Source organism: Mytilus galloprovincialis, chromosome 4, assembly GCF_965363235.1.
Source record: "Mytilus galloprovincialis chromosome 4, xbMytGall1.hap1.1, whole genome shotgun sequence".
In the NCBI taxonomy this organism is placed as follows: Eukaryota; Metazoa; Mollusca; class Bivalvia; order Mytilida; family Mytilidae; genus Mytilus; species Mytilus galloprovincialis.
This window is the reverse complement of record NC_134841.1, coordinates 31,993,681-32,065,769: the sequence shown is the minus strand read 5'-3', so window position 1 is coordinate 32,065,769 and position 72,089 is coordinate 31,993,681. Positions and strand designations below refer to the sequence as shown.

Here is a 72,089-nt window from a genome sequence, read left to right as displayed (position 1 = left end):
TTTCTTCAAACAAGAAAAGGTCATAAGTACATGGATTTCCCATCCGTACAATCATTTTCTATGTTCAGTTGACTATGAAAATTAGGTAAAATCTTTAATTTGGCAGTAATTAAGAAGATCATATCAAGAGGAACACATGTGTACTAAGTTTCAAGTTGATTGGATTTCAACTTCATCAAAAACTACCTCGACCATAAACTTTATAACCAGAAGCAGGACGGACGGACAGACTAGAAAACATATTGCCCATAAATGGAGCATAAAAATAGTAAGACTTGTTACATACCTGCCAACTTTTGAAAGTTCCCATATGGGTTTTTACTGCACAACAATTTTAAAGGTTACAATTTTTAGCGACGTATTTTGCAAGATCTGGATTGTCTAGAAAAAGTGTCATATTTGTATGATGAACTTACATGCCTTTTCCTTAAGTCTGTTTGCATGATTCTAGTTATATATTAAATCGGTAGAAAAAATATACATGAAGCTAGCAGACCAGGGTTTATTTTCCAGATTAAGAATATTAGATGCTTGTTGAAATTTCCAATTTTGAATTATGCACAAAGATGGACCTTTAACAGGTTGGGAACAACACTCCAAATGAGGGTAACCTAACTGGAAGATCATCACAACCCACTGTAAAAAATGAACACAAAATAGAATTTTTCAATAAAATGCTGAAAATAGGCTTTAAAGTATTAAAATGCATTGCAAAAAACAAATATTTCATTAAATAAATTTAAGTAGAATATTCCTATGATATTCCTTTTCATATTGGATACAAATTTTATTGAGTCTACTGCAGACACTTTGTAGTCAAAGTGTTTCAACTGAGGTACTACACAGGCGTCAAAAGGCGTCATTATGGAGTAAAGGGGGTGGCGTCAAAAAGCGTCATTATGGAGGAAAGGGTTAAGTACTGAATGGTCAAAACATCATGTTTTTTTATCGACATAAATTTTGTCATAAATGTAACCAAATGATGTAGAAATTGTGTTTTTTCTTCAAATTTCCATCAAATTGTAATGTTTATAGTTCCATTATTGCCTCTCTATTTGAATAAAATAAAATAATAAGAAGAATCTGTTTCTTGTTTTGTTTTGTTTTGTTTTTGACAAATGATTGTTCACTGCTAGCAAATGAATCATTATATTTATATATCTTATCTGTATATATTTTTGTTCATGTCTTCATCTCCTTATCATTTGTAAATGTATAGACAAATAAGAAAGAAATAAGCTCCACATGTATATTTGCAACATCGTAAATTAATTAAGAAACCTTCTGTTGTAAACAAAATTATGATATAAACTTCAATTTTATCCTTGAAAGGAGGTCTAGATTGCTAAAATAATCTATAAATTTTAATTTTTTTATTTGTCCAAAATCATTTAAATTCATTTAATCAACATCCTTTTATGATTATTTGATTAAAATATTAATCATTTATAGTCTTTTTACAATTTACATTTTTAAAAGCAAAATAACTGAAAACAGGATAAAACAAAGGGAAGTAACAAAAAAGTATTTCAATATTCCCAATACACATCGTTTTGATAACACAACGGCAGTTAGCCGGAGGTAAACATCGTTGATTACCAGTATGTTTGACACTCAAGCTGTCAAGTGAAGCCATATAATTATACATCTTCTTTGATCTTCAGGTAAAATTTAACACAGGTGTCAATTACACCCGTACAGTAGTAAGAAATGATCAAATATGGCGTCTGAAAAATTTCATACACGGGAGTTTTTTCTCCTAAACGGGAGGTTCACATGTATGTTACGAAGGGCATCTAATTCACATGACAAAGGAAAACCATGAATAAAGACAACACTTTATATATCCTTTTTATTTATATAAAAACAAAATCTTCTTGTCTGCAGGATTGCAAATTCGTAACTTCAAGGGCGAACTTGTAAACAGTGCGAGTTGTACCGATACCAAATTCACGCATGCGTAATACAAATATCTACAGTTAAAACATCCTGTTACAAGTAAACAAATATCGTTCATGTTGATGAGATGGAATCTAATAATTTACATAAATAAAAGGGTCATATTTACGATAGTGATTGTTTTACAATCATAATTTACAAATTAAATGATTCAGATGCCTAATCATGTGTAAAAATCGGTGTCAGGAATCTAAGTTGTTTTGAAATTGTAATACACGAAATGAATGCGGCATACGGAGACTCAATGCCAATGGTCAGCCCCTTAAGTCTTCAGAAGACTTGACGTCTTCTTCCACTAAAAAAAAACAACTATATATTTTAATGATTTAAAAAATTCACGCTAATTGAATCTGTTAATCTCTTGTTTTTTAAAACATGTCGATCACTCAGTAAAATAATTGAATTATGATCACTAAAATTGAAAATATCAGAAGTAAATATAATGTGGGAGGACAATTGTTTTAGAATATTTAGAAACTTTACCAAAAAATATTTTTGCTAAGGAACATACAGAACTGCAAAAATGTAAATGTAAAAAATATTAGTACGTTTAATACTTGTGGTAGCAAGTGTAACATTGGTTGAGAGTACCAAAATTAGGATTAAGATATACAATTAAACAAATATTTTATTTCAATTGTTCATTTGTTCATTTTATCCGTGTAATTGTAATAATATTAAATTAGTAAATCTGAAAATAAAGATTGTGATTAATGTTAATTTTTTGAAATTTAACCCATATGATCTAATTACATGTATGGTCAGCTCGTACTGGACCATACGCGTATACTCATACGGTCCGACCGTACGCGTATGGTCGGACCGTACGAGTATACGTATACGGTCCGGACCGTACGCGTACGGTCCAAATACTCATATGGTCTGGAACATATATATATAGGTGGCAAGAATTGTACATGTGAGAGCCCTAACAATGCAACTATCTGTATGATTAGCATATTCAATGGGCCAAACTTTTTAAAATGTGATCAGCACTAATTTTTGAACTTAGGACCAGACATTGCTTATATAAACCATATATATTTTATGCTATAAGTTTCATAAAAATCTGGCAATAATTATACAATAGAGAGAGCTAACAAGACTGGATGGTTAAACAGACAGATGTTGCGTGGGTGGAAATAAAGATACATCTAAAACAAATATTTATTTTCATTTTTTTTTACAGTAATACAGCTCACTGAATTGCATTCGTCAAGTTCAATTTCTGGAAGCATATAGACATTCTCAGTTATACTCAACTTGTTTCTACATCGATTTAGGGGAATTCCCCATTACTTTTTCACTAAATGTTGATTGTTATGACAGTTTTAAAATAATTTATCTAACATTTCTTATGTTATTATTGTCTAAGTATCCAAAGTAATGTAGTTCTTTCAACAGAAAAACTAGTATCCATTTAGAATTGTGTGATCATTTCTATATTTCTATATTATTTAAAAAAAAAACTCTACTAGGCTGATGTTATCTTTTGTTCGAAATTCCTAATGTCAAGGAATCAATATGATGTACTCTGGTTTACTTTCATCTGAAATAAAAGATAAAAAACATCAAAAGGTGAAAGGTTGATAGGAATGTTCATTAGACAATACCCAATGAAAAACCATGAAAATATTTATCAAGTAGGTGTTTGTTGTTTGCTTGATTTCCAATGGAAAAAAAAACATCATGCCTATAGATTTATAGGGATATAACATGTATGGTTTAAATCAATGGTGTAACTGAGAATCCTTGAAAGTGGATTGACAAGGATAAAGAAAGGGTAATGCTAGTATTGTTAGACCAAAATAAAACTATACGGAAATCATCAAAAACAATGCTACCACCTTTCAGAAAAAATATCAACTTTTGTTTAAGGCAACTGCATGCAACTAATAAAATGTACCACTGCAAATTACATCCTCATGTTATTTGTTTGCTTAACAAGACTTACAAACAACATGCTAATAATGAATTAAGTTTATACCTTATGGCATTTAAATTCAATTATGATTAAAGAATATTTCTATTATTTTTAAATATATCAGTCAATGTATTTAAACTAAAATTTTCAATTTGACTTTTGACAACAAATTCAAAAGGAAGTTTAAGTGACGTTATGGTGTTTATGTTCAGGACCATATGAGTATTTGGACCATACGCGTATAGTCATGACCATATGAGTTTTCTCATATGGTCCGAACATATGGGTTTATACTCCTTTGGTTATTAACGGGTCGGACCCAATGAGTATTTGGACCATATAATTATTTTTCAAATATGCATTAGAAACATTTCAATAATGCAATAAACTTTATCTTAAAAAAAATATAATGATGGTTATATAGAAATGTAATAATTTTATAATTCAACTGCTACATAAATATCAGATATAAATGCAACAGTCAGATATTATTTTTCATCGCTAATTGTATTTTTGCATTTCTTGTGTATAACTCAGTGTTTAGTATGACGCCCATTATCACTGAACTAGTGTACATATTTGTGTAGGAGCCAGCTAAAGGACCCCTCCGGTTGGAGGATTTTCTCCCTACATTGAAGACCCATTGGTGGCCTTATTCGATTGTCTGCTCTATGGTCGGGTCTCTTTGACACATTTCCCATTTCCATTCTGAATTTTAGTATGGGACTGTGGAGTCAACATTCATTGTGACAATCTTTATCTAATATACCTTTGATAAATGTTCCAGGTAGATGATGTCTTGTCTCAGGAAACATTAATTCTGTTTTCATAATTGGTCACACTACTGGTCAATGGTTTCAAGGTTTACATTTCAATATGTTCAATTCAATCACCTGGGAAAAAAACCCATCATTATTTACAGTAAAATTCATACACTGTGAACAACTTATATGTAAGAATGAAAATGGAAAATGGATCACAGATATAACAACCCAAACAAAGATAAGAAAACCGCTCAAACCACCAATGAGTCTTCAACACACCGAGAATTCTTTAAGCTCAAATGTATGTGGGTTTTTCAATTGTTTTTTGACAAATATTGCTATACAGACAAATACATGTACATAGCATTTTGTAATTTTTATAGCTGAGTATTTATTATAAAAGAATTGCTTGAAATGGTCATGGAAAGGATCTTCAGAATAATCACCTCTCTGAAATTTGTTGTTTATCATAAATCAGTATTCTTAAAGTGGATCTTTGTATAAAAAAATAATTGTGTATCCATTATACCAATTGTCAATTTATTTTTAATTAGGTCATGTTTAAATGCATATTGGCTATTTAACCAGATTTCTAACAGAAAATCATAAGTGTATCTCATTTAGTAAAATTTTTCATTCAATTGACCTTCACCTAGTGTTCAGGGTGGTTTAAGCTAATTAGATTCTGTATTCTTAAAGGAGATTTCCTAAACATTTGATTTGAATGGTTTATATGTTAAATTGTTTTATTGACTGTAAATTCAGAAATTATTGTGTGCATATTATTGCGATTTTGCCATTTTAGACTTAGTCATATGAAACCTCAAATTTAAAAAAATTGATGCATATGTTTTTTATAACTAAATTGATAGTTTTCATTATCAAACCAATATTATTATTTACAGTGCTTATATAGCGCTTATCTAAATAAACATTTACTCTCACCCGCCATGTGAAACCACAATGAGTCAGTCATTTTCGATAATGTGCTATATTTATATGCCGTTTGGTGTTTCCTAAGCGCTTTTCAATGCATAAAAAAACAAAAAAATAGTGATAAAAAACCTATGTACATATACTTTTTTCTGAAGAAAATTCTTTGATTTGTCCATATTTAGATAAAGTTTACTTTTTTTAATTGCTTGCTTCCAGGAATCATTTCTCCGACATATTTCTGTATGCAAAGTGACCTTAGCTTGACCTGTCTCATAAAATTCTGGTGATCGCAATACACATGAGCTCTAATTGAAATAAACTATAATCTGATTGTACATGTACATATACATGTTATACATGTGCTCAATATCCATGCTTTTTTGTTGATTGTTTACTATAAGGTGACAATCGGTAAACTTCGGCTTCAAAACACGACAAATAATTAGCCGCCATATTTTCCTATCATAACAGACAGAGAGAAAAAAAAATTAACAATCATGTTTGCGTTAAAAATGATAAAATCCTGCATTGAAGACTAAGTTTTTGAAAAATACATGCATTGGTTCAAGAATTGAATAAACATTATTTTTCACCAGTGTCTAATTTCATATGACTTTAAATGCGATTTTTAATTTTTACAATTTTGAGAAAAATCCTGTTTAATTCATATAAAATATTTCAAAATGCGAATTCAAATCATTGCGTTTACAACTCTGTTGCATTTTTCACAATAATAAAAACTTCACAATAATTTCTGAATTTACAATATTTTAATATTACCAGTACGTACGGTCTTGCTCAGCTTCACATACTAATCAAACTAATAAAAATATATTATATACAGTAAATTGATAACAAAATATTTATTCCTATATTTACTGTCAGTGTGTAAGATTTGGTGTTAACAAACATATTGTGGAACAGATATACAGACAAAACAAACATATATTAAATTAATCAAAGGGACATAACTGAATTTTTTTTTTAATCTGAAATTATTTTTTGAGTCATTTCCCTTTGAACATTCTAGTTTAATTTGTATCTTGCTAAGCAATCACTAATTTTTGAAGTAATATTTTTATCTATACCTACCATGTTAATGTATTCAGTGTGATGGTCCATTCTTATGATGAAATGCATTTATATAGAATATAAACTGAACATGTGTCTTTATTGTAATCCAGTAAACATCTAAAAAAAAATCACCAAAATATATAAAAACAAAAATTTAATCCTCAGATACAATTTATCAGCAAATTATTCATATTTATTGCATCCTAAATTGGTCTAATCAGCAACAACAAAAAAAAAGACTTTTCTAATGAATCCCAACACTGATTATATTTCATGTCAATGTATTTACTTCATTGATCATAAAACGTTTAGATAAAATGATATCTGAAAATAAGCTCATGATTGATGTTAAGGATTATGATGTAAAAGGGAAATTTGTCATCTATCGGTTGGTAAAGTTTACCACTGTTTGGCAACAGGTGTTTAAAAACATGAATGTATCCCTAAATGTGTATTATTTGTATAAGCACCTGAACCACAGATCTGGTTATAAAAAAAAATGATTATAAATTTGTTTTATATGATGTTTATGTGGCTAGGACATCTCCTTCTGAACATTACAACATGTAAACTGAAGCCACAATAAAAGAAACAAAGGGGAACACCTCCACTACAAATAGTGTTTGGCTAAAATTGCTTATAATCATCACTGTTGTAACATAGCAATATCAAACAATGTATAGTATAAATAAGTGAATGGAAAGGGGGAACAACTCCAGCACAACTTTTTTTAAACATTCGATTTTATAATAATTTCCATTGCCAGAAATAAGCTGGTTTACTTGTCACTGATTTTTTTATTAAATCATTTTAATGTTTTATGGGTATTCTTGATCCTATAGAAATGTGGATTTCAGTTCATACCTGCTTGACATTTTTTTTAACTTCCTGTTTGTATTTTTAGGTATGTTATTCAACCATTATAACCAACATAATGTATTAATTTGGTGATTTATCAAATCTGATAAACATGATATATTGAAATGGTGTCTTTGTCACATTCCCCATTTCCATTCTCAATTTTATCAATTAAGATATAACATTATGTCAAACATAAATGACCTTAAATAACTTCATCTTTTAATAAGCAAATACATTGAAGATGAACATATTAGTCAAGCATATCATTGCCATAAATAGCACACTTTAGACCATTACTTTTGGATCACCCTTATTTTTATTTAGCACAGGACTTATTGTGTTTTTATTGTTTTACCAGGGTAAAAAATGATGTTTTCGTATTTTTTGTTTGTTTTAATTTGGAAATGAAAAATAAAAGATTTTAATAACCCCATGTATTTTACTTCGGTACATCGGTATGGGGCAATATCCCATGCAATGCCAAACAAAACACAAGTGGTCTATTTCTGCTCTATCCCATATTAACATGTGAAGGTCTTTTGATGGATGTTTCGAAAAGACACGTTCATTCCGGCGTAATAGAAATATTCATAATGATGCATGTATGAGTGAAGCTTTAAGTTACAGCCTTGAAAAACAATTGTTGATGCCATGGAGCCGGTGAATAACTATGACAACCTAAATTATGAACCCATTTAGTGCATGTTAGATGCATGATGTTTGTAATAGTTGTCAATTAACTGCGAGTACTTGCAGATCTGTTCGTTGTCTTTTTGTTGTTTGGATGTACAAGTACCCAGCCACGTCCACTTGTATTTTTGTCCATCTGATGAGTTAAGCCTTTTTCAATGATTTTTGTAGTTCGTTCTTATGGTGTACTATTATACCACTGCCCCAACTAACATGTTTAACCCCGCCACATTATGTATGTATGTATGTGCCTGTCCCAAGTCAGGAGCCTGTAATTCAGTTGTTGACATTTGCTGATGTGTCACACATTTGTTTTTCGTTCATTTTTTTTTATATAGATAAGGCCGTTTGTTTTCTCGTGAATTGTTTAACCGATTGTCATTTTGGGGCCTTTTATAGCTGACTATGCGGTATAGACTTTGCTCATGGTTGAAGGCCATACGGTGACCTATAATTGATAATTACTGTGTCATTTTGGACTCTTGTGGAGAGTTGTCTTATTGGCAATCATACCATATCTTCTTTTTTATACCTACTAGTTCAAATAACTATCACGTCTTGAAAGGCTTTACATCGTCGCAGAAGGGCGTCAAAGCAAGCATCTAGAATAGCTTCCCAGACGTCATAATTATTTGGACTAGAAACCTCCCTGCTATGAGGCCGAGATACTGATAGAATCCCATACATTTGTTTGTGGATAAATAAAATATATCAGTGTGTGATGTGTGATTAATGTATAAAGTAAGAAGTATTGAACAACCATGCAGGCGGAGTAAACACATAGACTGACAGAAACGATATGAGTCTCCATATTCATTTGCGCACAAAAAGTCCGGTTCCACAAATTTTCAAAATTAACCATCATTTAAACCTTAATAGTGCATGAAACAGTTCCGAAAGGGAAAATGTCTACATTTAATGAATAATAACCAAATATTTACTTGCAGAAGAAATCAACAAGCTTAAAACACGCTTTAATTGGACATCTTTCCATGAAAAATGTTTGTTTTCAAGTTGGGGTACCACATTGGTGGAAACAATTTAAAATAATACGTAGCTTCCCATGAATATATGACTAGATATCCAGCAAAATAAATAATTTCCTCATTCCGTGACATCAAGCTTATTTGGAAATATCAATTCTGCTTTAATACAAATTGAAAGAAATAACCACTTACGCCAAATGTTGTCACCTGAAAACATGATACGTCCGTAGCTGAACCCGATTAGTGCGGAAACGCCGAAAAAAACCTGATAAGTCTGTTACCATTCTACACTGTGTAGATAAGTCTGTAAGGTTTTAAGGTTGTGGATCTGGAACTCAATATTGTTGACATGCAACTTTCTTGCCTGTCATTCATTTATGTATAGTGCTCTTGATAGATTATCACATCTATAATATCCAATAGGTTTGACAAAGTAATGTGAGGGTAAGCATTAAAATAACAAAAATACTGAACTCTGAGGAAAATTAATAATGAAAGTCCTGTAATTATTGAAATGGCAAAATCAAAAGCTCAAACACATCAATTAAACCAATGGATGAAAACTCATATACCTGACTTTGTACAGGTATTTTCATATATGTAGAAATTGGTGGATAGAACCTGATTTTATAGCTATCTAGAGCTTAAAATACCTGTCACTTGTATGACAGTTGCAGTTCGGTGCCAAAAAACATGTCGTTTTAGGGAAACCCGATTAGTCCGCTGCCAAGCAATTTTGATAAAGCTTTAATATACGATATTTTAAGTTTTTGAATGCACACAAGTGGTTCTAATATGTATTTTGTATGTAATACAGGAGTACAAAAAGTCCACATTCTAATATACTGTGTATTTGAACGGAAATCACACCATTAGTAGCTGTGTTCGGCCTGATGTCCTGTTTAGTGTGGAGCTTTTTGAAAAAGCCACAAGTGGTACCGAAGCAAAATGAAAAATTTTGCAAAGTTAGATCATCGGTGCCTTCCGTGATCATATAAACATAAACACTAACGACTTATTTTCGTCTATTTGGCTCATTTTGTGTCATACTGTCTGAAAACAAAACGAGATAAATTCAGTCCGTTGCCGAACCCGACTAGTGCGGAAACGCCGACAAAAACCCGATAAGTCCTTTACCATTCTACACCGTGATCTATGCAATTTTGAAGATAGATCAAGCTTTATGTTAATTCCTACTGGCCTTTGTTAGTCTTGTATTATTTTAATTTTAGTTTCTTGTGTACAATTTGGAAATTAGTATGGCGTTCATTATCACTGGACTAGTATATATTTGTTTAGGGGCCAGCTGAAGGACGCCTCCAGGTGTGGGAATTTCTCGCTACATTGAAGACCTGTTGGTGACCCTCTGCTGTTGTTTTTTGTTTGGTCGGGTTGTTGTCTCTTTGACACATTCCCCATTTCCATTCTCAATTTTAACCTTAAGAGGAAAAATTATCGGTAACTGTTTTTACTGTTATGAACTTGCTTTTGCCGAAAAATGAAGTGAAAAGGGACACAAGCTGATATTCACTTAAGAAGAAGCCATGTATATATAACTGTTATCCATAACTTAGGTACAAAATGGTCCACATGCATATAAATTATTCATGAGGTGCAGTATGGCATACATGTATGAAATTTTAAATATAATTGATAAAGTAACGAAATAGCATACATAGAAATTTAATACATCATAATTCATGTAATTGGAAGAAAATGGCGAACATAAAATATTCCATCAGGTATGAAAAAGAGGGACGAAAGATACCAGAGGGACAGTCAAACACCTAAATCGAAATTAAACTGATAACACCATGTCTAAAAATGAAAAGGACAAACAGACAAACAATAGAACACATAACATGTACAACATAGAAAACTAAAGAATAAACAACACGAACCCCACCAAAAACTAGGGGTGATTCTCAGTTGCTCAGGAAGGGTAAGCAGATCTTAGTTAGTACAAAATGGTCAGGGATGAGTCAGGGATGAAATGTTTTTTGTCGGGTAAGGAATGGATAGGGAACGAAATTACTATATTTTGCAGTATAATAAGTTAATTAGGTTCTTTCTAAATGTCATTCATGAATATATCACTAACATTATTGTGCATCTCATGATCAGACAGTCACAATGCTTCAATGAATACAGAATGTAAAAACTCTTTTATGCAAATCTGACATAAATTGTTTAATCTATGGGCAATTGTATACAGTATGTCAGTAAATTGTTGTGTAATCACTAAGCAAATACTATAAGGGTAGAAAAAGGGGGAGGTAGGTTTATATGGAAATGTTAGTTCTAATATTTTGCCCATGTATAGATTTTCAACATTTGTAATATTTATAAATTTGTATACTTATCGATATAATTTGTACAAGCCAAATAAGTTATTTTTGTACTTTCATTTCACATGTTTACCTTGCTTGTTAAGCGGTTTTCGAGAATTGTGGGATAGATCACGTGACATGCTGATCGAAAAAAAAAGAGGATGATTTTTCTCCAACTAGTCAACATACTTTCAAAACATCGATAACGTAACCCATGGTAAGATACTATCGACAACAACATTCTAAAACTGATGCACTATTGCAATAATACATAATTAATTGCCATCCGAAATTACACATTGAATCGTCGACATTTAAGTGACACAGTTTTTGTTATTGATCCGGAAGATAACTCGACGGCCATTTTGATAATATATTGATTAAACAAAACCTGTTTACTGCGAAAACAAGTACAAGTTGAATTATATCCTATATCTGCATAACAAAATAAATTCGTGCATATAATGCATATTAAAATAAAGATTATACTCTGACATTGCAAAAGCCTAGCTGGCATCAGCAATTATACTGTTTTTCCCCCCAGGCAGTCCTTATGACATGTCTTGTATGAATAAATATAACTAATTCATTCAGCATGCTCCCTCAACATTTTTATATTAGATAAATATAAATGTTTTTTTTCCAGAAACTAATATGTGGTGCGCATTTAAATTGTATTTTTATTTATGCATTGTAAACTTGTGGAGCATGCGACATAAAAAAATAATATTCAAAAATACCCATGGACTATTGCGCATGCAGTTTAAAAAAAACAACATTAATGCAAATAAATAAACATTATGTTTTCAACACTTCTAATCATTTTCTGTGCATTATTTTTATTTATATTTGCTTGAGGGGTGAATTGGAATTAAAAATGCAATTGAAAAAACTGTTTCGCTCAATTACATAAAATATAATGGGTAAACAGTTGGACAGCAAACAAATTGATGGCTTCTAAGGTCAAGACATTGGTCACGTGATAAAAGGTCAAAGTTTACCCTTTTTTGGTAAAAGTGCATGCCTTGTGGTTTTTGGACTTGCATGGTCTTATTTGTATTCGTACATTAATAAAAACCAAAGTGTTCAATTATGGATTGAATTAGCTTCCTTATTTTATATAGTTATAATTAAAATTTTTTAGTGTTGTTAAAATGTTATAAATTCACAAGTTAAGTGAAACTTTTTTTATGAAAATTTGGTAGGTCCATGGAAAATCCTTAATAATTCCTTAGGGGTCATCCATAATTGTGAACCATTTTCCAAAGTGTACAAAACGTACACTTTTTCAGACCCCCCACCCTCCCTCAAAAAGTGTACATCAACCATTTTCGAGGGCCCTCATGGGATTTTTGATTATGTGATTACTTGGCCGTTTTTTTAATGATTATTTGATTATTAAGCCAAATATTTCATGATTATTTGATTACCTAGGACTGTATTTTTAGTTTATGATTATTTGATTACTAAAGATAAGCAAATATTTAATGATTATGTGATTATATTGGCAAAAAAATGGTGATTATGTGATTACTAGGACCCCCCCATGAGGGGCCTCATTTTCAGATTTTAAGAGAGGAATCAATCATTCTTAAGGCCAGAATTTTTTAATTTGTTGGTTTACGGATCCGCCGATCCGATTTTGCCGATTTCCAGAATAAAAATAAAATTCACTTTTCATGCTTTTTTATTCCCGCCGACCGTAACAAATGCATTATCCCTAAAAAATAATTAAAATACTCGTTTTTTTATGAAATGAAATGCATTAATCACTATTAAAATTGATAACACTTTCTGTAGTGAAAAAAATAAAACTTCCATTTTACGTTTCTAAAAATAGACAAATCAATTATAACTGACCTTGAAATGTGGTTTGCCAAAATAATTTTGCGAAACGAAACCTGTGTTTAAAACCAATTACAAAATCAATTCGTTTACCGTATTTGTCATCAGTCCGTAAGATGCATCATCTGATAGAAATAGACTTGTCCAAATGTGGACAGGTAGAAGACGTCAAGTTAAAGTACTAAATATTAACAAATCATTTGAAATTTTCTTGCTTCATAGATCATAAAAAAATATCGTCCATTTGTCCAAAAAAAAACGGGAATGCATGACAACAGATTTATCCGATATTCTCGTTTTTTTCCAGTGGACGAGTCCATTACGTTTGTTGACATGTGTGTTGAAACTTATTTTCGTACGACGTTTTTACATTTTTTCTTCTTTATCAGTTTTCGTGCTTGAAGATCGTAATTCACCAAGCCCACCAAGTTATCGGGAATTGATTAAGAGCTACGCGAATCTGTTTTTCATGTTTGTGAAATGACGATATCCAAGCAGTCCCCGTCCACTTTTTGTTTACGGGAAATTATTAGAATGTCATGCGATGTTTATGACAGCTGATTTCATCGAACTAAAATCTAAGAAATGATGACAAAATAGCATATTTTTTTTCTTTTTTTTGCAGACCGACCGACCCGACTTTTTCATTGGTAAAATCCGTAAACCAACAAATTAAAAAACCCTGGCCTAATAAAAAGAAGATCCTGTTTATTATATTTTAGTTTAATATAGAAATTTGCATTGAAAATAAACTAAAACATATCTGCCTGTTTTATTTGATGACATCTGTCTGTGATGCTTGTGTTTTGTCAGAATAAAGAGTACAAAGATTAGTGTTTCCCCTATCACACAAAGGGCACCTAGAGCATGCAAAAGATAAACAAAAGGGCACATAAATTATGCTATAAAGAATCAAAGAAAGGGAAATGCATGGTTATATTGCATTGGTAAAGGATGGACTGACAGTTCTTGTGGAATCAGAGCTCAAGACAGCAATCAATAAAAGAGTAATGTTTTAAAACATTTAAAGTTTTTAAATTTCTTGCCTGTATTTCTATTTAAAAGGTCCCTGTAAATTTGCCATTCATGGCACAGTCACTATTATCGTTTGTCGGCCTAGCCAAGATCAGATGTGCATTTTGTGTTTCACCTGAAGTCAAAAATGAGTATCACCTCAGGGAAAAACTCTTTTGATATTTTGGTTAAAAAATGGTTTAAATTATGAAAAATTGCCATCGTTAGGCTAACACTGGAAGCATTTATATAATTACATGCAGTTTTTGGAAGAAATATTTAATATTTTTATTAAATAAATGGTGTTTAAAAACTGTATAATTTTCTTTAATGGTTGCCTTCAAGACATGGTCACCAGTGTCAGATTTTTGGTCAATGACAAAGACAACAAAATATGTTTAGAATTATTGAATATCAAACATTTTAATTGAAAAAAAAATGACAAGAACATGTTTAACTCACAGTTATTTCAAACAACAGTAGCTTTCTTTGATCATTAATCTTATCTGATAAAACTGTATCTAAACTTATCTATAAATAACAAAACTTCCAAAAAAAACCTTTCTTTTGGTGTATCGAACATTAAAATAACTTGATGCATATTCTTACAATAAACAATCAAACTTAGCAATACTATTTATATGTTTTGTCTACGGACAAGACATTGTATTCATATTTAATGAAATGCATTATTAAAACCTAATTTTGATATAGCTGAAAGTGTTCTCTTGAAAAAAAAACCATACATTTTATCAAGTTTATCTATCAAATGATGCTTAACTTCGAGGAAAATGGAAACAAATACATTTTGATAATTATTATGTCTACGGACAAGACATTTTATTGATATTCAATTAAATGCTTTCAAAGATGATTGTTAAAGTTAAGATTAAAAGTTACTAATTAAATTTTAAGCTGTGTTTTTTAAATTTTGGAAAATATAAAAATGTAGCCATAATTCTTTACATATCTCAATAATTTATTGATTAAGCCAAAATGAAGACACATTCTTTTAACTGAAATCCATATATCTGACTGTTTAAAACAATCAAACTATTATTAAAACTCAATTTTGACATAGTTGAATGTGTTCTCTTGAAAAAATAACATACATTTTACCTATCAAATTAGGCTGAACTCAAGGAAATTGGATACAAATATATTGTGGTAATGTCTACGGACAAGACAATTTCAGTTAAAAAAAAAATCTGTAAGAATTAATTGTGACTATATTTATGTTAAAAATACTGAGTTTTAATTTGAATAGATAACTTTCATCACCTATAAATAAGATTTAAGTTCCATAGCAGACAAATAATTGAATTTAATACTTGTTATGTATAAGTGTCTTGTCCGTAGACACGTCCTCGTCTGCTGTTAATACTGAAATGCAAAAGATAAAGTTAGAGAGAGAGAAGTACTTTTTCTTCATTTGATTTAGTTAATCTTTTAAGGTATGCAGCAACTGGAATAAACAATATTGAAGTAAAATAAGGTATGCTTTTTATAACTGATAATCTGACACTTTTTAAAATCCACTCCTGTAAAGTAATTTTACAAAAATTGAGAACACTTAAATTACCATTTATTTATTAAATATAAGATATTTCTAAGTTTAAACAACACATAGGACTAATTAAGACCCATAAAGCCAAGCAATATTGTTAAAAAGACATGTCTACGGACAAGACATGTGTCTACGGACAAGACATTCTGACATATTTTTGAATTTTTTCCTCTATTAATAGATGGAAGAAAAAAATGTTAGTAGTGTTTTCATATCTACAAAAGAACAGGAACTTAGCAATGCAACATTAATGTAATTATGCTTCCAGTTTACTAGGGAATGCATGTCTACGGACAAGACATTTTTTCACTTTATTTGTATATCCAACTTTGATGGCATATATCTCCAGCTAGGGTACTGCAATTTTGATAAATGAGGTAGTTTTTGATAATGTATATACTGGAAGAGAAAACAAAACACATAATAGCATAAATTTGATTTATTTTTCTCTTTTATCACTACACTGAGCAAGCCAAAACCAAAAGTACAAAATTGCATAACAAGCGCATAGTATTCAACTTTTTACCATAACTTTGTAACCACTGAAGATTTTTTGTTGCAACAACCAGTAAAAGAAAGATGAATAAATTGTCTATAACAGTAAACCAATAATGTAGTTCAAATTAAGTTCACTTATTAACTATCAATTGATAAAAACAGTGAAATTTTAAATGAAACAACATAACGTGAAATTTTGACCATTTTCAGCATGTATTTTAGTGGTTTTTTTCAAAACGGTAACACCTATACAAGATATTTGATATTCATTGTGAAACCCATCATTCTCTTCTTCAGTTCAAAGATGTATTACTTATGTAAAGTTTATTTTCTTGTCTTTACAAGCCCATAACATAGACCCAATATGAAATGCACATCTGATCTTGGCTAGGCCGTATGCATATATACTGGATATTTTTTAAGTTAAGGTTAAACTTCATATGGAGGTGCTCCTAATTAGAAGAGGCTTATACTAAGAAAAATAAGTTTACTTCCGGTTTACTGGTTTACTATTTTGGAATGCATTACAAGAAAATTAATCAAAGGACCAGTTTAAAATCTTTTCACAAAATGGTGTCTTGTCAAAATCAAAACATTCAAAGAATTTAGTGTTTCCATCGATTTTGTTTATTAAACAGAGTGAAACGATAACGATCTATAATAAAGCAGCTGAAATTGACAATCGGGGGTAATGAGAAATGCTTGCAAACTTTTTGTTTAAATAATTTTACTAGTTCACATTTTTGAAAGATTTAGTTTTCATATGATTTGATCTTTTAATCGTTCAATCCGGATTGAGGAGAATTATGATAACGAAATAAATATCATCAAGTGAAAATAATAAAGAAGAAATAAGAAGAGAAACACACCCAAGCCAATTCTCAATTTTATACATCGACCTTCCCTACCATGCCTACGGACACGAAATAACTGCTAATTTCGGAAATAAAAAAAAACGTACTGTAAAAATGTTGATTTTTTAACCCCTTTCTCCCGAGTGTACATTTTGTACACTTTGGAAAATGGTTGACAATTATGGATGACCCCTTAAGGATGTACTTAGGTGAGGTTAGGTAAAAATTAAGAAATTAAAATTGATACTATGAGCTGGTAGATCATCAATTAAAGATAAGGTTAAGCTAAAAATATTGATACATTGTAGGTCATGGACCTCCTTTTCGAGATATTTGAGATTTAATATATGGCGGGAAAAGGCTGACTCAGACTTTTACCTTATATTTGCATAGTGGTATCATTTGGGTCACAAAACAAAAGAAAGAAAATCAAGAATCTTCTAAAATTTTGGTAAATGACCTTTCATGAGCTATTAACATGATTAAGTCTTATCTGAAAAAATAAATGGGTGTTATGGGGCAAAATATTTTACATTGTATTGTATGGAAACACACCAAGGAGTCTGAACATTTGACACAAATTCCAAAACCTCACCTTAGTACATCCTTAAATAGGTTTGGTAACATGTTGAGGGGTATAAAGTATGAAGTAAAATCATTTTTTGGTTTATATTTTAGTCTATCAGATCACAAAAACCCCAGGTACGCAATTGTGTCAGCTTATTCGGTGCGAGAAAGAGATCTAAGGGAGATAACTCGGTATTCGCATCGTAGGATATTGCAAGTTCACACAACAGTAAATTCAAGTAAAATTAATGATTGTAGATATATTTCGATGATTTCTTGAATAACTTTTCAATGTTCCATGTTCCCAGAGCTCCAGATAAGAATTCACATATTGGGTTTTTTACCCACCATTTTCTTATATAATTGGGTGATAAAGTTTTTTGATTGCATTATCAATTCCAATTCACCCCTCATGTTAATATCAAATTGGGTTTTTCACCACCAAGCTCCTTAATGTATTGGGTGACATTCACTTTTGTTTTAATTCAATGTATGTAATGATAAATCCCAAGCAATGCGAAAAAAATATGACTTCATGACACACGCTAATTGGATAAACGCCGAGAAGATCGAAATGTTTTCAAAAACACGTGTACCTATTGAGCAACGGAAAACTCTAACAGGGACCCATTTCAGCTACTTGATGCAGGGATCTATTTTTAGAACAAAAAGAAATTTCCAATTATAAATATTATAAAAATAGTTTACGCGACCATTGTAAACAGATAAGGGTAAATAACGCAAATGGTAGCCAATAAAAGGTTGAGAACTCATGGTTTTGGAATATAATTGGGTTTTCCTTTGAATTAATTGGGTTATTGAACCCTGCAATGAGCAATTGCATTAGGTTTTTTATTATTTGTATTGCGTGATCACGCAAATACGCACCTTATCTGGAGCTCTGATGTTCCTCTACTGTTATAACATTAAAATAGTCATGGAAAGGTTGAATATGACATTTTGTTCAAGTATTTACAGGTTATCAGAGATGGGTCTGATTACTTTCAATGTAAATAATTAAATTACAATTACTTTGTCATTTGTATGATTAAATTAAATTAATGATTTCCTTCATTTCTTCATTTCTGATTAAATTAATGATTACATTGGCATAGGTAATCATGATTACATCTGATTACAATGAATTAAAAAACCAAAAAACATTTTGAATGATAAGAATGAATTAACATTTAATATAACGTTAGTTCTTTTTAGAAAGAATTTTGTTTTATCATGTTTATATATTTTAAAATGATAACTTCAAACTTCATCTATTTATTATAAACCACAAAATTTCACTCACAGACATACATGAACATTGTGTCATCCATTACATTTTATCATCATTGATCTCTGAATCATTTTGACTTCAATTGAATATGGCTTTATAAAGAGTTTGCTGTTTGTCTTCTGACCTCTTCCAGACTTTATATGTATTTCAAGGTGCAGTTTTTGGAAGTTAAAATATGGATCAAATAAAGTGAACAGATATTAAAAAATGATGAAAAAAAAATGTAAACAAAATACAAGTACTATATAGTCAATGCAATTTACATGTCCAGTCCAAGTACATACAAAAAAATTTGCTTATATTAAACAAGATATTTGTCCAACTTTTAATTTAGTTTGTGCTAATTAGATAAATTTTCAAATGTCTGATAAATCTTTTATCATATACATTGTCCTACAGCTATACTTGATTTGAAATTGCATAAAAACAAACCTTAATTGGTTTCCTACCTTTCAATTCAAAAATTACAATAATCACAATATTAACAAAAGATTATAATTCAGGATTTAAGAAAAATATAATATTGCTTAAATATAACAGGTTTTTTTTATCAAATATATATATGTACATCTTTGCTTTTAAAAGTTAAGCTGTTAGTACTAAAATAAAGAGATGTGGTATAAGATAAGATAAGATATCTTGGTTGAGAATACCACCACCCATGTTTAAAATTGTCTGGATTCATCCTGAGATAAGAAACTATATAAGATGTACAAGTTCTGTTGCTTGCCTTAATCAAGAGAAAAAAATCTGATCATCCAAAGAACCAGAAAGGGATTTAAAACATAATACTGTAAATTCAGAAATTATTGCGTGCATTTATTATTGCGATTTTGTCATTTTACACTTGAATGCGATTTTAATTTTTACGATTTTGAGAAAAGTCATGCTTAAGTCAGTTCAAATATTACAAAATGCGAGTTTTAATTATTGCGTTTACAACTCAGTCGCATTATTCGCAATAATAAAAACCTCGCAATAATTTCTGAATTTACAGTAATCAACACAAAGATAACTGAACAAAAGCTGTATTGCAATCTGATATCATGCAGTTCTCATAATTCCTATTATATGTATTATTTCAAGTTTTGCTTTATTTTTTTCCCTTATATATTTGAGTTCAAAAGTCCTGCAACCAACTGTTGAGTCCTTTCAATTAAATTATTGATTGAATAATAAACTAAGCTGCTTTGTTGAAATAAAATTGGGGTATTATGTCATAAAATATACTAAATCAACTTCAAATTAAATCCAAATTCATATTTACCTGCTCTTAAATGCATAGTCAATTGGACTACAAAAACAAAAACCTGAGACTACTACAATGTATAACATAGAGATTGGTCACTTCCCATGTTATAGTAGTCTCAGACAAAAACAAAACTGACTTAAAAACAGTATGTTCAGAATTTTTTTGAAAAAAAGGACATTCACAACAATGAGATATTTATTATATATTCTGATATCAGAAATAATCTCATAGTATCAAATCAGAATGTCAGTTCTTTTAATTGAGATAATCAATTTATAATCACATTATTTACTTTTATAAAAAAACTTATGATATACATTGTAATCTGGATTTACAATCAAGCTTGTCGACATCTCACTTACTTTAGAAGATACTTTTAAAAGTTAACCTGTTAGTACTAAAATAAAGAGAAAGATAGATAAGATATCTTATTCCAATTTAAGGGCCCTTGAAGAGCAAAATAATGTATTACAATGATTTTTATAATTGACACATAATAATGTTGATATAAATCAGATAAATATGAATATCATAACTACAATGTAACTTCATTCTTAGATTTTAAACCACAGCCATATCAGAGCCACACATATATTAGAAAAAAAGGCAACCTAATTATATCTTCTATTAACTGGCAAATATTCTCAAAGTCTTAATTAAAACAATATCTGTACTTTATTGATAGTTTTCTGAGTTCAAAACATTTATTTTAAATTGCAACACTTTTCAATACCTCTAGGTTTTCTTGAATAAAAAGCCAATTAAATTTGGCACTTGTGCTTAACTTTTCAAATTGTTTACAACTTATTATTATATCATCATTAAATTCTTTTCTTAAAAAGTTATAAAGGGGAAACTGACATTTAAATATGGTATAATTGCCAAACAGTCTAGAAACGTACCAGAGTCCAAGTGTCTGTTAGCAGTGACAGTTAAATTACAAGTCACTATACATACATCAACAATGAATACATTCCATTGTTTTCAGGCAAATGAGGAAAATAAGAGTTTCAATAGCTTTTGTCTTACTACATGTACAAGAGAATAATAGAAATGATAATATAAATAAGGAAATATCAGAGACAAAAAAGACAGGATTTAGCCATTGGACTAGATATGTAAAGTATTCTCTTACTAATCCTTAGACTGGAGCTGCTGTATACTTAGAAAAAAAATGATGTTGAGGACTTGGCCCCATCAATCAGCATTTTAGACATTACATTATTGTCAATTGCAATCATTATCTGCTCTATTTGTTCCAACCTATAATGAGTATCAAAATTTATACCTAGGGTGGGAATTAAACCCATGTATGTTCATTTGCTCTATTGTTCTTTGTGTACATAAAATGTACATGTATATGAAACATATCAAATGCAAAAAAATGCTGTAATGTACAGTAAATATGGTAATTTGTAAACATCATTACACCCTCACCTTTTAAAGACCTAGTAAAGGAAGTCCCTGCACCTCGCTAGACGTGTTTCTTAGGCAAGATTTATTATATAACTCTTGAAAGTATAACACGATAAAGGTTATTGCTAAGTATATACATGTAGTAACATCAACGTGCAATTAAGATAAACAAACTGTCAAACATAAACAATCTACAAATGTACCACGTGTTTCTCTGCTGTGTTTGAATTCAAAACGACCCATCAGGCTTATTTACACGAATTTTTGCTAAAGCAGACAGTTAAATGTGTCTTTTTATCTTGTGAGGTCTGTTAAGAATGGACTAGCTGTTATGACTTGTGTATGCATGGAAATATAATGAAGAAAACATTGATTTTTACCGTAACTTTTGAATACACAACATTCCCAAGGTATCCCCACAAAACACATGGCTACTATGTAACGATGGCTGGTAACGTGTAGCCACTTTCTAACGGTAAATGTAATTGGATGATCTTCAAAGATCAATAATAAAATTGCTAATAAATGATACGAAATTGTGTCAGCTTATAAATAGATGAAAAAATGTAAACATTGAAATCCGCCATTTTGACGTACAGGAAACAAACTAATTTTCAATCTTGAATTAAAGGACATTGCGCACATTGCCAGCGTATCATGCATTATATATTAAACCAGTCATCTGCAAATATATCTTTCAATTTGTTTTTTACACTTACTTTTCTATGTTTTAGTTAATTTAATGTTTTAATTTACTACAGAACGGGACAGCGTTCGCAAAGATGCTGTAGAAAAAGTTATAGGTGGTGCTGTTTGTGGGCATAAACATTTTACATAAGGGTCCTTTTTGTGTCGACAAGTTGACCTTTGTCTGTCAGATTCAGGCGTTTGCCGTCCAACTGTAAAAACCATAATTTGGGAATTCTTATCTGGAGCTCGGATATATCTTCGTATAAACACATTTATGATAAATAGTTATGTTAAAAACATTAAACATGTTAAAGGAGTGCTAGCTTCAAGATCCATTCTAAAATTAAATTACTGTCAATTCATTATTGTTTATTAGATTCCAATTTTTGTGGATTTTGTAGGTACTTAAATTGTCCAACAAATAATTAATTACTTTTAATTCAGGAATTATTGCATGCTTTATTGCAATATTGTCATTTTACACTAATATGCAATTTTAATGTTTTCAATATTGACCAAAATTCAGTTAAATTCATATAAAAAATGTCAAAATGTGAGTTTAAATTATTGCGATTACAACCCTGTCCCATTTTTCGCAATAATGAAGATTTCGCAAGAATTTCTGAATTTCCAGTATGCAGAGGCATGTATGTAGACCTCGGCATGACCAATACATTAAATATCTGCAAACATTCAAGTTTACCTAGACCTCAATCCATGTAAATTGGTACCCACGAAAATAAGTGAATCCACAGTATTTTGTTAAAATAAACTTTGATGATGAACTACATTTTTTTCATGTATTCACTTGTCATGGTTGTTGTCTGTCACATGTACATTGTATCAATAATATATATAAACAAATTATGATGTGAAGAAATGCTAAAAAATAAAGTAATATATAAATATAATTGTTATTTGTAGGATTCTTTCTGTAGCACTATTAAAGTAAATTTGAAGATCTATGTTTTTATTTTTACAGGACCTACATGTATCTAAAATGAAACTAATTAATGAATGGTAAACAGAACAGTTAAAGAGAAATATTAATTGAAGGATGAGTTTGTAGAAATGGAAATAAACAGCCCAACAATTGAACAGGAGACTTCAGTAAATCGTTCCCCAAACTGTGAAATGGAAAGAGCTGAAGAAAACATATCTGACCAGCGTACAACAGACTTTGTAGAAAACAGCCATTCCATTACTGATTCTAGGAACTCTGAAAGTACAGAGAAACCAGATGATACAACACAATCAGATGAAACAAACATAGAGGCTTTGCCATTAACTTCTGCAGGTAAAATGGATTTGGAGGTTGGTAATGATATGGAGTGTCTTGATGAATTAGATGGATCCCCTAGACCTGCCAATGATGAAAGCCCCAATGATGGAGGTGATCCTGAGAAGGAGGTAGTTACTGATATGGAGTTTCAGGATGGATCTGCTGTACCTGTTACAGATGACACAACCATTGAAGGAAGTAATCCTGTGAATACCGAGGACAATGAGGTATAACTTCTCAAATTATCAGCTCAGTATACTGAGGGCAATCAAGGGTGTAACTTGTCAAATTATCAGCTCAGTATACTGAGGACAATCAGAGGTATAACTTATCAAATTATCAGCTCAGTATACTGATGACAACCAGAGGTATAACTTATCAAATTATCAGCTCAGTATACTGAGGACAATCAGAGGTATAACTTGTCAAATTATCAGCTCAGTATACTAAGGAGAATCAAGGGTATAACTTGTCAAATTATCAGCTCAGTATACTGAGGACAATCAGAGGTATAACTTATCAAATTATCAGCTCAGTAATTATCCCTAGACTGGCTATCAATGAATATAATTAGATGTTATTTGACATTTTTTACACATTTAGTTCTGAGAAATTTCATTTTGAATTTTCTACTAATTTTTTATGGCAATTGTTCAAAGCACTATTAACCATGAACTAAAATGAGGGAATAGTAGAATGTGCCTGAATGGTTAGAACATCAGACATCATCTTCAGAGCAGAAAATGAATTGAACCTTGAAACTTATTTCTGATAAGCTGATAAGTGCATGAAATAATTTACATGTTTATGAAGTTTATATAAACTGAAGATGATCAATGTTATATTCAACATGTACATTTTTTGTACATATCCCAGTAATCTATTGTATCACATGTATTTGTAGAGTGACACAACAGTAGCACAAGAAAGTCCCCTATTACAGAGAGACATTCAAGACAAGAATGAGGTAATATAAAACAGACACTTTATCAGTCAGAGCTCTGACATAAACAAGTCAGAGTAAATTGACTTCTTCAAGTCAGAAAATGTTTTGAAATTCTGACCTGTACGGGTCAATTTTGTTTTGCGTAGTTTTCCATTGAGTCCGTCAAACCAGAAGTTATTTTGAATTTGCCGCCGATCTAAGACCCATACGATCACGTGGTTTTTTGCGAGAGATCACGTGTTTGAGAGTCGTTGTTTTGGGAGTTTCTTGAACAAGAAGTTATTGAAAATATAGTAATTAATTACGTTTTTTTAGTGAAAATCTAGGTCAATGTGGTCATTTTCAGAAGGTAATACATATTACCTCCGTATTTTAATGGCCATTTTAATATTTTTTACGTGTAAAGAAGGTCTTTGCAAGTGATTTTGTTGCTGTTTCATGAAGGCGCGTGACCTGTAAATACGGACGCGTGGCCTTTGAGATGACCTGGTGTCTGACAATTCTGACTTGTTCAGGTTAGAAAATGTTGTTATGATAATGAACTGTTATTTTCGGGAGACAACTCGTGTTGTCTTAAACAGTATTAACATTATTAACCAGTCAGTGCGATTTTAAAAGTAAAATTATTACTTGAGTTGAACATCGTCACGTGATTTTTCTATTTTTAAACTCAATCATGAATTGACTTTTTAACCTTTCCGAGTTTGCGGCTTATTAAATATATTTGTTTTTTCGTTTCTCCCAAGGAGAAAAACGATCTTTTGAATATTGATATTAATGAAAATGAAATGAAAATCGGAATAATTTTAATAAAGGAAAAAGAAAGGGAGGGTTTAACTAAAGAACCAAATATTTTTTTTATTTTTATTTAAAAAAAAAATGATTTTAACTTGAGAACATTAAGAGATTAACAAAACGGGTTTTCAGTTATGATTATGGAATATGATATTAAAAACAAATCAAATGAAATGTAGGGTGAGTCTCCAGGGAGCACCCCTACCCCTGTCATGTAACTTGTGAACAGTCGAGATCCCTGCCCCCTAAACTCAATTTGTTCTCTCTGTAAAAGTATTATGAAATATACCAGGCTAGTCTCTATGGGTCGCCCCACCCCTTGTCATTTGAGAATGATCTTTTTTCTTGAAAATGGTCGAGATCCCCTTTAAACCATATATACTGTATTCCTTTTAATAATGTCATATTGATTTGAATGAAATATACCGGGCTTGTCTCTGGGTTTACCCCCTCCCCTGCCATTTGCGAATGTTCTCATATTTTGTAAACGGCCTAGATCCCCACCCCTAAGCCATATATATTCTTGTATGGGAAAATAAAACAAACCCAATTAAATATAGGGGAAGTCCATTGGGGGGGGGGGTCACACCACCCCTCCTGTGTGAAAACATGTAAATGGTCAAGATCCCCACCCCTGAACCATATATATTAGTGTAAGTGACAACAAGACAAATCAAATGAAATAAAGATAAAGTCCCTTGGGGTCACCCCACCCCCTTATGTTTGTAAATTTGTAAGCGGTTGAGATCCCCACCCCTTAAGCCTATATATTATTAAATGGGACAATACAACGAATCAAATGAAATAAAGTGAAAGTCCATGAGGGTCATCCCCATCCTCCTTTTTGAAATGGTCTGGATCACCACCCCTTAACCATATAATATTCCTGTTCGTCATTTCAAGAAGATTTGAATGACATACAGGGTCAATCCCTAGAAGTTACCTACATGTATGCATTTCACTTTACTAGACCAAACCAATTTGTACTTGAACTTGCTCAATGTCAGGCGACCATGGGAATGACAAATTATTGGAGCTTTGTTTGAGAGACCTCCTAACAGCATCCTGTTACAATTATTTTTATCTGTTGAGAGACCACCTTTACATATTGTATTGATCAGTGTTTCAGCAAACAACAGAATTGTCTATTCAGTATTATTTTCCTCTCACATGAATCATTTCTTATTAATTACATGGCATTTATGTTTTCCTATGAAGTTACACATCTATAATTCTTACCCCAGATGCTTAGCCACATAAAGCATTAACCTTTTATTTGAAAAATAGATAGTCTTTGTTTCTACAGCAGTGAGAAGAACATTGGAAGTCCGTATGTTCTGACTTATAAAAGTCTGAATGAAACGCGCGTCTGGCATACTAAATTACAATCCTGGTACTTTTGATAACTATTCTGACTTTAATTTAATAAGACTCAGAATGATATGAAGATACTGACTTGTTTTTAATGTTTAGAGTATTTTAGAATATGAATGCAAGTACAATAAGAATCCCTGACAAGATTTTGTTCCCAAAAAATATATATTAAAAATAACAAGTGTACAATTGAACATAAATTACAAAGTTATAAAAGTTGCTAAAAAATCTATTTAAAAACGCACAATAGATAGTTGTCTTTCAACTTTTACATGTATTTAAAAAACAGTGAAAATATTATGTATTATATGTACCACTTCTTGAAGGACAACAAAGTCACCAAACTTAGTCTGATTTTCTAAGTATTTTCTCCTCAACATTTTTTAAAAACAGAACATAATTTGACCTGTTTAAGTCAGTTTACAGAAGAAAAAAATTCGATCAAACTAGGTTTCTTCATCTTACTCCCCCCTTTTTTTCTCCTTATCTGAATCTGCTACTGTTGAGTTAATTAATTGATATTTTTTTTTAAGAAACAATTCAGTCAAATGGTTTTTGGAATAATGTTTTTTACAACCAAATTTTATATGTTAACATAACAGGAAAAAAGTCGTGAAAATACAGAAATAAAATACAGTAAATATAGTCCTCATTATTGCGTCGTATGTGGACCTTATTTCCTCTGTCTTTTATCTGGCTTTTCCGTACATTTTAAATCAATATGAAAAACTAGACTTAAAAGTTGAAATAAGTTTAGTTTGGACTGACTCTTTGAAGTCAGACCAAGGATTTGACCTGTTACAGTCAGTTGACAGGAAAAAAATGTCCAATCAAAACTAAGGTCTTCTTCCTTTAAGCCCCTTCCATATCTGAATCTGCTACTGTTGAGTTAATTAATTCATAATTTTTTTTAAGAAACAATTCAGTCAAATGGTTTTTAAAATAATGTTTTTTGAAAACCAAAAGTTTCAAATCTTAATTAAACAGAAAAAAAGTCATGAAAATACAGAAATAATACACTATTTTTTTTTTAGATAATTTGATGAAAATCTTTAGAAATCAAAATGCATTTGAATATTGAATATATCAAATAAAAAGGTTCCATACATTTTTAAATCAATATGAAAATCCTGGACTTAAAAGTTGAAATTAGTTTAGTTTTGACAGACTCTTTGAAGTCAGAACATGATTTGACCTGATAAAGTCAGTTTACACGGGGAAAAAATCCAATCAAACTAGGTTTCTTCATCTTAGCATCCCCCTTTTCCTTTATCTAAATCTTCTACTGTTGATTTAAATTAATTGATAGTCTTTTTTTTGAGAAACAATTCAGTCAAATGGTTTTTAGAATATATTTGTTTACAACTTTGAGATCTATATGTAAAAAAGTCATGAAAGGGCAGAAATAGAATAAATTTTTAAGATATTAATTTGATGAAATTTGTTAACAAAATACATTTAAATATAAAATATACCAAATACCAAATACATTTTTATAGTCCTCATTATTGTGACTTAAGGGGAGCTTATTTCATAAGTCTTTTAGTCTTTTATCTGGTTTCCCATACATTTTAAAATCAATATGAAAATCCTAGACTTCAGTTAAAATAAGTTTAGTTTTGACTGACTCTTTGAAGTGAGAACATGATTTGACCTGATAAAGTCAGTTTAAAGAAATAAATTAAATCCAATGAAAACTAGTTCTTCTTCTTCTAAGAGCCCCCCCCCCTTTCCCCTTTCCCCTTATCTGAATCTGCTACTGTTGACTTAATTAATTGATCATGTTGATAGGTTAATTAGAAACAATTCAGTCAAATGGTTTAAAATAATATATTTTACAACCAAAAGTTCCATGTGTTAACTTAACAGAAAAGAAAGGTCATGAAAATACAGAAATATAATAAAATTTCAAGATGATTTGATGAAATTTGTAAACAAAATATATTTGAATATAAAATATACCAAAGACATTTTTTTATAGTCCTCGTTATTATGACTTTATTATTGGGTGTCTTTTATCTGATTTCCCCATACATTCTTAAATGCATATGACAATGCCAGACTAAAAAGTTGTAATAATTAGCTAAAGTGAAGTTTTTGGCTGACTCTTTGAAGTAAGAACATAATTTGACCAGTTTAAAACAAAATTATACATTTAAATATTGAATATGCAAAATAAACTTTTTTATAGTCCTCGTTATTGCGCCGTATGGGGACCTTATTTCCAATGTCTTTTAAATCCGTACATTTTTAAATCAATATGAAAAAACTAGATGATAAAGTTGAAATAAGTTTAGTTGGGACTGACTCTTTGAAGTCAGAACACGATTTGACCTGTTAAAGTCAGTTGACAGGGAAAAAATGTCCAATCAAAACTAGGTCTTCTTCCTTTAAGCCCCCTCCATATCTGAATATTTTTTTAAAGAAACAATTCAGTCAAATGGTTTTTGAAATAATGTTTTTTTTTAAACCAAAAGTTCCAAACGTTAATTTAACAGAAAAAAAGTCATGAAACAACCAAAAGTTCAATGTGTTAACTTAACAGAAAAGAAAGGTCATGAAAAAACAGAAATATAATAAAATTTCAAGATGATTTGATGAAATTTGTAAACAAAATATATTTGAATATAAAATATTTTTTATAGTCCTCGTTATTGTGACTTTATTATTGGGTGACTTTTATCTGATTTTCCAATACATTCTTAAATGCATATGACAATGCCAGACTAAAAAGCTAAAGTGAAGTTTTTGACCGACTCTATGAAGTCAGAACATTATTTGACCAGTTTAAAACAAAATTATACATTTAAATATTGAATATGCAAAATAAACTTTTTTATAGTCCTCATTATTGCGCCATATTTCCTTATTTCCTCTGTCTTATATCTGACTTTTCCGTACATTTTTAAATCAATATGAAAAAACTAGACTATAAAGTTGAAATATGTTTAGTTGGGACTGACTCTTTGAAGTCAGAACACAATTCAGTCAAATGGTTTTTAAAATAATGTTTTTTTTTAAACCAAAAGTTCCAAATGTTAATTGAAGAGAAAAAAGTCATGAAAATACAGAAATATAATAAATTTTTAAGATAATTTGAAGAAATTTGTTAACAAAATATATTTGAATATTAAATATTAGTATACCAATGCAAAAACACTTTTTTATAGTCCACATTTTTGTGACTTTATTATTGGGGGTCTTTTATCTGAGTTTCTTATACATTTTTAAATGCATATGACAATCCCAGACTTAATAGTATTTTACTGACTCCTTGAAGTCAGAACATAATGAGACTTGTTCAAGTCAGTTTGCACAACAGGATTTACCTCAATGAAATATTAAGATATCAAAACTATACCAAATTATCTTTTATATAGTTCTTAGAATTGTGACTTAATATTTGTGATTTTTTTTCCTACTTGTATCCATACATTCTAACTATTACATCACAATCATGATAATGCCCTACTTTTACAGAACTTTGCAAGCCATTTAGTTTTTGACGGACTCTTTTAAGTCAGAACATGATTTGACCTGTTCAAGTCAGTTTGAAGAACAAAATTTCCAATCAAAGCTAAGTGTTCTTCCTCTCTCAGTCTTAGTCCCCTTCTGAAACTGCCACTGTTGAGTTTATTTATTAATAAGTTTTTTTAAGAAACAATTAAATCAAATGGTCATTTATCTTAGACATGTTAGAGGATCTTGCATGTAGTTTATGTGTCTTTTATCTGACTTTTTCATACATAACATTAATATCATACATGTATGGTAATGCCTGACTTAAAAATTTCCATAAACTTAGTTTTTGACTGATTTTTTTAAGTATTAAAGAACATGATTTGACCTGTTTAAGTCAATTTGTCTGAACATGCCCATTTGACCTGTTTAAGTCAATTTGTCTGAACATGTTCAAGTCAGATTGCAGAACAAATTTTCCAATCAAAGCTAGGTGTACAATGAGTTCCTTTAAGCCCTGCTTCTACATCTGCCATCTGTGAATTTATTATTTGATAAATGTTAAGAAACAATTAAGTGAAATGGTTATTTATTTTAGGGGATCTTACATACATTTCCTATGTTCTGAAGTTCCCATATACTTTCATTTAATATCATATGTCAGTGCCTCACTCTAAAAATTGCAATAAAATTAGTTTTGGACTGACTGTTTTAAGTCAAAACATGATTTGACTTGTTTAAAAGAAAATGCATTTAAATATTGAATATACCAAATAATTTTTTTTATAGTCCTCATTGTGACTTGAGGGGACCTTATTTCCTCTGTGCTATATCTGGATTTGCCATACATTTTTAAATCAGTATGACAGAACTAGACTTGGTTGAAATAAGTTTAGTTTTGACTGACTTTTTTAAGTCAGAACATAGTGTGACTTGTTTGAGTCAGTTTGCACAGCAGTATTTACCTCAATGAAATATTAAAATAATAAATGTTTTGCTCTTGATAAATTTAGCTAAAAGTGGATGAGAATAAATCCTTTATTTTTTCCTTGGAAGATTCAAGGTATAGTCATGGTACTAGTAAATGTATCCAATATTGTATTTTGTTAATCTTTTGATATTGACAGAAAATTGTATGATCCATTTTTTCTCCTCTGGTTTTTGTTTGTATTTTGAAATGATTGAATTTGATGAGATAGATATTTTATGTTAAGATTCTGGAAAGAAGAAGGTTTGATGAGCCCCACTTTTTAAACTCTTTGATTGGAAACTAGTAATCACTATATTTTTATGGAGATTGATAACACAGTGGTAGTAATGACTGCTTCAAGTCAGAACAAAAGATGACCTCTCTAAGTCAAAATGCATCAAAAAGGGACATAAATCTTATTAGAATATGAAGATATTAAGTCACAATATTTTGTGCAAAAGCTGACCTGTGGAAGTCATTTTATGATAAATTAAAGTCTGATATAAACTGACCTGTACAAGTCATATTCTGTTGAGTGCAAGAAGGGAGACAACACTTACATCAAATTATATCTGACCTATGGAAGTCATTTTATTCTGACTTGTTTATGTCAGAGCTCTGACTGTTTATACATGTTACCCATGTAAGTGCATGTATAATGGAGTATAATAATATTTTAAAAAGTTATAGTGTATTTCCTGAGATTACTCTTTTATACCTCAGGCATAGATTGCCTTAGATGTATTTGGCAAAACTTTTGGGAATTTTGGTCCTTAATGCTCTTCAACTTCGTACTTTATTTGGCCTTATTAACTTTTTTGGATTCAAGCATCACTGATGAGTCTTTTGTGGACAAAACGCGCGTCTGGCGTATATATGCTAAATTTAGTCCTGTTTTTTTGTACTTAACTGATCATATGAAGTGATAGTAGTCACATTTCAATCTTTTTGAATTTTTAATGCAAACTCATAGACAAGTGAATTTTGACTCAAAATGGTCTAAATATATTTCCCTTTCACCAAAAGTTTCATTTCTGCAAATTTGTTAGTTAGTTTAAGTAAACAATGACATCAAAAGCACTATTTTGTGTCAAAGTAGGACTACTTTTACATACATTCTAAATTGGAGGAGTAATTGGTGGTCTGACACCTAAAGAGCCAAAAAAGTTGCTCAGAAATCTTTGCTTTACTTTATTCTTAATCCTTATTCAATTTGAAGTCAGAAACATCCTATCTGAGCATAATGTGACTTATATTACAAATTTCACAGCTCAATTTAAACTGACTGTAATGTATGACTTTGATAGAAAATACTTGAAAATTTCATTTTGGACTACAGGAACATAAACTTTCAATATCAAGATCAGAAATGAAGTCTCAGGGTTATTGGAATGATGAGTTTATTTATATACATTTTCATTTTCTCTATTTCTGACACTTTTTTTTTAAAGTAAATTGCAAACCATCCAAATTGCTCTTTAAATTTGTACATTATTTACTGCCAAATAAACCTATCATTTATCTCAAGATTATTTACTCCAAGAGATCAATTCCCTATATAGCCCCTTTTCCTGATAAACTTACCTGTAGCAGTACCTTACCCTTGCAATGAAAACAAATTCTTACCATAAATAGAACTCTTAGACTCCTATGAAGAACATAGGGCCCCAAGGAATAAATAATGGTCAAAAATCCACATGTCCTAAATACATCCTATAATTCATGAACATTAGAGAAATTTATCAATGAAATACATGTATATGCTCATACATGTATATTCAAGTTACAAAATGGTGTTATACTTGTCAAGAAAATTTCATAACTTTTGCAAGGTGCAGGAATCTAATATCTGTTCTTAGTTTTAAAAATATTAATGATGTCATTGTTCAAGTCATCTTTGAAAAATTAGAGTTATCTTCCTTTGACCAGATTGTTAACTGAATCAACTACTACCAATAATTTATACATTGCAATATTTAATTTTAATTCCACTGATGAATTAAAGCAATCTTAACCCTGAAGCACTTTGATTATTGAATCAGATAAATTACTTGACATGCCAACAATAACTCAGTTTACCCATTTTATGAGTGAACCTCAACTTTCACCTACGTGTTGTTGTTTCTGCAGACTTTCAAACAGCAATCCAATTGTATTCATGTTCTGCATACAAAGTTTAGTGTTTGGCATTGGCACTTTTGAATTTTCTAAACATATTCAACATGTTCTTGGAAATCTAACATTTTAGTAACTTGTTGGGCAAAAAAGAATTAATAAAAAAATAATTTTGTAATGAAATATCGGTTAGACTATTGCTAAGAAAGAGATATTGATTTTGTTCAGCCTTTTTAGTTTTTTTGTTAGTTAAACATGTACATGTATGCATGCATTGGTTCAATAATATCCATATCATTATAAATATCAGATACTCATTTTGTTTTACCTTTACTGATTACGTGAAATTTAAAACAAGAACTTTATTTATCAACCTAAAATTCTGATATGAATAAGACCTTTAATGATTACTTATTTCTTTCAGATAAACCTATTTAGTTCAAGTGAAGAATCCTCATCAATGGAAGTTGCAAAGGGAGATAATTGTCATGTACAGGAAGATAATCAGGTATTGTCCGACATCAAATAAATTATTGCAAGATTATTTGCAGGTTTTTTTCTACACTTCCCTCTAAAGAACAGTTACCTAATTAAAAAAAAAAACAATCACAGTGACTGTAATATTGACATGTTCATTTTTTTACATAAATAAGGCCGTTAGTTTTCTCGTTTGAATTGTTTTACAGTGTCTTATCGGGGCCTATTATAGCTGACTATGCGGTATGGGCTTTGCTCATTGTTGAAGGCCGTATGGTGACCTATAGTTGTTAATGTCTGTGTCATTTTGGTCTTTTGTGCATAGTTGTCTCATTGGCAATCATTCCACATCTTCTTTTTAGCTCACCTGGCCACTTGGCGTCCGTCGTCCGTCGTCGTCGTCGTTAACAATTTACATTTTGAACTTCTTCTAGAGAACCACTGAATGGAATGGAACCAAACATGGCATGAATGTTCCTTATGAGGTGCTGACCAAGTGTTGTTACTTTGTAGCCGATCCATCATCCAAGATGGCCGCCAGCGGGGGACTTAGTTTAACATAGGACGCTATGGGAAATGCATACAAATGACTTCTTTTAGAGAACCACTGAATGGAATGAAACCAAACATAGGTCATAGCATAAATGTTCCTTATGAGGTGCTGACCAAGTGTTGTTACTTTGTTGCCGATCCATCATCCAAGATGGCCGCCAGCAGGGGACTTAGTTTAACATAGGACCCTATGGGAAATGCATACAAATGACTTCTTTTAGAGAACCACTGAATGGAATAAAACCAAACATGGCATGAATGTTCCTTATGAGGTGCTGACCAAGTGTTGTTACTTTGTAGCCGATCCGTCATCCAAGATGGCCGCCAGTGGGGGACTTTTGAATGAAATTAAACATGTTCCTTTCCTTATGAATGAGGTTGTGTTGTCACTTTTAGCCAAATTTTATATTTTTTTATATGATTTCAAAAACCCAAGTAGAATCAGGTGAGCGATACAGGCTCTTGAGAGCCTCTAGTTTATATTAATTTTAATACTATTATTGATGGTTTTTCAAATGTCATCAAATGAAGCAGAGAAACATCCAAAGTTTGAATGATTATTAATATTCTGTATATCTCTGTCTTACTGATACTGTCAAGACAAAGGCTTATGACCTCATACATTCCCTTTTTTTTTTGACTGAAAAAAAACCATCACTTGTAAATGAGAAGCTTGATATGAAAAATCATCACACAATAATCAAAGCAAAATTTGAAAAAATATTGAAATTTCAAGCATTGTGATTTTTTAAATTTTTTATTTTGGTGTGCTACATGTAATTAACATAGTCTCTTTTTTTTTTTAACTTGGTACAAAAGGAAGAGTGTTGAGGAATTTACTCTTTTCTTTTAGAAGTTATGGTTTTAATTTTTTACTTTTTTTTTTGTCTTTCAGTATGTTCAATGATTTTTAATTTCATAACTGCTTGTAAGAAATAGTTTTTAAAAAGTCATCTTTTATAAACAATTAAGGGTTGATATTTTATTTGTAGAATGTATCACATAACAGCAATACAGAAATTAGATGTTTGAAATACATAATGAAAAGAAGATAAATACTTTAATCAAAGGGAGATAATCTAAAGAAAAACTGAGAAAAATATTAAAATATCAAAGGCAATTTTGTCTGTGATATAATTCTTGTTTTTTTCTGTCAACACTTGTATTTCCTTGGGTAAATTACACAAAAACCCTCATTTTAAATCTTACAATTATAATATTATAGTAAATAAAATAAAATTAAATTGTGTTTATATATGTAACTGTAAACACCCAATAACTAATGAGAAATTATACCAATATATAATGGATGTTCTTAATTTATTTTAGGTTGGAGATGATTGTGCCGATGAGTTTTCTATGAATGATCAAGCACATGTAACAACTGATAACAAGTTGGATGATTCCAGGCAAATAGCAGATTCCACTAATTTTGATAGAGCAAATGATATCAATGACTCTGAAGAGAGTTATCAAAGCAGTGAGGATGCACCAAATGCCTCCACGAGTTGCAGTCCAAATAATGTCAGTCTGCCAAATGTGGAGGAAAGGCAAATTTCAGATCAGACAGTTTCAAGCTCAGATAATCAAAATGAGGAAGAACCAAACATTAAATCAAAACAAAATGAGAATATTTGGGACAAACTCCAAGAAACAGGTCAGTTTAATAGTAGCTTTGAAACTCCTTCCATGGAAGATAACTCATGTACACAGAAAAATTTAGAGAATCAGCCAATAACAAATGAGTTACAACCATCAGTGAACCCGGCATCTTCTGAGTACAAGATGTCTGACTCAGAAAGGGGGACAACTACAGATGATGATGTTATGGACTTCTCTATAGAAATTCAAGGGGATAGCAATGAAGATTGCAGGGAACATGAAGTTACAGGAGATCAAAGTACTCAAAAACAAGATGATGATGATGATCAGCTAATGGAACCTGACTCACAGGACCCCCATTCTGAACCAGCCTCTCAGGGAACTCATTCTAAACAGGACATCACTGCTGAACCTTCCAGTAGCAACTTTTTACAAAAAATCTCAAATGTTATCAGGAAAATTGATTCTTCAAAATCTATTACAGCTCAAAAGAAAGACAGAGATAATATTTTTTCTGTGCTGAGAGCAGAAATTACACATGAGAATACATCAAATTCTGAAAAAGATGATACTTTTATCCAAGATTCTGATCATAGAATGGACATTGCATATTCTAAGGAGAAAATTTCAGACGTGGATGAACAAACTCAGATTGATAAAGAAATGCCTAAGACGTCAGAAGAAATTCAAGCAGTGGAAGTTCAGAATAGTGAGACTTCTTTAAATAAAACCACTGGTATTTCACTGGAAGAAAGTTTAGATGGTAAAGAAACCACCGAAATTAATGCTGAACTACCAGATCAACACATCAATGAAAATGAACCCGATCATAGCAAAAGTCCAACACCAGGTCTTCAGTCATCTTCTTCAGTTAGTAGCCAAGTAACAGTTGACACTGCAAACAAAACCAATGAGCCAGAAATTATTTCACCACTTAGGACTGAAGGGGATAGGTCATTTATGCAGGCTTTAATACCAGCAAGTCAGTCAGATGCAACTACAAGTTTACCAACAGTTGCAATTAAAACCGAAAACAGTTTTAGTTTGGGACCAATGGAAGAATCTGGGGATATTCTAGATATTTTAGCTTCAACAAACTCTGAAACATCGACTACAAATTCTAGTCCAACTGATAAAAGTAATACACCATTGTCAACAGTTTCAACATCTGGAACATTCCATCCACCTGCAGGTATCAGAATAAAACAGGAACCAGTTGATACTTATAACAATAAATCCAATATGATGGCCAGTCCAATGCCACCAGTAATTTCAACATCAAACAGTCTTGAGCATTTGTCAAGACAAGTCGATAATCTAGTAAGGCCAAGAATACACAATATAGCTAGAAAAAGCACAACAGGGAGACCACATTCAAACAGAAGACCAAAGCCTACACCACCTGTAGATATGAGCTGTAATTCCTATCCCAATGATAATGTGTCCATCACTCCTCTACAGATACAGCCCAGCATGCTGCCAAGAAGTAATGTTACTAATGTTATACAGGCAGGACCAAGGGTAATGCTGCAGCCACAGGCACCACCAACAATTGTTGTGTCATCTTCTAGTTTGTTATATCCTGTACCTCCTGTACCCAGTGTACAAGTTGTACATTCCAGACAAGGACAACCTGTTCAATCTAAACCAGGACCTGTAGCCACCCAGGTTCAAACTTTAACCGTAGTGTCTAACGGAAAGACATTAAATGTTCCAGCGTCTTCAGTGTTTACAGTAACCAAAGTAGGTCCATCAACAAGTACTTCTAAATCTGCCTCACAACAGTTGCCATTATCTAAAAGTACAATCAATATCGACACAGTTGGGTTAAGTGCCATAACAGAACTGATAGCCAGGAAAAACCCAATACCTAACTATAAACCACCACCAGTACCAGATAATTTAAAATCTATTATTGCAGAAGAAAAGTGCAAAAACATTTGCTATGAATGCGGAGATACATTCCTATTCGAGTCTAGCTTGAAAGTTCATAGGTCAAGAACAAGTATGTCTTTAAGCTACAGATGTGAAGAATGTAAATCAACAAAGATCTTCTTCAACAAATGTCAGTTTTTAGGGCATTTGAGAAATCATTTGAATATTGACAAGTCACAAGCTGTGCCTATTCATATAAAGTCTGACTCAATTTCCATAACAACATTGGACCATGGTTCAAACATGAACTACTTGTTCAAATGGCTTGATGATATAGATACAAAACCAGAGTCACTACCAACAAGACCAAAGGTGAATCAGTCAGTGGTCAAACCAAAAGAAGTCCTGAAAAAAACGGTACTTGTTCATTGTCCTGCAAAAGACCAGTCACCGTTAAAACCAGTAAAAAGTACTACGATCAAGAAGGAAGAAGGATTTCATAGATGCCATGAGTGTGGAGGTATTTATAAACAAGTGTATAAACATTTTGGCTATGATAATGAGGAAATGGGTACACAGTACTCGTGCACTACATGTAAGAAACTACATCCAACTATTTGTTCAGCAAGAGCACACAAGCGAATCCACGACGACAAGGAACCATACATTTGTCCAGAATGTGGCAAAAGTTTCTCAACATTGTACGTAGACGACAAGATGTCTAATCCCAAAGAGTCCTTTGCCTATCATGTGTATTACACCTGTTTCCACACCTGTCGTATGAGGAAAATCAAATGTACAAAATGTGAGAATGATGTAATATGTACTTCTCTCCAGGATTATCAGTTACATCTATCAGAAAAGTTAGAACAGTATTACAAATGTCAGCATTGTCCAATGGCTTTCAAACTACCACAATCATTTCAGAAACATTTGGCAACTCATGAAAATTTAGGCACCAAAAGAAGCTACAAGGTGATTTATCGATGTCATTTGTGTGATTCAGTGATGGATGATAAATCTGTGTTGGATATACACATAACAAAACATGTGAACGAGGCAAAAATCAAAAGTATTGTGGAGTACCGTTGTAGATTTTGCAAGGAATGGTTCAAAACACGCACAGAAATAAAAGTACACACAAGAAACAAACATGGTAGCATAGTTGACAAGCCAAATAGTAGCGCCAATAAGATGTACACTTGTAAATGTCAAGATTGTGGAAAATATTTCGAACATCTTTCTGAAATCCTGAAGCATGAGCTGTTGATGCATTCTGTCAAGGCATCAGAACAACATATGACAAACTACAAATGTCGCACATGTGGACTTATTATTTTCTATGGTAATGGTGGAAATAAGACACATTACTGTATCAACCCAGATCCAACCAAGGCAGCAACCATTAAACACTTCGAAGCAATGAAAGATAAAAGGCTGGTGAAGAAAGGTACCAATCAATCTGAGGTGGAGGAGGATAGTGGTCCATTTATATGTTCATTATGTTCTAAAGAAGAGTCAACTCGTAAATCTTTACAAGGTCATCTGTTATATCATCAGACCAAAGGAGATTTGATCTGTTATATGTGTCAGCTTCAGGAGTTCTCTACCTTAGCAGCTGTACATGAACATCAAAGAGTATGCCCACAGAAGGTTGAAAAACAAACAGATGTGAAGGATACAAAAAAGAAAAGGGTAAGAAAGAAGAAACAAGTACTTCCCTGTATAGAATACCCATGTGATGTCTGTGGCTTTTCTTGCTTCAACAAAACAGATCTAGCTAAACACCACAAAGAACATCACAGCGATACAGGAATCTATCCCTGTCATTTATGTAGCTCAACATACCAGTCACAGGAAATGTTGAGAAAACATATAATGGTGACCCATGAAGGGAGGAAAGTACAACTATCATGCCATGTCTGTAAAAAACGGGGAATCAAGAAGATGTTTTACTCTAAAGAAAGACTTGAAAAGCATTTATCCATGAAACATAAAAATTCCCGACACAAAACCCCAGACTCTGACACTGTGGTAAAAGATACTGATTTAATTGACACTGTTTCAGAATCAGATGCAGCAAATGAATCTGTCAAACGTAAGCATGGTGAACTGGACAATTCTGGTCCATTCAAAAAGTTACGGGTGGACGGTGAAGCGCTCTTCACGTGTGCAAAATGTTCATTCACCAGCAATGAAAGAACAAGCTTTGTAACTCATTTAACAGAACATAAATTGGAGAATTCCGTTCAGTGTTTAGAATGTGGGCTTAATTTTGCTGTAATGCCTTCTTTAAACAAACATTTGTTTATGGTACACAAAATCAGAGATTTTGAAAAGTATTGTAAAGAGAATGATATTTCTGAATTACCTGAAGCGTTAATGGATGACAGTGAAATCAGAAAAGGTCTTATAAGTGAAAGTGAAAGTGACGAAGTTGATGTGGAAGAGGATTTAGAACCACTCAATCCATTGGAGTGTAGAGTATGTTCTAAAGTATTTGAAAATGAGGCTGCAGTCAAATCACACTTACGAACTCATGGTATGGCTTTTATCAGGAATCGACGTGCAAAAGCTAACTCACAAAGTAAAGATACTGTCAATGGTGGAGAGGATACCAGCTTAAGTGACAGTAGCTCCAAAAATTAATGTCATCAGATTTAAACATTTATAATAGGCTTATAAATGTCTACATACTCACCCTTTGATATAAGGGGTATAGTTGATTCATTGACAACTATACAAGGCATCCCCTTATTTTATATTAAGATTTCATATTACGGCTTGTTTCCTTTTTACATATTATATTTAGATTTTTTCATATGAAATGAAGTATAGGTAAATATGTTTTTGTATATAATTATTATTGTTGAACAATTTATTTTTTTTTTGCAATAAGGTTAAAGAAGGACAAAATATCGGTATCTTTTAACTTATCTGTTATTTAATTATTATTTGATGATAAACTTTATATCCCTATAGCTAAAGTAAACCATTTTGCTTTATCATTTTTAAGTTCAAACCCTAAAAATTAATAAGTTTAAAAGATTGGGAAAAAGTTTTATCATGTTTAGTTGGAGATTTATTTATTATCCTTTAGTCCAATGAATTATTTATCCACAGAAATGTTTTAACTGTCTGCTTAACTTGATTAAATTCAATAATGTGTTATTTGTAAGTTGTTTTGAACAATATCAATAGTTTTGCTTGTTTTTTATCTGAACTATGAATTCTTAATTATAATACCTGCTATAAATAAATATACCAGCTGATATAAAATGGGGTTTTTGTCATCTTTTTGTCACCACTGCCTTAATGTTTAAGCAAAAATTAACTTATTGTTATGCTTTCAAATGGTAGTACATTTTGTAATGCTTTTTTGTCATTTTTGTATTGAAGCAAATTTTCCTTCATTATTTTTTTGTTAATGCTCTATGTATAATGTAAATTCAGAAATTGTTTAGATTGATTATTGTGATTTTTAAAGAATGGGCAAAAAAAATAGATTCAAAATTGCTATTTCAGTAAATGCTACATACAAAGAAATCTATAAAATTTAAAATTGCAATTTTTTTTTGGAAACTATTAAACTATTCTGTTGCAGTTTTTGCAGTTATATAAACTGTTAGACAAATGATATAGTATGCGGTAAAAGTTCTGAAAACATTTCATGTGATTATTTGAAGTCAAACTGCAGTCATCATAGATGTAAAATGAATTCTATATTGAGACATGGTACAGACCTAAGGTAGTATGTTCATATTATTAGTTGGACCAACAAATGATAAAATGTTTTTATTAAATTGTCAAGTGAAGTTATTATTCTATCTGCAGTGGCGGATCCAGAACTTTTCCTAAGGGGGGGCCCGCTGACTGACCTAAGAGGGGGCCTGCTCCAGTCATGCTTCAATGTTTCCCTATGTAATCAACTAAATTTTTCCCACAAAAGGGGGGGCCCCCTAGATCCGCCTATGATCTCTTAAATAACTTATTACTAGGGTACTGTGGATTCATTTGTTTTGGTGGGTTCCATTTTTATTGGATATTTAATTTTGTGGTTTTGCCAAACTCTGCTTATCAGCCTATAGAAAACTTCTTTCAACATTTGAATTTGGGGTTCCAAAAAAAAATTGGAATTTTTTTACATAATATTTTTAGTTAATAAAAAGACAAAAATGGGCCATTATACTTGTTCATTTACTCCTATGAAATTCAGTTTAAAGTAGTTAAGTATACTGTATATAACTGTTCTGTAGAATTATCTCTTCTATTAAGTCAATGTCTACTTATTTTATTATGAATTTATCTGCATATTGTAAATAAAATTTTGCTATAGATCAACAAAGTTACAAATGAGTTATATATCTAGATCTAAATATACAGATGTCAGCAAAAAAATCTGCCAATCAATTGTATTTCTAAGATTTGAATAATACTTACATGCTACTATGGGATGATATATTTTATTTGCTCAATTTATGTCAACATGATGTATGTACCTTATTGTAAGAAGTATTAGAAATAGATGTGTTATATTATGTTGAAAGTTATTTGTTTATTGTTTGTTTTATGAATTTGTATGTACATCATTTTTACATTGTCCCTAAACATTTTATTCCATATATTACACATATTACAAAATGTTTTTTCATAATTTATTTCACATTTGTTTCTTCCAAATTACAAATGTACTATCATATACATTACATTTGCAAAAGAGAGTTGGATTTTTGTTACCTGTGGTGAAGATTGTTGCAGAATGCAAAACATAGGAATGCTTATCCAATATTTGGTGTATAGGATTATAAGGCATACACGTATTGTCTGGCAGGTTCATCTGACGTTGACCTTAGTTTGATAATTCTTGTTCTATGTAACGTTTTTGTGGAAAAAGTCTGTTTCAAAAAAGAAAGTTCAAACATTCAACATTCAATTTCTATGTTGTGTTCTGTATTCTTTTATTTTTCTGTTGGTCTTTTTCTTGTTAAGCCATGGCGTTGTTAGTTTAATTTCAACTTACTGTAAATTCAGAAATTATTGCCATGTTTTTATTATTGCGTAAAATGCGACAGGGTTATATTTGCAATAATTTCAACTCGCATTTTGAAATTGTTTTAGAATTAAACAGGATTTTTCTCAATATAGCAAAAATTTAAATCGCTCTTTAGTCTAAAATGACAAAATTGAAATAATAAATGCGCGCCATTGTTAAATACTTTTAAATGGCATGAACATTATTGGTAATTTTTGTGCAGTTGCATTAAGGCATGAATAAAAAAATTAGTTCACACCAGATATATATTATATGTTTGTCAATTCCATCAGACTTGAAAGAAAACTGTAAATTCAGAAATTATTGCGAGGTTTTTATTAATGCGAAAAATGCGACAGAGTTGTAAACTCAATAATTTAAACTTGCATTTAGAAATATTTTATATGAATTAAACAGGATTTTTCTAAAAATCGTAAAAATTAAAATCGCATTGAAGTCTAAAATGACAAAATCGCAATAATAAATGCACGCAATAATTTCTGAATTAACAGTAATTCTATCAAAAAACAATGAAATTGGACTTTGATATTAGAACCTACATAAAGAAATAAAAAAAAATGTGGTATGATTGCCAATGAGACAATTCTCCACCAGCGACCAAATGCCGTACAGAGGTTAATTTACGTGATAGATATTTAGTCATTAGCAGTTGATATTAATTGATATAAGGTTGTGGCTATATTGATCAGTTTTTGTCTCGCATGATGAAGCCAAAAAGCGAGACATAGGTATGCTGTTTTCATCGGCTGTTAACAATGTATTAGTTTGCTTAGGTTTATGGTGAACCACTAGTGGTAAGTCAAAGATATTTGGTTTGCAGTTGTATAAGCATTGGCACATCTCATTACTATGGAGATTATTTTACCCCGCCCCCTCAGTTTTGGTCTATTGACTTTGAAACTTTTGCTTAGTTTTCATGTATTATTTTGTGATAAGGTGATTTTTAAAACTAGTAATGGTTCATTGACTTTGAATATTTGCAAAACTTACATGTAAAAAGTGTTGCTATTTTCAACTTTTGCATTTTCGTAATTTTAAAAAAGCAAGAATTTCTCTGTGATAACCTGTTTGCTAACAGGTCAGTTTTTAGTGGTAAAACTTGGTTTATGATATCCAAGTTTGACTTGTTTACTGCATAGTAATTCTTCTTCCCGTTACGAGTCGAACTCTGTAGTAAAGTGTAATTGACTTGAGCGCATCTCAAACAGACAGGCCACTCCTCTGGCCAAAAGTAAAAGTCCAGGAAAAGAACTGGATGGTATTTACAATAAAATATTGATCTTAATTACATCTATGTACACTGGTTATCCTGCTGTCTATTTCAGATGTGGCTGGGTCCAGGGGAAGGAATTCACTCTGGCCCTGAAGTCCTTTAGAGATCCGGACTCCACTACAGATTCAGGGGAGTTTATTCCATTCTCTAGTTGTTCTTGGGAAGAATGAGTGGCAGTAGACATCCCTCTTCACTCTAGTTTGTCTAAGTTTGTGGTTGCCCCTGGTCCTACTGTCCCCTGTTGTGTAGTATTTGGCTTGATCAATGGCAATGAACTGGTGTTGAGTCTTGTAACAAAGCACCAGGCTCTGTGCTGCAGCGATTCCCTTCGAAGTTGGTCCAGTAACTTAGTAGCACATACAGGAAGTCCTGGTAGTAACTATAAACAAAGCGAGCTGCTCGTCTTTGTACCTGCTCTATGTCGCGTATGGGGATCCCATACTGGGGAGGCATATTCCGGGATTGGTCTTTATACGAGCGTAGAGTAGGCTGTGGCTTTTGTTGCTGGAGTACACCTACCAAGATTTCTCGGTAAGAAGCCAAGTGTCTTTGAGGCTTTTCCTATGGTCTGGTTGATATGGTTTGTCCAGGTGAGGTCTTTGTTGATGGTGAGCCCAAGGTATTTCCCGCTGTCTATTGTCTCTAATGTCTGTCCATGGAGTGTGTAGGACGTCTGGTGTTGCTGACGTCGTCCTGAGACACAGATGACTGTACATTTCTCATGGTGGAAACACATTTGCCACTCCTTTTCCCATTTTTCCAGCGAAGTTGGGTCTTTTTGCAGCAAGTCTGCATCTTCTGATTTCCTAATGCGGCGGAAGAGCAGACAGTCATCAGCAAACAGTCGACCGCTTGATGTTGTTGCTTCAGGGAGGTCATTGATATAGGTCAAAAAGAGTAAGGGACCCATCACAGTGCCCTGGGCTACTCGAGATACCACGTGCACGTCAAGAGGGTCCGACTTGTGGTTTTCGAGAATCACAGACAATTCTGTTAGACATTACAGCTGGAAACCTCTTACCCTGTAATAATTCATTTTACGAAGTCTGGCATGTGGAACCTCGTCAAAGGCCTTTGCGAAGTCTAACAAGATGATGTCTGTCTGGTCGACGTCCTCCATGTTCTTAGCTATTTCATTTATAGTTATTTCCAGATGGGACTCGCATGACCGTTTGGTTCTAAACCCATGTTGTTCGTCGCAGAGTATGTTGTTTTGGTCAAAGTGGTCCATGATAGAACTGTGAACTATGTGCTATAGCAGCTTACATGAGATGGATGTATGGACACTGGACGTTAGTTTGCAGCTGTATGTTTTTTCCCTTTCTTAAGAACTGGGACTATGTTGGCTGTCCTCCAATCTTCTGGTACTGACCCCTGGTCCATTGACAGTTGGTACAGTCTAGTCAGGTAAGGTGATAGTTGATCAGCAGTATTCTTTATGATGAAGGCTGGTATGTCATCAGGGCCAGTTGCCTTAAACGGTCTTAGTCCTCTAAGTAGTAATGTGACACCTTTCTGACTGATTTTTATTGGTCTCGTTGTTGGATGTTGGCTTGGTCCTTTATCTGGCATGTTGTTTAGGTTTTCTTGGGTGTATACTGAGTGGAATTGGCTGTTTAGTATAGCAGTTTTTGTCGCTGTGTAGGTATCCATCTTTATTTTTTAGGGTTGTTATACCTGAGGAATCCTGTTTCCTACTCTTTATGTATGACCAAAATCTTTTTTGGGTTCTTGTATAAATAACCACTGACTATATCTTGCATGAATTTTGTATGTGCTCGTCTAGACTCGTTGAACTTCAGATTTGATGTTTTTTTACCGTTTCCAGTCCTTTGGTCAGTTGTTGAGTTTAGCTTTGGAGTTAGCTCTTTTTTCTGTTACCTTAAATGTCTTAGTTGGGTATTCATCTAAGGATGGCTCTGTCTAGCAAGTGATGTTTTTGTTGGTACGTATTTCCCCATGGATTCCTTTATAATTTGTTTTATTGATGTCCACATGTTGTTTATATCATCAAAATTTGTCTTTTTGAAAGTATCAAATTGGTTGTCAAGATGTTTCCCTATACTCTTTAAGTCTGCTTTCTTCCATAGGTATATTTTTCTCTGTTGGTTTCGGTTTGTTGATATTTGCTGATATGTCCCCTTATACTATGTCGTGGTCGCTATTTCCTATCAGTGGCAGTATTTTACATCTCTTTATGTGTCTGAATTGGTCCATGGAGTGATATGGGCCAGTAATGTTTTCACAGATGACTTTCTTGTGCGACTGTTTATGTTAAGATGTTATTTTTACCACTATTGTCATCCTCCCAAAAGAAAATATACAAGCAGTACCTAAATCAAATTTATAATGGAAACGAGGAATATGTCAAAGAGACAACAACCCGACAAAAGAGCCACGAATGGGTCTTCAAAGCAGTGAGAAAATACCACACCTGGAAGTGGGCCTCAGATGGCCCCTAAATAAAAATGTGAACTAGCTCAGTGAAAATGGACGTCATACTAAACTCCAAAACATGTAAATGAACTAAAATTAGAAATACAAGACTTACAAAGGCCAGAGGCTAACGACTTGGGACAGACGCAAAAATGTAGCGTGGTTTTACATGTTTTGTGAGATCTCAACCCTCCCCTCTACCTCTAGCTAATATAGAATAAAGAAAAACGCAGCAATTCACATATATAGGCGTTTTTCAATAAAAGCGTGACTTTCAGACCTAAAAAAAAAATGGAAAATCAACTTGTCTAAAATTTTATTTCAAGAATTATTTTGAATACCTCTATTATAGACCTGTTTGTAAACAAAAAGTGCAATCTTAAATACTCTCTAAAATTATATTATTTTCATAATTTGTGTACTGTTTCGTAGGGGACATTTGTCCACTACGAAACTGCTTCTAAACACACATCTTATTTCAGTTTTAAATGTCTCCTGTAGACATTCCAGTTTGTTTACTTAATATACTAGAAAGATCTCCTTTTTCTGAATTGGAGAACCATTGTTTATCGATAAAGATTAAACAGTACTTCACAGGTACAACTCATGTTACGTAGTAGACATTTTGATGCGTTTCGTAGTTGACAAAACTGTTTCGTAGTTGACATCAACCCTATTCTATGTTAATAAAAACATACTAAAAATTACACGAAACTAACCCTTGTTATTTGTTTTGCACGAATATAATTGAAAAACGAGTAAAAAAAGACTGCATGGTAGTGGTAGTGTCCACTACGAAACGTTTTTCTCCCATACTTGTACATGTTTCGTAGGTGACTGTTTCGTAGGGAACATGTTCACATGTTTTATTTTTTCCCACAATCCCTATATATCAATAGTAACACGACTGATTGTATTCAGCAAGGCATGTATTAAGCTGTACACTGATATTTTTTTCATAATTTTAAAACCAGATACTGAAGGAGATTTGACCCGTTTCGTAGTGGACATTAACAAAAAATACGGTATCACTCTGGTCCATTTGATGTGCTCAGTTTGTCTTACCAACAAATAAACTGCCGTTACAAAAGCATCAATTCTTTTGTAAGACCCTAATGTTTATATCTCTTGCAAACAAAACTACATTTATAAACTGTTTATTAGCAAATTTTAAAAACTTCGTTTCGTAGTGGACATTTTGTCAGGGACACACCTTCTGAAATTAAAAATCCTATGTTAAAAGCTTTTAATTATAATATGTTGGCTCTAAACATACTTTTGAATTATTAAAGAACTTATATTAAGAAAAAAAATGAACCTGTTATGGTTCCTCTCCTAGCTTCAAAATGTATCCCAAATCAAAGATGTGGAACATATTCTATCATAATCATTTGGCAATTAATGCAATTAGTATATCTTCCATGCCGGTTTTGAACATAAAAAAACTAAATATTAAATAAACAACTCTCCTAAGGCTCAGGTTGGTTGTCATATATTGTGCAACACAGTTAATAATATGGGAAAAACATAGAACTTCTTTTGTCATACAAAACACTGTCAAACATCCAAACATACTATCCACACTGATCTGTGTCCACACTTGTATGGTAATAAAAACATATTTTAAGGCTGTTTTAACAAAGTACTTCATCAAATTAAATGATGTCCTATCTGTTGCCAAGGTTTAGTTTTGTCTACAAAGGTCAACTAAAAATATTGAATACTTGTTCGCTTGATAGATCAGATATCAAACATATATATATATTATTACAAAAAAACATGTGATAAAAAATTGATAAATTTTATTAAACTGGGAATTTCAAAACAAATTTCGATAATATAAATCAGGTAAAATAATAGTTACACTAAATTATGTTTAACATCTGGTGAGTGAAATATAATATAAAATGCACAATTTGGGTTAGTGTATCGCTCACCCGCTCTTCTAAGTTTAGAATGAAGCGAAAACATCGTTAATTTTGTTTTTGTTTTGTTTTGTGTTTTTGAAACGACCCCTCGTTTGAATTCATTTGTTAGTACACGTATTCTTTAACCCATATATGTAATTTCAATAACATATGGCAAAATTCGAAATCTGAAAGTGCTAGCTGCTTAATACTATGGCGTTTTCACTGCCCGTTCACTTAGCCCAGACACCAGCATTTTGTCAGTTTTGTGAAGTTTCTTCTGACATTCAGTGGAAATGTATTAACTGTAATTTGTTTTTGTGTCGACTTTGTACATCTAAAATTCATTCAAAGATAAAATCTATAGATGTGCACGAAATCATAAGCTTGAAAGAAATTGGAACTGATAATGCGGCTAATTCACACCGTAAAATAGATTTTCAGACCATATCATGTGCTGTACACGATGATAAGATATGTTGTGTTTATTGTCGCCACTGTAACTTACCGGTTTGTTCGCGGTGTCTGACACAGGCACACTAGCATCATAAATACAGAGAACTTAAAGAAGTTTACAAAGAAAAACATTCTGAAATTAGAGAACTGTATGATAAAGTTGAACTAGGTATACCGACATTTTTAGAAGAAGAAAGTATGCTTCAAGAAATTGTGTCCTCAGGAGAAAGAGAATTCAAAGAAAATAAGGCTAACATAATCCAACAAAAAGAATATCTTAAAGAAATAGTTACAAAGCATTCAGAGCGGCTTTTGAAGAATCTTTAGGAACAGTGGTGGAAAAACAAATATGCAATTTCAAAGAAACTTGATAAAACTACTCAGGACAAAGATAAACTTTTCAGTGAAAGAGATCACCTCGAAAAAACATTGCAGTCCCATCGATCTTTAGATATTTTAAATGCAACTATTGCTTCTGAAAAGTGTTTACCAGAGATAGAAGAATCGATCTCGGTAAATTTACAGCATGTGAAATTTATTCGTAAAACATTATCGGAACAGGATACCATTAAAAAGATATTTGGTTCTATTTATAATGTTCCTGATTTGCAACTTGCACATACATACCAAACAAATTTTGAAATTGTAGAAAAAGTGATTATTTGTGACAATAATACTGCGTACATAGGAGGTGTTAAAGATAAACTACAAAAAGTCAAATTCCACGAATACGATTTGTTGGTTGAGTATGAAGTGAACCTTTCTGTGTATGACATGGTACCTTTTAAGAATGGGAATATTCTCATTTCAAGTAAAGAAAATGATTTAAAACTTGTGAGTAATTATGGAAAAGTTAGTTCCTTTAAAACCTTTTCCCCTTTGGAAACCTTGTGTGTTCAGGCAAACGATCAAAATTCAATATATCTTGGCCTAGTCGGGCCACAAAATTCTACAACTGTAGATGTTACAAGAAAGATTGTTGTTGTAGATGACGATGGCAACATACATCATAGGTATGAATATGATCGAAACAATCAGAGATTGTTTACGCGGCCACACAGAATCACTACCTATAAAAACTGCATGGTAATAATTGATCTTCAAAAGTTTGGAGGAAGGGTAATATTATTACATCCAGGTGGTTACATTGTTTGGTCTTATATAGGTTGCGATTACCCATATTTTGAAGAGATTGAATTTGATCCCAGGGATCTATCTGTTTCTTCTGCAGATATTATTTTGATATCTGACTACAATCATGCAATACATTTTTTGAATCTCGACGGTGAAGTGATTTCTGTGTGTGATTTAAGAAAAGAATTTGGAATAGAGTTTCTCTTTTGCACTTGTATTGACAAGAAAGGAACCTTGTGGGTTTCTGGACAAAACTTAGAAAATGAAGTAGCTGAAGTCTTTGGTCTACGTATGAAGTAATAACAATGTAGTTTATGAAGCACACGTGAATTCTGCAGTTCATTAGGCTTCTTTTAGAAAAAAATATAATTTTAACATGCGATCGGTATAGTTCTTAACAACACTTTGCAGAGGTAATACCGAAATTTTCGGACTGGCTAATGTCTCGTTAGAATATAGTGTAACACTATATTTGTGTCATGATCAACATTAAAATATAAATTATGTTCAAGTTATATAATATGTAAACATCATATGTCATCTCTGTGTTTGCTATTTGTTGTTATTATGTCTGGTATTAAATTTTATTTTACTTTCTTATAATTATATAGGGTAGCATTATGAGTATTTTATAAAATAGTTTTTCCTATGTCTGTAAAACATGACAAAATCTAACACAACCTGGTTTGATTGAGACTAAATTCAAATTACTAGTATTATTTGAACAACAATGGATTGTCAGGATTTAACAACTATACTAAACATCAATTTCATTTAAAAATCAGATATCAATGTCGGAACACCTAGCTTGTTCTCCAACTTGTATTAAGTAAAAATAACATTTATTTCTACATTTGTTTACGATATTTTAGAGTGTATGTTGAACAGGCGGTCTAGGGACATGCCATTTTGGTTGTTTTGGACCATTCAGGAATCAATATCTTATCAATCCCTCTAAAAAATGTTAAATCTAATTCAATGTACTGACTGCACAAAAAAATACTTGTAAAGATCAAACACATTATTTTAAAAGTGGCTGGGACAAGAAATCACGTTTTTATTAAAAAACGCCCAATGTAAAACTCAGTTTAAAAGAAGTCTGAGGTCAGAATACGTAACAAAAGAAACTTAAGCAAGAAGATAATGTCTTCTTCATATGACAATCAATCACAATCCCTCCCGTTAGGGGTTTAGTGTCATACCATCATAAAAAAATATGAGAAGAACATAACCCGTGTCATGCAAACTACTGGTTTTAGAATGAACGTGTTAATTTGCGATGCAAAAAACTCTGAGTGAATCAATGTTAATACCAAAATAATATGTAATTCTTAATGACCCGACAACAGTATCGTAACTATCCCTTGTGAATAAGTCTGTTTAAAGGTTTGGCTAGCTTATGGGGTGAATGCCGATATTTTCGTGCTTTGTAAAGAATATTACCATAAAAGTTTGGATGTAAAATACCTGAACGTATAAGATGTCTGCATGTTGATTTATATTTACTAATGAAATCCTTGCACCGATCTGTATCTGTATTGGTACGTGTAGAATCCTACATAGGCCTTTTTACACAATTGAGAAGAGCGCCGTTGTTATGTGCAGTGTTCCTGTAGAGCGGTCTCAAAAGTCTCTTCAGAATCATCCTGCACTACCTTAACTGGCAACTGCTTCCATTTGACGATTGTTTCTACAAAGAATGAGTATTTGCATTGCTGTCTGGCACTTTTTTGTTGTTTATTACGTGCCGTTCAATTAAAATGTTTGTTTCACAGATATCAAATGTTTTGGCTTTGATTGTTCTTCTTGTCTTACTGGAGTGATAAAAAAAGGCAGTGGCCATTTGACCGGCATAATATAAGGAATCCGATTTCTTTGGAACTTTGGTACACAATTGCTTTTTCGCGTACACTTTTCTGGAAGACCGATGACAGTTTGGGTCAAACCTTTTGGCCTTCCACGTTTCTCGATATTGGTGGAAGTAATATATGCGAAACACGCGATCCACAACAATTGGAATCCAGTAGGTGTTCTTCTTGTTGAGCTGTATCTCTTTCTTCTTCTTGCGAAACTAGTTTTCATGAATTTTCGAATATATGAACATTATCAATATCATTTTTTTTATTGTCTGCTACATTTATATCATCATTGATGTTTGCAATATCCTCATAAACATGCACGTCTGTTTGTACGTGTTCATTGCCACTACTGCACTAGAACTTGTACTTTCCACAGAATCAGATCTAGAACTTCAAGTTCAATACACTTCTTCCCATGACTCCAAAAATTTGTAATGCTCTGAATAACATCTAATCTCTGTTGATATTTGATTATTATTCTTACATTTTAATTCCAGTGAGATATAAATTAATCAGAGCTGGCTAAATAGCAAATTTGCTATTTTGCCGGTGCCGGTCAAATAGCCACTGTCATAAAGAAAAAGTCGGCTGTCAGAGCCGGCACCTACCCTTAACCCCTTTGTTTATCAGGATCAGACAGAAGCTGTGTCTTTCTTTCCTTTAGCGTCTCCATTTCTAGCTTCGTCTCATGTTTGTTATGAGTCCTGTGGCGTTGGCTTTCTTGCTTATGTAGTTAATGTGGAATTTTGGAATCCTAGGTATGGACTGACTTGTACCTCTTGTAAGATGTATTTATTCAGAGTGTAGAATCTTTTTATTTTTTTTATGGAAAAGACATACCATTTGAATTGCATCCACCATTTGTCAGCCCAAATTTCAAGTTGTTCCAAATTTGATTGCAGCTTTTGATGGTCTTTGTCGTTCTTAATTGTCCTGTATAAAAAGCAATCTTCTGCACAGAGTCTAACTGAAGATGTTACGCTGTCTAGCAGGTCATTTATTTGATAAATAAACAAGATTGGACTCAAGACGTTGTCATGAGGTTCCCCAGAGTAAACTGTTGTTTCTCCCGATATTTCTCCTTCCACTTCAGTACGCATTGATCTGGCGGTCCGGAAGTTGGATAATCATTTGTGTGTGTTTTATTTGATTCCGTATACGTCTAGTTTGTGTAGTAGCTTGTTGTGCGGTACTGTATCAAAGGCTTTGGAGAAATTTAGTAATGCCCCGTCTATCTGATGTCCCTTTTCATGCTCTTGTAAGAAGTAATTGATGTTAGTAGTGAGATCATGAATATCCTGATCTAAATCCATGATGCAGGTTAGTTAGGATAGTGTTTTTCTCCAGAAGTTTGAGGATGTGCCTTCATATGATATGTTCAAAATTTTGCTGGTGACGGATGTTTAAGATTCAGGTCTGTAGTTCTCTATCAGGTGATTGTCTCTTTTTTAAAGATGCTGGATATGTTTTCATATCTCCATTTTTTTGGTAGTTCTCATGTGTCGAGCGAGCATTGCATTATAATTTGCAGGATTAGTACTGGTTGTTCAGCATTCTTTTAGTATGCAGTTTGGGATGTTGTCTGGTCCAGATGACTTGTTTGAATTGGTTGTTTTTAAGAGTTTTTCCAGTCTTTCTCGGTCTATTGTTATTGGTGTTATGTTATTTTGGCTCTTATTTTTGTTGTTGTTAGGTTGTTGTCTGATGTTGTCGTAAAGACTGACTAGAATTGTTCTAGGAGTTCAGCTACCTTCTTCATTGTCGCTGATAAGGTTTGAACCCTTTTATAACAGTGCTATTCCTCCAGAGTCTTGACGTTTTGATTTGATATACTTCCAAAACGGGTTTTAATCGTTGATGTTCAGGCCTTCGAAGATTTTTTGAATGACGTATTCGTATTCTGCTTTCCTGAGATGTTTTTATAGCCTCTCGGTTATTTTTCAGCATTTTTCTCTCTTTATGTTTTATCCATGGGATGTCGTTTCTCAATCTTATTCTTTTACGAGGGATGTTTGTGTTCATTCTGTTTTGAAGCTGATTTTTTAAAGTGTCCCAAAGCTGTTGTACATCTGCTCCTTGTTGATGTTTTTCTTTGACCTCTTCTATGTGTGTTTCAGGTCTGTTTTGACGTGATCCCGTTTTGCTTTCTTATATTTGTAGCATTTTCTTGGCTAGCGGTTTTGTTGGACCTTTGTTTCCAGGTCGATGATGATCATACCAGGGTCTAATATAACTGATATAACTGGTTCATTGATTGAAGATTAAACAACTGTTAGGTTTGTTACAAATACCAGGTTTAGAAGATTACTTTTACGAGTTGATACTGTGTGTATTTGTGTAAGATTGTGTGTTTTCGCTATGTCAACTAGTTCCTCTCTGTCTGGTCCAAGAGCTGTGTCCCATATGAAGTCGGGACAATTGAAGTCTCCTGCTAGCATGACATTGTTGTTTCCATTGGGCCTGACATTCTCTAGTGATTTATTTGTAATTTATTCAGGTGTTTTTGGTCTCTGAAAAATCGAAAGTTTTTTTCGGAGGTTTAAAATGTTCGACTTTCCCTGTTTGCATGCGCTCTTTTCGTCCATGATAAAATTTAGTAAATTTGGCTAGTTTGTGATATCGTAAACCGATAAAAAATATCGTAATAATTTCTCAGTTATACAGAGATTTCTTTCCGAAAACATAATGAAATAAGTTGAAGTACTAATGAAACTTTAACCAAAAAGATCTTTACAACAAAAGAATGGAAAAAATCTTGGGATTTTGTATTACTAGTATTTGAATTTGCTCTTGAAAATTATTTAAAAATTTAGGAATATATCACCCTCATGCAAAGCTCTGATTCCTTGCCCAGAACGGCTATACTTTTTGATCTTTTTTGGTTTATAGCTCTTAATAATTTAAAGTAGCTTTGGATTTTCAAATTGTCGGAAATTATTCCTCAACATATTATCGAGATAGGAAATACAGAGAGCAATGTGTATGTACTTAACATACCTTATATTTTAAAGACAATGTTTTGTAGATTGATATTAACCAAATCACGCGTTTTACGCGGTCATAGGTTACATTCGTACTTTTATCATATAAATAAAATTCCCTCATCACGTTGTCTATTAATTCTTAGAAAAATCTGATGATGTTGCTGTATTATTTTTTTTTTTTTAGATATATCTAAAAATTATTTCCATCATTGCTTTTAATAGGTTCAAGTCCAATGATAAAACACTTAGTTATATCAAGTGGCTAGCACAGATGAATGCATTATAGTTATCATGTTATAAAGATAGCGGTTTGTATCTTATCAAAGTCATTCGGTCATCTGTCTTACATTGTAAAGGTAAGTTAACACTGTACGTGTAAATGGTTTATGCTTATTCTGAAGTCTAGAAGAGAAATTGTCAAACTGTAAGCTTTTGGTTTAAATTTAGTCAAACAATGTCGGCTTGTATGTAAATATGTGGTAATAAGTATCAAAGGTACCAGGATTATAATTTAATACGACAGACGCGCGTTTCGTCTACATAAGACTCATCAGTGACGCTTAGATCCAAATAGTTATACCGCCAAACAAGTACAAAATTGAAGAGCATTGAGGACCCTAAATGCCAAAAAGTTGTACCAAATACGGCTAAGGTAATCTATTCCTGGGATACGAAAATCCTTAGTTTTTCGAAATATTCAAAGTTTTGTAACAGGAAAGTAATAAGTAATAAACACCCCATTCTTCTGTCAAAAGAATATATATATCTTGACATACTGGCAATGGTTAGATTTTCACTGCCATATTTTATGAAACCTGTTTATTCTTACAGTGAAAAGTTATTATCATGCCAAAAATAATCATCCACACAAACTTAAAAGATGAGGATATTCCTGCTGGGTTTGAACATACAGTGGCGGTGAAGGTATCCGAGGTTGTGAACTATTCAACAGAGGTAATATTTATGTATATTTGGTTGATAGGACAAGATCGAGACAACAGTAAAACAATATAAAAGACATCTTTAGATGCATTCATCCACGCTACTTTCTATACAATATGTCGATTCTGCTACCATCAAAGCACACATTGACAGTAAGGATTCATTTGTTTTCATGGGTATAAACTTTTGTGGATAAAGGGAAACTTGTATGTTCGTTGGTATTCAATTTCGTGGTTCAGCCAAGATCTGCAAACAAGCGTATAAAAAATCTGCCATTCATAGAACATGTAATTTCGTGGTTTACCTGTTCCCACGAAATCCACAAAAAATGGTATCTAACGAATAATAATGAATCCACAGTAATAGACGACCACTTAGAAAGTTCGATATTAAGAACAGGCATATGAGTATGCTTTTATTTTAGTAGTTCAGAATAATAAAAATTCAGTACAGACCATTTTTATTCTATATCGCAAACATGTTCAATACATGAAAATAATGAGAATACATGTTTGAATTATAATTCGTTAATTTGATTGGCTAACAGCAATCTTGCGTCACTCTGAAATTAACCTTCATTTCATAATGATATGTAACTTTTCTTGATGATACGAGCTTAATTCCACCATAATGTGCACATGTAAATAAAAGAAAAACTTGATAGAAATCACGTTTTCGTGAGTCTAGCAAAATATAAGCAATTAAAAGTTTTGAGTTCTTCTTTGGTAATTTTATAGGAAAGCGTTGACCGTGTGCACATTTTTAGAACTTTACGCTTCATGTAGATTGTACTTCGGTCAACGTCTTTGCATCCCAATAAATTTACAAAAAGACGCATTCAATTCTAAAATCAAACAGATGTGGGATTCACCTCAATTAGACGGTTATCCATCGGCATATTCAACAATGTGTTATTCACCACAAATAGACGGTAATACATTTGTACATTCAACATTTTAAGATACACCTCAGCGAGGCAGCAATCCATCTACACATTAAATAATGTTAAATTTTCCTAAATGTGACAGCAATCCTGACATTAAACAGAACGATAAAAGCACACGCCTATCAGAGGACTACGATTTGAATTCCGACAGAGCTTTGGATAGTAAAGTTATTCCTGGAAGGATTATTAAGTCTAAACTTTTTGATGTATATAGCATTATTTGGTGGAAACTAGTTCTATTGTTTACCTTTAATATTTCTCATTTCAAAGGTCAAGTAAATCTGCTACGACCAATATTAGATTAGAAATTAAACATGAATAAAACGAGAAATCAACCCTCTACAAAGGACCATAAAAACAAGACAATAACCCTACTTTGGACCTTATATCAATGTGAAATTTAGAACGAAAATTAGCTCGGAGCTATTAATATTTTCAGAATATTTACGTCAGTATCACCAGAGGAGATAGAATGAGCCACAATGGTAGTAGTGATCCCATGGCATTTATAGATATGATGACTTGTGACAGGTTCAATGAGAAAAACAATCCAGGATATTCTCGTCAGTTCCTGAAGTTTTTCTGTAAAGAACTAAGACTGCCTTTGTCTAGGTATTTATGCTTGATGGTAACGCTATAGCTTATAAAACATCGACCTCAGTGAAATACGTGAACAATAGATTCCAGATTTGATTAACCAATCATAACCTTCAATGAGCATACTAGTATACTAAAATTAACCATTTCACAATGATTATCATAGCATAACAAATTAATTAAGATACATTTGTGCACATACAACTGAACGAGGCCAATAATATACTGAATAATATCATCTGTAAATTAAAAAGTTAATTAACATACACTATGGTCTGCTCTATGGTCTGGTTGTTGCCCCTTTCACACATTCCCCATTTCCATTCTCAATTTTATACTTTTAATTAATTGAAAGTTTTCTAAGCTATCAAATTTATTACAGTGAAATTTTATATCTTCTATAGTCTCTTGCCATATAAATCAGTTTAGAAAGGACACTTGAAAAAGATGGCTATTATTTAGCAATATAGGCAAGAAATAACGGTATTTGCTGATTATAAAAAGAACATTGTAAAACAAAATAAATTTGCGTGAAGAAAACAAAATGTGGTGTATTTGTCGATTAGAAAGCAACCCAGTGATATCTTGGTGTTAACATACAGTATTCTATTTAGTAAATCATAACGGACTTGTGTGGGTTTGTATTGGGAAGGAGGCTAAATTTTTCACTATTTATTATTCATCTTTTTTTTAATTTTTGGTTTGTCTGTGAGCAAAGCACTAGTATATCTGCTTTACACATATCAAAATTTTTGAAGGAAATGGTAAATGCCAAATCATAATTATAGAGCATATGTGTAAAAGTAATCGATTGCGATGTCATACTTATTGTGTTGTTTGCAGATAGAAAAAGTGTAAACATGGTAAACTTATACTTGTTTATTTCAGAGTTTTGATACAGTATCATGAAACACAAATACATGATTATGGATATATACGAGAATAAAGTTCCGGAAGCTTTCCACGACAGTACAACCTACAAACCTTAAGTCAGTATCACCACATAAGTACAATGACGGAACTTGACGGTAGTGATATACAAATCACACTCGGTTGTCTATAAAGCATTAACAATAAAATAACATTTCACATACACAATTTTAATAAATAGAAAACCTAAGCTTTACTTAAATATTATTTTATGTAAAAACGAATGTGAATACCAGACTTATTATCTTATACTCCCTTAGGTGTTCCGTTAACCGAGACTCTTCTGTGGTTCTTGAACCAGAAAGGTTAGAATGTCAAACCAATTGCTTTTTTAAAGAATATTAAAGACCAAATATTCCAAAAAGTTGTGCCAAATCAAGCTAATGATATCTTTGTCAACGTACTTATTTCACTAGTGGCTTCTTTTTAATGGGACATATTTATTCAGGTAACAATTAAAGAATGAAATTTAAACAAAAATGGAAAAGAATATTTTCTTAATCTGATATAACAATGAAATCAGGAAAATAGAATAACTATCTTGTAAGTTGCTATTGTAAATTGTTTAAGGGGAAATTTCAAATCACTTTCTTCAGTGACCTTTTTATAAACCAATCAGTGGCTTGCTTAGTATTCATTTGAAATTACTTCATGCATATTAAGGCCGAGAACAACTCAAGAATCAATACAAATGGTAGAATCTGCAAGCGATTAAAAGAGAAAAACGTTAGAATCCAATAAACATGAGGTAATGTTGGATACCTACAGAATGTTTGCCTTGCAACAAACCACTCAAGTACCTTCAGAATTTGTTGGAATGGTCCTTTTCCTACACGAGGAGGTAAATTAAATGTCCAAATTTCGATCGAACATGGTTGAGAGTTATTGCATCTTGCACAGAAAAACATCCACTAATTAAGAATAAGTAAGCAATGGTTTTACTGCAGGGACTGAAGAAGTCTAGGGATGATGATTTTTCTATATGACACAAAAACATTAGGAGTTTGCATGGATTAGAGGAACACTGACATGTAATTAAAATTGAAGGAAATTTGTAACAGAAAAACTTCAATACCGAAACATATGAAATAAGTCGGAATAAGTATGTTGGACCAAAAAAGATCTTCACTACAAATATATGGGGAAAAAAAGAAAGTCCGACACAAACGTATGTGTTTTTCGTCAGAAATTTGCCTGAAAAGATTGGTGAGAAAGGAAGAACAAACAACAATTATTCATCCCTAATTTTTATTAACTTTGTATTTGCATTATCTCATAGATCAAGTTTATTCGTTCAATGTATTTTCATTTGTGTTACTACGTCTTTTGATTGAGATAAGCCATTCCAATTGATACTTTATAGTGTGTCTTTCTATGTTGTGATGAAGGTTTGGTACCATTAAAACATTTAAACTCGCTTTAGTTGTTTGCACCTGTCCTAAGTTAGGAATCTGATGTTCCTCGTTTCTCGTTTTTTATATAGATTAGACCGTTGGTTTTCCCGATTGAATGGTTTTACACTATTAATTTTTTTGTGGCCCTTTATAGCTTACTGTTCGGTGTGAGCCAAGTCTCCTTGTTGAAGGCCGTAGCTTAACCTATACTAGTTTACTTTGATAAATTGTGATTTGGATTTGGATGGAGAGTTGTCTCATTGGCACTCATAACACATCTTCCTATATATATTAGTTGTGATTACAATTATTTGTAGATCGATAATAACAAATCACGCTTTTAAGTAGGTCTGAGGTGAAAGTGTTACTTTTGAACAATATGAATAAAATGTTATACGAAGTTGTTTATTAATTGTTTTTAAGAATAAGTTGATGTGCTGTATTATTGTTGTAATTTTATATTTTTTTCAAATGTATATTGAAGTGTTATCATTTATCAACAAAAAATTAAGATTTTGGCAATTTATAGGAAAACAAAAATGTTCAGCGATTCTTATTGCCGTACAAAAGCAGTGATAAGGTATCCAGTCGTTTGATGTGGTTGAGCTTTTGATTTTGCCTATTTGAGTAAGGACTTTTCGTGTTGAATTTTCCTCGGAGTTTAGTATCTTTGTAATTTTACTTTTAAATGACTTAATGAATGGCTATTATTTATTTTGAATTTATTGAACCATAAAATTAATTTTTGACTCTTCACATTGAATAATCCGCGAAGCGGATTATGTAAAATGTGAAGAGTCAAAAATTAATTTTATGCGTCAATAAATTCAAAATAAATTATTGCCATTCATTATAAATAAATTTCTATCAAAAATAAGGCTCAAAGAACTTTTTATATTATTTATATTAACCAAAACAACGTACACACATGTTGGCGTATGAATACACAACGTCAGAGTGGGCGTGTCGCATAAAAATTGATAACATTGAAAATAAAACTAATACTTTTAACCAATCAGAAGACAGTAAATACACCAAATTTATTTATAAAAAAATAAATGCAACAAATCATTAATGACACTTATTTTAAAAAAGATAGAATATTTATTTATAACTTCTATGTTAATCAGATGTAATCGTTTCATATGTCTTATTTTTTGTATCGGTTCAAGTCCAAGGATAAATTACTTTGTTGTCTAAAGTGACTAGGTCAGATAAATGTAATTAATAATATGGTATCTTTATGTAATGAAGGCTGTGTAAGTTAAATAGACTTGATTATTCATGTTATGTTGTCCTTGAATATATGTATCCCGGTATATAATATATAAAGTAGAGCATATGTGGTAAAGTGGTCTAGCGTGTTGGGCATTGTACAAAGCGATTTGGTGCCACGATATCTCAGTAGCATGAGTTCGGATCCCGGCGAGGCAATTAGAAAAAAAAATTTAACAGATCTAACATTGTTAGGTTGGTGTTTAGACGAATTAATTATATATTCTATAAGTACGTCTAAACAAGTCTCAGCTCTTTGACATATTCATCTTTTGGATCACATGTGAAGCTGATGCACGGCTAATACACATATTACATTCATAATTACTCTAAATGTTAGCACAACAATGGTATATCGAGGCAACATGGCCTGTATTGTGTCAAGCGCTCTAGACCTCTTAACCACCTAATACCGGAGTCACACATCAGCGTATATCACCGACGTACGCGGGTGTGGTCAAATACCATCTATTCTGCTAATGGGTTAGTAATTTTGGACCAATTTAACTTGTCAATCATATCTGTATCGTGTGCTAAACGAGCTTTAAGCATATTTAGGACGTACGAGAAGCGTACATGAGCGTTTATCGGGTGTTCAAGTAACGTATGTTAGCGTATGTCTGTTTTTTTGCTGACGAAGATTTACGTTGGTCTGTACGCCAATGTGTGAAACAGCATAAACTGAAGTGAATAAGAGTTATCATGTATATAACATGCATATTGTATCATGTACTGTGTAACAACTCTAGATTCTAAAAACGAAGAAATGATGAAAGAGGTCACCGAAAGCTGAATTATAAGGTCAGTCTAGTTTGCCGAGTGGTCTTGAATGATGCAGACGGTGTTGCCTCGATATCCCAATAGCATATGAGTTTGAATACTGACGAGGGAAGAATAAAAATATGCTTCCTACAACTTATTTTCGCGGATACTTTATTTCGCGTATTACCCTTTCTAGACCACTTCGCGGCTATTTAATTTTGAGATTGTCAATTTATTGGATGTATTATAATAAGCAAAGATAAAAGTTTTATTTATTCGCGACGATTTATATTTGCGTTATTTTTCTACTCGCGAATTACGCGAAAATAATTAGCACGCGAAATTTAGTTGGTTTACAGTATTTGTAGAATTAAAAAGGTTGGTGCTGATATTTAGAGTAATTCTTACCCGATTTCCTCTTTACCGAATATGTTTTTATTTTGTTATTTAAGCAATGCATGGTTCAATAACCAAGTCAGGAATATTATATGGCAGATATTATCTAATAGTTCGTTTCTATGAATGTTGCATGGTTGTTTGTTTTCTGTTATTAAATTATTTTCCTTTTATAATTTCTATTTTGTCCATGGTTTTAGTTTTAATTTGGATTTGTCTTCTCTCGATCGTTTTGATCTGCGGTATACTACTGTTGCCTTTATTCATTGGTCAAAATTCGATAATGACGTCAAGTTCATTTGCTTTTCTCTGAATTTTCTATTGTGGTGTCACGGAAAAGGAGACTATGCCTGATGACTTCCCATAAAAGAACACATGTTTGCAGATCACTTGAAAAGAGTTTGCATGTATATTATTTAATAATAAATTTACTAGAGAAACAGATTCCAACACTTTATTTGGTTATGGAATTATTGTAAGGTTTATGCAGATATACAAAATGAAGTAATAGTGCCAATGACCTCTTCTATGTTTCAGGTCTGTTTTGATGTGATCCCGTTTTGCTTTCTTATATTTGTAGCATTTTCTTGGCTAACGGTTTTGTTGGACCTTTGTTTCCAGGTCGATGATGATCATACCAGGGTCTGATATAACTGATTCGTTGATTGAAGATTAAACTACTGTTAGGTTTGTTTACAAACACAAGGTTTAGAAGATTACCTTTACGAGTTGATACTGTGTGTATTTGTGTAAGGTTGTGTGTTTTCGCTATGTTAACTAGTTCCTCTCTGTCTGGTTCTAGAGCTGTGTCCCATATGAAGTCGGGACAATTGAAGTCTACTGCTAATATGACATTGTTGTTTCCATTGGGCTTGACATTCTCTAGTGATTTTTTTGTAATTTATTCAGGTGTTTTTGGTGTCTGAAAAATCGGAAGTTTTTTTCGGAGGTTTAAAATGTTCGACTTTCCCTGTTTGCATGCGCTCTTTTATGATAAAATTTAGTAAATGATTTGGCTAGTTTGTGATATCAAAAACCCTGGTGTAATAATTTCTCAGTTATACACAGATTTCTTTCCGAAAACATAATGAAATAAGTTGAAGTACTAATCAAACTTTAACAAAAAATATCTTTACAACAAAAAATTGGAAAAAAAATCTTAGGATTTTGTATTATTAGAATTTGCTGTTACATTTTGAAAAGTATTTAAAATTTAGGAATATGTCCCATTCATACAAAGCTCTGATTCCTTGCCCAGCTTTGGCTATACTTTTTGGTCCTTTTAGTTTATAGCTCTTTTAATAATTCTAAGTAGCTTTGGATTTTCAAATTGTCGGAAATTATTCCTCAACATGTTATCGATCATAATACAGGGAGCAATGTGTATGTCCTAAACATACCTTAGATTTTAAAGACAATGTTTTGTAGATTGATATTAACCAAGTCAAGCATTTACGCGGTCAGAGGTTACATTCTTACTTTTTAACATATAAATAAAAGTCCCTTCACGTTGTCTATTAATTTTTAGAAAAAAAAACGGATGATGTTGCTATATTAATTATTTATTATTTTAGATATATCCAAAAATTATTACCAACATAGCTTTTTATAGGTTCAAGTCCAAGGATAAAGCACTTAGCTATATCAAGTTGCTAGCACAGTTATCATGTTATAGGCTATCTTCATGTTATAAATATAGCGGAAGATGAAGTTTAAGGACTTTTTCCATGTGAACTTGTCCTTGAATATTTATATATTAAAAGAACTCTAAGTGAAATTATTACGACAAATATGCTTATTGTGAATGACTCGAAGGAAAGCACATTAATCAATTTAAAGAACACGAATTCTCAAAAATGTCAACGCGATTTGATATAAAAGAAAAAGTACAAATTAAGTTCACAGCAAAGGATAAAGTTAAAATCACAAATAATAGTAAACTTTGAGGAAAATTCAAAACCGAAAGTCCCATGTCAAATGGCAAAATCTAAAGCACAAACACATGAAACGAATGGACATTAATTGTCATATTCCTGACTTGTGTAAACAATGGTGGATTAAACCTGGGTTTATAGCTTTAAACCTATCACTTGTATGACAGTCGCATCGAATCCCATTAATTTGAAAACGATGCGTGAAAAAAAAAACAGACATAATAGGCAAAAATGTCAAAATAGGGGTACAGCAGTCAACAACGCGTCACAATCTTCATCAGAACAAAAACAAACAAATATTTAACAAAGAAGCACAAAAAAGCATATATCACTTTTAACAACCACGTTTATTGCTTTCTTAATAAGAGACCATACTACTCAAAATTACTACGGTGGCCTATGTGCCCATATATCTTAAAACTGCATTTTTAACCTGAACGACGTATAATCACGGGTAGTAAGGTCGTCATATGGAGGATCGTTTAGTACAGTGATTTTGTCATAGTTTGGATGCATTTGACATGACCGTGTTAATTAAGTGTGTTTGATGACAATCAATGCAAAAATGTAAACATTCGGATATTTTCGGATATGACGGGAAAAAATGCGTTTGTTTACTTTTTGAAAGTACGAAATAATTGATTTAAATGAATGTTTTAACACAATTAAATAAGAATATAACTTTCTAATGTATAATCACAAGATTAAAGTCCCCAAAAGTGTAATTAAAGCAGCTGAATCCATGATATCGTTGACTGGATGCTATACATTTTAACTATAATTGCGATGAATTATCACTGAAAGTGCAATCATTTCTGATGTGGAATTTTTGCAGGTGCGATGATTTTTCATTATTATTTTATATGATAATTCGAAATGCAACAACTGTAAATAGTCTTAAAAATTACTTTTATACTGATGATATTTAAAAAGCAAACTGGTCGTAGATGATCACTTAAATATGCACGGGTATAACCAACTTACCCAAACCCTCCTAGTAGGTTTTGATCACTACGTGAAAAAAATTGTTTTTGATTGGCCCTGGTAAAAATAACAAGTTACTTTGCCTGGAAAAAATTTCAGGTTATTTTGCATGGACAAAAAATACATTTTACTTTGTCTCAATGTAAACAAAATCCAAAGCCCCATCCGTCCCCTATCAGAAAATCAAATGGTAGCTACTTTAGCTGTCCAAATTTTATGTATAAAATGATGGCGACCGCGTGTCATAGGAAAGGATATATTTAATCTTACATATAGATCTGGGTCTGAACAAATTATCAGAGAATATTGACAATATAAAAAAGAAGATGTGGTATGATTGCCAATAAGACAACTTTCTACAAGAGACCTAAATGACACAGAAATTGTGCAAAAATACGGGTTTCAACAATGAGCAATACATACCACTTTTACGGCATTGATATATTACCTCAGACTTTCACACTCACAAAGTATTCATATATAATCAATCCTTCTGACTTTATAAATTATGTTAGAGAGTCGGCTAAATTACGACTTTATATGATGAAAATTAATTAAAATTCTTCTGTGAAAATGCATCGCATATACAACAGTAATGAATCGCTCTTCAGTGAAAATGAAATTATTATTCAACAGTTAACATGAATCGCATCACAAAAACAACAAAGTTCGCACATTACATACACTGATTACAAAGATTTTTATTGATTCGTAATAATAATTGATAAACTTTGACGTTATGTCGGCTGAAATCCAAATCGAAATTGTGATCTTTCATATTTTAAATTCGATCTTTGAAAGTATTTTTTTATTGTAAATTCACATATAGTTTTAAAACCATTATGTTTTAAAACTGGTGTCCATGTCACGCGTAACGATTCTGTTTCATAAATGGTTGAAGACTTATGATGTCCTCTCAATATCTTTTGGTTAGTTTTGTAGCAGGGTTACTGTATCATGGACCTATAACCCCACATCTCCTTTTTTCATCATAAACTGGTTCAAAATTTGAAATAAAGAAAAACAAACAAATGTACAAATTTCTAGGAAAAATGTAAAAACAAGAATTTGCAACTTTAAAGTAGAAGTCTTTAGCTATTTGACTAGTGATGCCGCTCACAATATACTTGGCAGAATCAAGCATGGACATACAGAGAAAAGATTCTATGTGAAACAGAAGCAGCGCTATGTATTGATTTGTATAATTATATCGAGAGCTAGTTTGAAAGAGCAGTGACTTTTAAAATTATATTGTAGAAAACTTACATGTTTAATTTACGCTTTGACAATTACACCCAATAAATTTGGCTTTTTTTCTTCTTAGGCAGTTAATATATAGTGTAACTTCGTTCAATAACAGGCGCTATCAAACAAATTTTCAGTATTAAAGTGAAACACATATGTATTTATTTCGATCTAAACCATGACAAACTTGACCAAAACCATGACGAATTTCTAGACTCTTAACTGAACCATGTTAATCGCTTAACAAAACCATAGCAATTCCGATATCTTGCTTATTCTGCATTAATTTCGTGAAACAACAATTCTAATGTAGATCGTTTGACATCCAATACAGATTCAAACATCTTATTTGCTCTTCATCTGCTTGTGTGAATAGAACAGAGGCAATAGTTTAGAAACGTAACATAAATTAACCATGTCAAACTTATCCAAACTATGACAAAATCACTGTACTAAAATCTCCTCGATATGACGACCTTAGAACCCGTGATAATGATGACCATGATGTTATCTTATCAAAGTCATTCGGTCATCTGTATTACATTGTAAAGGTAAGTTAACTACTAAATGGTTTATGTTTATTCTGAAGTTTAGAAATTCAAGAAATGAAATTGTCAAACTCGAAACTTTTTGTCTGAATTTAGTCAAATAATGTCGGCTTGTATGTATATCTGTAGTAAGTAATAAACACCTCATCATTAATCTGTCAAGGAATATATATATCTTGACATGCTGGCAATGATTATATGGTCACTTGCAAATTTACAGTGAAAAGTTATCATCATGCCAAAAATAATCATCCACACAAACTTAAAAGATGAGGATATTCCTGCTGGGTTTGAACATAAAGTGGCGGAGATGGTATCCGAGGTTGTCAACTATTCAACAGAGGTAATATTTATAGATATAGAAAGATGTGGTGTGAGTGCCAATGAGACAACTCTCCATCAAAATAACAATTTATAAAAGTAAACCATTATAGGTCAATGTGCGGCCTTCAACACGGAGCCTTGGCACAAACCGAACAATAATTTAAGCTTTTGTATAGTATGTATATTTGTTTGATAGGACAATATCATTAAAACAGTAAAACAATGTCAGAGACATCTTGAGATGAATTCATCCACGTTACTTTCTATACAATATGTCGATTCTGATGCAATCAAAGCAACCATTGAATTCGGATACTGTGGATTCATTTATTTTCATGGGTATAAAGGGAAACTTGTATGTTCGTTGATATTTAATTTCGTGGTTCAGCCTAGGTCTGCAAACAAGCGTATGAAAAATCTGCCATTCATAGAACATTTAATTTCGTGGTAAACCTATTCCCACGAAATCCACAAAAATTGGTATCCAACGAATAATAATGAATCCACAGTAATAGACGACCACTTAGGAAGTTCGATATTAAGAACAGGCATATGCATACGCTTTTACATTAGTAGTTCAGAATAATAAAAATTCAGTACAGATCATTTATATTGTTTATCGCAAACATGTTCAATACATGAAAGTAATGACATTAAATGTTTGAATTATAATTCGTTAATTGGATTGGCTAACAGCAATCTTGGGTCTCTCTGAAATTAACCTTTATTTCAAAATGATATGTAAATTTTCTTGATGATACGAGCTTAATTCCACCATAAAGTGAACATTTGAATAAAAGAAAAACTTGATAGAAATCATGTTTTCGTGATTCTAGCGAAAAGTAAGCAATTGAAAGTTTTGAGTTCTTCTTTGGTAATTGTATAGGAAAGCGTTGACCGTGTGCACATTTTCAAAAATTAACGCTTCATGCATATTGTCCCAACGGTCAACGTTTTTGCATCCCAATAAATTTACAACAAGACGCATTCAATTCTAAAATCAAAGCAAATGTGGGATTCACCTCAATAAGACGGTTATCCATTTAAATATTCAACACAGTGTAATGCACCTTAAGTAGACGGTAATTCATCGACATATTTAACAATGTGGTGTTCACCTCAAATAGACAGTAATAAATTTGTACATTCAACACTTTAAGATACACCTCAGCGAGACAGCAATCAATCTACACATTAAATAATGTTGAATATTCCTAAATGAGACAGTAATCTTGACATTAAACGGAACGATAAAAAAGCACACGCCTCTCAGAGGACTACGATTTGAATTCCGATAGAGCATGGGATAGTAAAGTTATTCCTGGATGGATTATTAAGTCTAAATTTATTGATAAAATTGAGAATGGAAATGGGGAATGTGTCAAAGAGACAACAAATGCATATAGCATTGTTTGTTGAAAACTAGTTTTATAGTTTACCTTTGCTATTTCTCATTTCAAAGGTGAAGTAAATCTGCTACTACTAATATTAGATTAGAAATTAAACATGAATAAAACGAGAAATCAACCACTGAAACAAGACTATAAAAACAAGACACAAAAAACCCCACTTTGGACATTATATCCATGTGAAATTTAGAACTAACATTAGCTCTGAACTATTAATATTTTCAGTGTATTTACGTTAGTATCACCAGAGGAGATAGAATGAGCCATAACGGTAGTAGTGATCCAATGGCATTTATAGATATGATGACTTGTGCCAGGTTTAATGAGAAAAACAATCCAGGATATTCTCGTCAGTTCCTGAAGTTTTTCTGTAAAGAACTAAGACTGCCTTTGTCTAGGTATATATGCTTGATGATATCGCTATAGCTTTTAAACATCGACCTCAGTGAAATACGTGAACAATAGATTCCAGATTTGATTAACTAATCATAGACCTTCAATGAGCATACTAGTATACTAAAATTAACAATTTCACAATGATTATCATAGCATAACAAATTAATTAAGATACATTTGTACATTTGTGCACATACAATTAGAAGAGGCTAACAATATACTGAATAATATCATCTGGAAAATGACAAAGTTAATTAACATACACTACGGTCTGCTCTCTGGTCTGATTGTTGTCTCTTTGACACATTCCCCATTTCCATTGTCTATTTTATACTTTAAATTAATTGAAAGTTTTTATATCAAGTATCATTTCATTCCAGTGAAATTTTATATATTCCATAGTCTCTTACAATATAAATCAGTTAAGACAGGACACTTGAAAAGATGTCCATTATTTAGCAATATAGGCAAGAATATTTTGGTTTTGCTGAATATAAAAAAATATATTGTAAAACAAAATAAATTTGCGTAAAGAAAAACAGATGTGGTGTATTTGTCGATAAGAAAGTAACCCAGTGATATCTTGGTGTTAACATACGATATTCTATTTAGTTAATCATAACTGACTTGTGTGGGTTTGTATTGGGAGGGGTAGAATTTGTTTTTTTCTTTTTTTTTTTTTTTTTGACATTTAGTCTTTTTACGTTTTGGTTTGTGAACAAAGTATATCTGCTATACACCTTTGAATGGAAGAGCAATTGCAAAGTCATAGTAGAGCATTTGATTAAAAGTTTAAGATCGTGATGTCATATTTATTTTATTGTGTGCAGATAGAAAAAGTGTAAACTTATACTTGTTTATTTCAGAGTTTTGATACAATATCATGATGCACAAATACATGATTTTGGATGTATAAGACAACCACCAGAGTATAAAGTTCCAGAAGCCTTCCACGACAGTACAACCTACAAACCTTAAGTCAGTATCACCACATAAGTACAATGAAGGATCTTGACGGTAGTGATATACAAATCACACTCGGTTGTCTATAAAGCAATAGCAATAAAATAACATTTTACATACACAATTTTAATAAATAGAATACATTTACGTTACTTAAATATTGTTTTATGTAAAAAAACAAAACGCATGTGAATACCAGGTTTATTATCTAATACGCCCTTGGGTGTTCCGTTAACCGAGACTCTTCTGTGGTGCTCGAACCAGAAAGGTTGGAAGGTCAAACCAATTGCTTTTTGAAGAATATTGAAGACCAAATATTCCAAAAAGTTGTTCCAAATCAAGCTAATGATATCTTTGTCAACGTACTTATTTCACTAGTGGCTTCTTTTTAATAGGACATAATTATTCAGGTAACAATTAAAGAATGAAATTTAAACAAAAATGGAAAATAATATTTTTTTTAATCTGATATAACAATGAAATCATGAAAATAGAATAACTATCTTGTAAGTTGCTATTAATTGTATATTGTTTCAGGGGAAATTTCAAATCACTATCTTCAGTGACCTTTTTATAAACCAATCAGTGGCCTGCTTAGTATTCATTTGAAATTACTTCATGTATAATAAGGCCGAAAACAACTCAAGAATCAATACCAATGGTAGAATCTGCAAGCGATTAAAAGAGAAGAAAGTTAGAATCCAATAAACATGAGGTAATGTTGGATACCTACAGAATGTTTGCCTTGCAACAGACCACTCAAGTACCTTAAGAATTTGTTGGAATGGTCCTTTTCCTACACGAGGAGTTAAATTAAATGTCCAAATTTCGATCGAATATGGTTGAGAGTTAATGCATCTTGCACAAAAAAAACATCCACTAATTATGTATAAGTAAGCAATGGTTTTACTGCAGGGACTGAAGAAGTCTAGGGATGATGATTTTTTTCTATATGACACAAACACATTAGAAGTTTGCATGGATTAGAGGAACATTGACATGTAATCAAAATTGAAGGAAATTTGAAACAGAAAGGAATGTTGAAAGAAAAACTTCAATACCGAAACATATGAAATAAGTCGGAGTATGTTGAACCAAAAAAGATCTTCACTACAAATATATGGGGAAAAAAAGAAAGTCCGACACAAATGTATGTGTGTTTCGTTAGAAATTTGCCTGAAAAATTGTTGAGAAAGGAAGAACAAACAACAATCTTTTCATCCCTAATTTTTATTAACTTTGTATTTGCATTACCTCATAGATCAAGTTTATTCGTTCAATGTATTTTCATTTGTGTTACTACGTCTTTTGATTGAGATAAGCCATTCCAATTGATACTTTATAGTGTGTCTTTCTATGTTGTGATGAAGGTTTGGTACCATTAAAACATTTAAACTCGCTGTAGTTGTTTGTATTATTATGTTGTCATTTTAATGTTATATTTAACAATGCCATCAAAGTGCGAGGTTTGGCATGCCACAAAACCAGGTTCAATCCATCATTTTTTTCTTTACAAATGTCCTGTACCAAGTCAGAAAAATGGCCATTGTTATATCATAGTTCGTTTCTGTGTGTGTAATATTTTTACGTCGTGTTTCCGTTGTGTCGTTTGTTTTCTCCTATATTTGAGTGTGAATTCACATTACTATAAGACGTGTCACGGTACTTTTCTATACCAAATTCATGTATTTGGTTTTGATGTTATATTGGTTATTCTCATCGGATTTTGTCTAATGCTTAGTCCGTTGCTGTGTGTGTTACATTTTAATGTTGTGTCGTTGTTCTCCTCTAATATTTAATGCGTTTCCCTCAGTTTTAGTTTGTTATTCCGATTTCTTTTTTTGTCTATAGATTTATGAGTTTTGAACAGCGGTATACTACTGTTACCTTTATTTGCACCTGTCCTAAGTTAGGAATCTGATGTTCGTCGTTTCTCGTTTTTTTTTTTAGATTAGACCGTTGGTTTTCCCGATTGAA

The 72,089-nt window shown here is 31.9% G+C and overlaps 3 protein-coding genes and 1 long non-coding RNA gene across 6 annotated transcripts; 3 read left to right on the top strand and 1 right to left on the bottom strand.

Moving 5' to 3' along the window:
• Window positions 1-3,157: 3,157 nt before the first annotated feature.
• LOC143070557 (uncharacterized) lies at window positions 3,158-6,776 on the bottom strand. The gene is made up of 3 exons (XR_012976578.1): window positions 6,676-6,776; window positions 4,653-4,776; window positions 3,158-3,508 (listed from the first exon to the last, which is right to left on the bottom strand). It is a non-coding gene; the product is annotated as an uncharacterized LOC143070557 (long non-coding RNA).
• A 4,876-nt stretch (window positions 6,777-11,652) lies between these two features.
• Window positions 11,653-42,608, top strand: LOC143071899 (uncharacterized). Its single transcript, XM_076246572.1, has 5 exons — window positions 11,653-11,741; window positions 23,501-24,027; window positions 24,705-24,767; window positions 33,884-33,967; window positions 35,818-42,608. Exons 2-5 carry the CDS (start codon window positions 23,590-23,592, stop codon window positions 40,612-40,614), a joined length of 5,382 nt encoding a protein of 1,793 aa, XP_076102687.1. The 5' UTR covers window positions 11,653-11,741; window positions 23,501-23,589; the 3' UTR covers window positions 40,615-42,608.
• Window positions 42,609-55,341: 12,733 nt separating this feature from the next.
• LOC143071896 (MIF-like protein mif-2) lies at window positions 55,342-71,512 on the top strand. 3 transcript variants are annotated; one of them, XM_076246570.1, is made up of 5 exons: window positions 66,966-67,023; window positions 67,241-67,363; window positions 68,979-69,151; window positions 70,016-70,127; window positions 70,650-71,512. In XM_076246570.1, exons 2-4 carry the CDS (start codon window positions 67,256-67,258, stop codon window positions 70,125-70,127), a joined length of 393 nt encoding a protein of 130 aa, XP_076102685.1. In that variant the 5' UTR covers window positions 66,966-67,023; window positions 67,241-67,255; the 3' UTR covers window positions 70,650-71,512. The 3 variants fall into 3 exon arrangements, with proteins under 3 accessions (XP_076102684.1, XP_076102685.1, XP_076102683.1); XM_076246569.1 differs by lacking the exons at window positions 66,966-67,023; window positions 70,650-71,512 and adding an exon at window positions 55,342-55,423 and having other exon boundaries at window positions 70,016-70,264; XM_076246568.1 differs by lacking the exon at window positions 70,650-71,512 and having other exon boundaries at window positions 70,016-70,264.
• On the top strand, window positions 55,416-58,678 carry LOC143071897 (MIF-like protein mif-2). The gene is made up of 4 exons (XM_076246571.1): window positions 55,416-55,436; window positions 55,899-56,021; window positions 57,395-57,567; window positions 58,441-58,678. The coding sequence occupies exons 2-4, from the start codon at window positions 55,914-55,916 to the stop codon at window positions 58,496-58,498; spliced, it is 339 nt and encodes a 112-aa protein (XP_076102686.1). The 5' UTR covers window positions 55,416-55,436; window positions 55,899-55,913; the 3' UTR covers window positions 58,499-58,678.
• Window positions 71,513-72,089: the final 577 nt, after the last annotated feature.

Excerpts from the sequence above, each read along its gene's own strand:
- LOC143071899 (XM_076246572.1), top strand. The coding sequence starts at position 23,590 with ATGGAAATAAACAGCCCAACAATTGAACAGGAGACTTCAGTAAATCGT. Across the intron at positions 24,768-33,883 it reads ACATTCAAGACAAGAATGAG|ATAAACCTATTTAGTTCAAG; the intron begins GTAATATAAAAC and ends TATTTCTTTCAG. Across the intron at positions 33,968-35,817 it reads ATGTACAGGAAGATAATCAG|GTTGGAGATGATTGTGCCGA; the intron begins GTATTGTCCGAC and ends AATTTATTTTAG.
- LOC143071897 (XM_076246571.1), top strand. The coding sequence starts at position 55,914 with ATGCCAAAAATAATCATCCACACAAACTTAAAAGATGAGGATATTCCT. Across the intron at positions 56,022-57,394 it reads TTGTGAACTATTCAACAGAG|AATATTTACGTCAGTATCAC; the intron begins GTAATATTTATG and ends TAATATTTTCAG. Across the intron at positions 57,568-58,440 it reads CTAAGACTGCCTTTGTCTAG|AGTTTTGATACAGTATCATG; the intron begins GTATTTATGCTT and ends TGTTTATTTCAG.
- LOC143071896 (XM_076246570.1), top strand. The coding sequence starts at position 67,256 with ATGCCAAAAATAATCATCCACACAAACTTAAAAGATGAGGATATTCCT. Across the intron at positions 67,364-68,978 it reads TTGTCAACTATTCAACAGAG|TGTATTTACGTTAGTATCAC; the intron begins GTAATATTTATA and ends TAATATTTTCAG. Across the intron at positions 69,152-70,015 it reads CTAAGACTGCCTTTGTCTAG|AGTTTTGATACAATATCATG; the intron begins GTATATATGCTT and ends TGTTTATTTCAG.